The following is a 72,089-nucleotide window of genomic DNA, read 5'->3' on the forward strand; positions in this document are numbered from 1 at the left end:
GAAAGGGCTGACCTGTATAACCAATAAGATATTGCAGAAATGACATGTGTGATGTCTGAGGCTACGTCATAAAAGCCATGTGGCTTCCAACGTGCCCTCACTTGGATCACTTGCTCTGGGGGAAGCCAGCTCCCAAGTATTAAGACATTCAAGGAGCTTTATGGAGAGGTGCACATGGTGAGGAGCTGAGGCCTCCTGCTAAGAGCCAGCAACTGACTGCAACGTCACGCAGTCCCCTATCCAGAACTGCCCAGCTAAGCTAATCCCAAATTTCTAACCTACAGAAGTCACAGGAAATGATAAGTGATTCTCTCCCATTAAGCCACTCTGTTTTAAGGTGAGTTGTTATGCAGCACTAGATAAGTGAAATCATCCTCAAATTAGCCTAAAGTTTTGGGCATCAGTACCCACCTGGCTCCTGACCCCACTTTGTCTACATGGAAGTTAAAAACATTCTAACAATGTGCTAAGATAGCCTCTATAATTAATCTGTTTATTCTGTATGATTATTTCTCTACAGTCCTTCACGTCTGGACTGTATAGGAATTACAAAGAAGGCAATTCAATATCCTGAGTTATAAAGAATAGACCGTTTTTTTTCCAAATGTTAACATACAAAACATACTAAAACTGAGTATAGACAACAATCAGAGAGAGACTAAAAGATTGACGCCATTAGTTGCCATCTTCCATCTTGTTTTATTCTGTGGCAAGTAGGCCACCAGAGCACTACAAACGCTATTGTTCTAAAAGATTTCCAATATTTAAAACCTTTTTCTGATTATTTAGTGGTGATGTTAACAGATATGATAGCTTGATATTGCATAATAACTATGATAACATTTGGAAAATCAGCACAACTTATGAACCAATATGTCTCAGATGACCAATGCATGATGTAACAAAACTATCCATAGGTTAAAGATACGTTGAAAATGCACAGTAGAATGATAGATTTTAGTGTACAAAATACGAAAAGTTTATTGATATGGTTTCAGATTCCCCATTGCAACTAATCTTTAATAAACTCTCACTTTTCAAGTTTTACGTAGCATCAAAGAAAAATGTCCACAATGATCTGAAAAGACTATGAAAACACTCCTTTCTTTTCCAGTTAAATACCTGAGTGAGGTCAGATGTTCATCATATACTTTAACCAAGACAACATAGTGTGGCAGATGGAATGCGGAAGCAGAGATGGGAACTTAGCTGGCATCTAGCAACCAGACACAAAAGAGATCTACGAAAATGTAAAACAAGGTCACACTTTTTACTAATTGCTTTTTGTTTTGGAAAGCATGTTAATTTTCACAAAAATATGTTCTATTAATATGTAATGGTTTAATGCTTGTTATATTTAAGTAAATTAATGTTTTAATGCCCTTATTTTTAATTTCTAGTATAGCATACATTGATAGATTTAACCCACAAAACCCAAAAATTATTTGGGGTGGCAGGGTCCTCATTAATTTTTAAGAGTGTAAAGGAGTCAGAAGACCAAAGAGTTTGAGAACTGCTGACTTTTTACCACCCCACAAAGCTCGAAATTTGTACTCATCCCCATTCTACAGATAAAGAAACTAAAGTTTAGAGAAGGTAAGTAATTTGCTCAGGGTTATGCAGAAGATGACAAGTAGCAGAGGCAAGATTCAACCCAGGCTGCCCAGCTTCAGGGCCCAGATTCTTCGCCTCTGCACCCTATTGCTGGGCTCTGTCAGACAAGGCAGCTCCAATAGCCCCAAGGTTTGGCTTCATTATCACCCTCAATTTTGCCCATTTTCAGTGGCACAAAGTCCCATCCTTCCTCTCCCAGGATTACTGGAAAAGGCAGCATACCCTTCTCAGGATAGGGCCTCCGTGAGTGGAAGCAGGTCAGTGACTGCAGAGGTCGGTACCATGCTGGGTACAGGGAGGGGTGCGAGAGCTGGTCGATTCTCGTGAATTGTCAAGAGCTTCTAGGTGTATGTCCAGATTCTAGCAGCTCTTAGACTTGGTGTTTTCCAGTGGAGTTGATGAAAAGTGATCTGATCTGGGACCAGGAGCGGATCAGGTGCTTCCCCCATCTGGCTCCGCCTTACCCCGCAATGTAGACACTGGTCTCATGTAGCTATTTAAGTTTAAATTCAAATTAATTAAAACGCAACAAAACGAAATCTTCAGTTCCTTAGTCTCACTACCATATTTAAGGCATTCAAGAGGCACATGCCGCACATGTATCTTGCCGTCGCTGGGGTCCTTGGAAACTCATGTGGTCTAGTGAGGAATGTGCTGGCTTCGCAGTGAGTTGAACCTGGACCACTACACACTGAATATTCCCCAGACGGAGATGGTGAGGGTGGTAAGGGGGACGAAAGTCTCTGAGGGGCGGCATCTGCCCTTGGAATTGACAAGCATTGCCTTTCCCACAGCGTAGTCTGTAGACTCTGCGTCTGATTCCCAGGTGGACCTCAGCTGGGCCTCAGCCAGGATCTCTGGAAACAAGAGTCAGGGATTCTGCCTCTTTGACAAGCTCCTGGTCATTCTTAAGTACTCCAAAGTTGAGAAGAACTGTGATAGATTAAGACTGTGGTAACATATTAAACATCATAGAAAAGAAGTAAGACCCGGGAGTTCCCTGGTGGCCTAGTGGTTAGGATTCCAGGCTTTCACTGCTGCGGCCAGGTTCAATCCCTTGTCGGGGAACTGAGATCACACAAGCCGCAGGGCGCGGCCAAAAAAAAAAAGGAAGCGAGACCCTTCAGCTCTCTTGGAGTTTTATAACCCTGAATGTCCCAGCCAAAATTCCCACCCCAGTCCTCTACATTATCCTTGGGAGTTTGGCTCCAGGGAACACAGCCTCTAGGTGCGAAGATCCCCAGCCTCTACAAGACACCAGAATCCCCAAGACCAGGCAGCAGCATCTTTCTTCTAAGAAGGGCCTCACAGGCCTACCGGGGCGGTGGGGGGGGGGGCGGAAGGACCAAGTGCCTGTTGGACTCCTATGCCCTCTGGGTACACTAACACATGTCAAGCTCAGGGCCAAGCTCTGGCTAGGAAGACTCGGCCTTCTCCCATCGCCATTGGGATTTATCATGTCCCAGAACCAAAACCCCTTAAGCCTTTCTGTGTTCTCTAGAGGTACTGACACGGCCTCGGCCCTCTCCTGTGTTCGTGCTTGATAGACTAAGGCCGAGATTATAAAGCATTTCAGTGGTAAGTCTGTAAGAACCTGATAGCCTGAGCCTCTCCTTTCCTTTACCATATTGTTAGGTTTCCTTAGGAATTCTTATCGGTGTAAACTCCAAGTAGGTGTGACCACAGCCAGGTGTGTGTTCCCTCTCCCCTAGGAGATGGGAAAGAGACTGGAATGCGGTTCTGAGTGAGCAGGGAATCTCATTAATCACTGTGGGTGGGGCTGGTGGGGAAAAAAGGTTCCCACAGATGACAAGCTCAGAAGGCTCAGAGAACTTTCTGAAATTCTCTTCAAAGCATGCAGGTGGGTATTCTGGTTTCATGGGATCTTTGCTATAACGTGACTTTCCCTGGCTCAGACTACAGGACTACAGACGCCTTCGTTGGGCCCTACACAAGGAAGTCAGTGCCGCCTGAGAACACAGTGTCACCTGGAACTTGGGCCTGGAAAAGGTATCCCAAGGGCAGTCCTCCTGCAGGGTTCCGAGCTACAGCTGGACCAGATGGGGAAGTTCAAGGTGAGAGAAGACGTCGAGCTTTGTGGGACCAGGTGGCTGTCATACGGACTGAACCTTCCGGAACCCAAGGCAAGGCTCACACAGGCAGAACTGCTGCTGGGCCCCTAGCCAAACCCAGCTGCTCGCTGCCACTGCCCAGGAAAGCCGTGGATCCTTCCTTCCTATGAGGACATCACCAATCAGGCATTTACGAAGCACCTGGTATGTGCAAAGGTGCTTCAGAGATAGGGAAGAGGAAAGAAATACAGCAGTACTTTCTTAGCCATGAAGCCGTTTATGCTCAATTATAGGTCAAAAGTGTGACTAAGAGGGAAAAATAAGTAAACGTGAAATTATCTATTAAATGTGGTACAAACACATTAACGTTGTTTAAGGAAAGGGACTCAAAGGCAAAAAAAAACAAAAAGAAACTTCTTAATGGTGATTATATTTTAATAGAGGATGGTTAAGATGACAATCTAAAAATGAATCCTTGGCTAACTTGCAGGCTGGGAGCTGGCAAAGAGGGGTGTGTGTGTGTGTGTGTGTGTGTGTGTGTGTGTGTGTGTACACATGGAGGCACACCCCAGAAGCGTAAATTTGAGCCACGTTCCTCTCTCCCCAGGGTCCGTGTCCTAACTATAGTTTGTTTCTTGCCCTCTCACCCTCCCTCCCTCCCCTCCACCTCATTCTTCCCTTCCCAGGGCCCACTTGGGGACCTGTGACTTCACTGATGAACGAGGTTAGAAGGCATGATTTTCTCCTCCTGACTCAGAATTCTTTCACTGCCCTGCACCCTTCTGCTCCTTCCAGCCCCTTACCTAGCCAAACCTCAGCCCCACATCTTGCTCTGACTGTTTGGGATTATTTCCCCGTGTGTGGTAAAGGGAGTTCTAATGCCAGCAACTCCATGCCATTTCTGGATCCAAATAAGCTGGCAGCGAAAGAAATGCAGGCCAATTACAATCGAGCCTTCCAGGGAGCCAGCCACGCTTGGATCACCCCACGGTTCCTCTCACACTTCACCCCTTACTCTTGTTTTCTCCTTCGTTACAGCAGTAAGCAAACAGCACTCAGATGCCAGCCCTGGGCCTGGTGAAGGGTGTTGAGGCCCGCATCCCTCTTCTCTGCACCTTCTGCGCTCCCCAGGACCTCCTTGGCTGGGATGGATGGCTTTGTTCTCCTGTGAATGAGAGCACAAGGCAGGGAGGGTGTGACCCAGCCCCAGCCCTGTGGGATAGAGGGTCTCCTTGTCCCTTGGTCCGTGTCCAGAGTCCCTGGTGCTGCGCAATAAATCCCAGTCTAGCAGTCGTTTGGTGTGGGCACCAGTGAAGAGCCAGGGGAAAAAGAATGCCCCTCTCCCAGAGCTTGCCCCCTTCCTGGAGGCTCGGGGAAGTTGCGAAATGTCAGTGGTTATTATGTCCCTGCTGTTTTGGTCTGGGTGGGTGGGTCCACTTGGCCACGCTCGCTGGTACTGATGACATCAAGAATCAGTCCCCAAAAGGTCAGCAGGCCTCGTATAAAGAAAAATGTGCTGTGTGGCCCCGACTCACCCTGTCCTCAGTCAAGGGCTGCGGAGTGTGGTCTCCGTCTGGCAGAGGCCGAGTGTAGACTGGTTTAAGTCATGTTCATCCTGGAGACTTCAAAGGAAACATCCAACCCAGGGCTACTGGCAGCGGCAGCAACAAATAAAAGCAATCACGTTAGCATCAGAACTGTTTCCTCCTCTTCTCTCTCTAAGCCCTAGCTTGAGACCCACAACAGTGCTTCCCCAATCCCTTGGGCAAATGCTCATTTATTCGTTTTCTTGCATACATCTGCTTGTTTAAATGGACCAGAGACAAAAAGCTGCTTCCACACATACCCACAGACAGGCTGTGGGACCTTGGGCAGGTTACTGAGCCTCTCTGAGCCTTAGGCTCTTCATCCATAAAGTGACAGTATGAAAGTATCCACATCACAACCCCACATTGTGACAATCAAATTAGATAAATCACGCAAAAGTGCAATGGCAATTTAAATTGACGCAAAGCTGCCATCATTGTTTCTCAAGTTGATTCCTGCTCCGGAAAAGAAAAGAGGCTCTTTCCAAATACTTCCTGCTCAGCGATCAAAACTCCCCTCTCCAATCCATGGGAATCAGATCTGCCTGAAGGAAGGCATAGGTGGTGCTTCTAGTCCAGATATCTGCATAATAATTATCTGGAAAAGAACCAACTAAATCGAAATCATCAGAAGCAGACTAGGTGTACATACGTTTTTAAACTCCTCATGTAATTCCAAGGGAAGCCAGGTAGAGAAGCCCTGGGCCAGCCCCTCAGTACTCACACGCCCCTTAGCCTAGGGATAAGGCTGACCTGGGGTACCTGCTGAAAATACAAATTCCCACACTACATCTCAGACACTCTAAATCAAATCTTAGGGGAAAAGGTCTAGACAGTATGAGAATCTTATCATCTGGAAGCTGGGAAACACTGCCCAAAAAGTTTCTCAAATGTTTAATGTGTATAAAAATTAACTGAGAACCTTTTTTTTTTTAATTGAAGTATAGTTGATTTACAATATTTTGTTAGTTTCAGGTGTACAACAAAGTGATTTGGTGATAGATAGATAGATAGATAGATAGATAGATAGATGATAGATAGAGATATAGGTATTCTTTTTCAATTCTTTTTTATTATAGGTTACTATAAGATATTGAATATAGTTCCCTGTGCTATACAGTAAATCCTTGTTGTTTATTTTATATACAGTAGTGTGTATCCATTAATCCCACATTCCTAATTTATCCCTCCCCCCAGCTTCCCTTTGGTAACCATAAGTCTGTTTTCCGTGTCTGTGAGTCTGTTTTATAAATAAGTTCATTTTGTATTATGATTGATTCTACATGTAAGTGATATCATATAATATTTGTCTTCATCTGACTTACTTCACTTAGTATGATAATCTCTAGGTCTATCCATGTTGCTGCAAATGGCATTATTCCATTTTTTCTTATGGCTGAGTAGTATTCCATTGTATATATGTACCACATCTTCTTTATCCATTCATCTGTTGATGGACATTTAAGTTGCCTCCATGTTTTGGCTATTGTAAATAGTGCTGCTGTGAACACTGGGGTGTATGTGTCTTTTCGAATTAGTTTTCATCTTTTCTAGATATATGCCCAGGAGTGGGATTGCTGGATCATATGGTAACTCTATTTTTAGTTTTTTAAGGAATCTTCATACTGTTTTCCATAGTGGCTGCACCAATTTATATTCCCAACAACAGTGAAGGAAGGAAGAACCTTGTTTTTTGAAAGTGAAGTTGGCTAGGCATGTCTACTCTAAAACTCAAGAAATTTTAATTTGGGAAATCTGGGGGGAGCCCTGGGATTTTCATTTTTAACTAACATCCTCAGTTGATTGCTAAGTCTGCTACTCCATGGAAAAATTTTCTCCAAACCTCTGGAATGACCCCAGAGAATGGAGATAAGTCCTAGGTAATGCCAGCTCCCAAGTCTGCCCAGAACACTCTTGCTTGAACTTCCTAGTGGCCATTGAGGAGGACTGACTAATTCTGAGAAGGGACAATCCTGAGTCATTCCATGTCTTGGCAGCAAAAGCTGTAAAGTGGGGCACATGGCATGACATGCTGAGACAAGCATCCAAGAAGCTGCATCCCTAGGGCTGCTTCCTCAAACTCCACTCCCGTTAAGCTGTGAGTCCACTCACATGTGCCGCTGCCCCCAAAAAAACTCTCCTGCCCTGGCACTGTGGATATGTGCAAGGGCCCACCAACTGTCAACACACCTGGGAAGCTAGGTAGGTTTTCCAGAGACAGCCATCCTCTCATCTCCCTCCCTGCTGCCACCTTGGATCCCAGGCCACAGAGTGTGCACACCCAGGGTCCACTGTGAATGAGAACCTCTCAGGGCACATGATGTAGTCCTTGCTTGAGTTTATTTGTATCCCCAAACAAGGAGCCATTGGTTGTAGAAAATGTGAAGGGTAGGGGCATTTACTTCTTTTCCTGAGTTCCTGTTAGCACACAAACTAGAATTTCTGCCTTCTCCAGCATACTGAAGAAAAAGCTGCTAATTTCTTGTCACTTCTCACTGGCTTTTCCCTAAGTGATAGTCAGTTTATCAGTGTGGGAAGGCTGTTATTGGGCTTCTGCCCTGAGCTGGAGACATCTGTCCAACAGGGAGCTTTACCCCTTTTACTCTGCATCCCGGAGATCCTGTGGCTTGCTCCTTTGATGATAAGAATTTTAAGGTATGGATTCAGAAAGCAGTAGGTAAAAGCTTCCTTCAAAATACAAGAGGGGCTGGGAATTCACTATTTGTTCCTGAAAGATGAAGGGGTAATCTTATTTCTGCACTCCCACCTCCCATCTGCTTTAGTATCTCTTTAGAAACCGAGATCAACTAAAACTGTTGTGTCTAACGTATTTTCTCCTTGTCTTTAATTTTTGTCAATCTGATTATGTGTCTCAGTGTGTTTCTCCTTGGATTTATCTGGTATGCGACTCTCTGCCCTTCCTGGACCTGGGAGACTGTTTCCTTTCCCAGATTAGGGAAGTTTTCAGCTATTATCTCTTCAAATATTTTCTCAGGCCTTTTCTCTCTTTCTTCTCCTTCTGGGACCCTTATAATGTGAATGTTGGTGCACTTAATGTTGGTTGTGACTAACATAGATGAGGAATCCCTGAGCATGGGGAGCTGGCCCTTCCTAAGACACTGATGGACAGACTGACCAACCTACTGACAGACTGATTGACCAACTAGACAGACTGTCAACTGAACACACATCCCACTTATATTGGTTCCTACTGTTGTCATTGTCACCAACTAAAGAGAATATTTTTAAAAAATGAGACAGGTGAGTTCTGATAAAATCCACAGACTGAACACAGCCTTCTACTTTCCTTCCCTCCCAAAACACTACTAAAAATGTCAGTAAAGGAATTATTTTCTTAAGGTATAAATCTAAAAGGCTGGTTTCCATGAGAGCAGGCACTCAGAGAAAAATTTCAGAAAGTAGAAAATACATGAGTGTGTTCCCTACACCAGAAAGCTGAGAACTAGTGTGATTTGCACCAAGAAAACCTCAAAAAGTGGAGAAATTTACAGCAAAAGGCACCTCTAGAAGTAGGTGCTGAACAGGGTAGCTGAAATTAATAGGATTGGGTGAAACTCTATATTTTAGTTAGACCCCCAAAGCCCCTCCCAGGACAGTCATGTTATACAATTTGCTGCTTCTCTAACAAATCACATAGACCTCTCTGATCCTTTAAACTATATGTATTTATTACTTTTTTTTTTTAATGAAAGGAGGGAAGGAAAGTGATTAGAAGGGATTCCCCATTGATGAGCATGTTGAGGGCTAATTTTCCTCTCTTCCTCTCCCCTCTGGATCTGCCCTTTTTAAGATGAGCACACATTGTCAGCTCAAGATCCCAAACAAATGGCTGCAGTGCGAGGAAACTGCATGGTGAGAAGGGTTGAGGGCCGTGGCGCATCTCTCAGTAGCTCGGCTTCAGTTTAAAGAACGCTTTAAACAGGTGCACCCGGGTACTCCCCATCTTCCTTCTTTCTGCCAGGCCACAGGCCCCTACTGGAGGTCCTGACCCTCAAAGCTACTGTCCCACTGGCCAGCATAGCTGATTTCCATGCCTCTGGCCAAGGCTGAGGTCATTCCTTTAGTCCCATCTTGGTCCTGAAGAAGACGCTTTCTCACCCTGACCCAGGACTCCTTGTTGCACTTGAAGCCCGCAAGTCACATTCCTCACCACCTAACCTGCTAGAAACCCATTTGTTCCTCAGTCATTTCTATAATACTTGCTCTTAGCAAGGCTCCCCTTGCCTGGAGTCACCCAATGTCTCCAGTGTCAAAACACTCATTCTGGATTAAATATATGCTCATCTTTCTAGGCATTTTTCCTTCTGCAAAACTCCTTCTTCTCAGCTCTGCCTCAGGCCAGCCCTAGCATGCCAAGTCTTGTTTAAGGTGCTCTGCTCCCAAACCCTCAAATCTCTCCATTTTCAAGATAAAGATAATGATTTGGCTCTGAGAAGCCTGGTGGACTAAAATCATGGCTCTTCAAACTCTTTAAGATCTTGTCTTATTTGCATTTTAATGCATACACCTCTGGTACCTGCCTGAACCCTAGTCATCATCTTTGGGAGAAGAGGGATGTCTAAACATGTTCTAGAAGCACAGTTACCTAAAATAGGAACTTTGTGGTCATTTTGTTTATTGGGACTCTAATGTCTCTGGATGCTTCTTCCTGGGAAACCCTGGATTCTAGTCTCACACTGGCAACTTTAGTCTACGCTCTGCTGGAGCACCTATAAGACATGTTAAAGATCAATAATCCACACCTATTTCTCATAGTCTTAGCCCTGGAGCAGCATACCAGAGATGGTCCCTGCAGCACTGTGCGGTCATTAAGATGATACTCTGAGGCCTTGAATCCTGATTCTGTGACCTTAAGCAAGTTACTTAACTTCTCAGTTTATCCATCTGGGGAGAGTCATAGTACTTGTCTCATGCATTTGCTTATTGGTTAATGTCTGTATGCACTTAGAATGGTGCCTGGCACACAGTAAGTGCTCAGGAAATACTGTGATGGTTAGCCCCTCCTGCCCTTCAAGGAGGACCCAGCCACCTTCAGTTCCCCACTCCCTCCTCTGCTGACCTCTTTCACTAGGCCCAGTGCTGCTGTCCTTGCCCACCCCAAACGCTCCCAGACAGTGACCTCCTGAGGACAAGAGCAGTATCTTCATCATCTTTACAACCCTCAGTATCGCACCAAGCTCAGCATTTTGTAGATGTGCAATAGCTATTTGTGGAATCAATGTCTTTTAGAGGAGAGAGAAGAGCAGGCAGTTCTGAACTGCTCTGCAGAAGGCTCGACAACCTTGATTTTCAGAGAACCCAGAGGAGGGTGTCCTCTGGCGATATCCCTGTGGCACCTGGGACATTTTCTCGTATGATTTTGACTTCCTCCTTGTCTTTATGGAGGAGCTCTAAAACATCTGCAGGGAAGTGGGCTGCTGGGAGCAGCAGCGAGGGAGGGAATTGAGTCAAGTGAGTGGCTGATCCCAGTCAGCAAGGCAGCCAGTTACATTGCTTTGTGTTCTGTGACCTTTTTAAGATGTCATTTTCCAAGAGTTTCCCAGCAAGAGCACCCTGCCTCCCCTAAACTTCCCTTCGCATTGTTGTACCACCCCGGAGTCTGTTGACCACAGAGTTTTGTTTACAAATACTATGGTAACCCCAGGAGCTCTGGCAAATCTGAAATAGCTTGCCAGCAAATAAGGCACAAGGCTGGAACCATCAAAGCCCTCTGGGCTCCCAGCCTCACTGATAGGCTTTTAAAGACATCTGTTTTATGTTCCTGAGCAAGCATTTTCAGGGCATTTTTCTCCTTCAAAGGACTTATATCACTGTCCTAAGGAACGTTTTAAAAACCCATTCTTCTTGCCAGTAACTGCATTACACTTTAGCTCCAGAGCCTCACTGGGGGGATTCTCAACTTTCTTCTTGATGCTCTGATTTTAATGGGACAATACATCAAATGTAATTTTTCATTCTGTCCCTATATCCTCCCCTTTACCTGCTTAGTTTGGTTATATCCTGATATAAGGATTCGAGTATAAGGCGTTTTGGGGTTGGGGTGGGTGAGGATGACCCCAGGAAATACTGGAAGAAGAGAACGGAAGTGAGACAGGAAAGAGAAGGCAGTGAATGAACAGTGCATGATGGAGCTGTGAATAACTCAAGTATAGACCCATTTTGGAACAAGGATTCAGAAGATGTGCCTGGAAGTTACCAAATCCAAGAGGTGAGGGAGCTGAAGGATTTATACACCAACTTTCATCAGTCTTTGGTTCAGGACTACTGGGTGGGGGAGATGAGACTAATCCCCAGGCACTGCTCACCTGCTGAAAGAAAGCCCTAGGGTGTGAGAAGTCTGATACTACAATGTTAAGGCCAGAAGGGTTATGTACAGGGCACAAAGACAACCCCCAGATACTCCCCTTGGGCCCTATGGCCAAGCTGAGGGCTTTATACTTGTGTATTTTTGGTTTTCCTATCCAAGGCAGAATGGTCATTGGTGATACGCACATGAGATTTGTCCTTGGCAGTTGTTCCTTTCCCACTACGTGTGGGTCACATCTAATTGTACGTGCAGCACCCATATGAGACTAGAAAGATGAATAGGTCTTGCAAGTCCCCCATAACACATATTTCTACCTTTTGTTTCAAAGCTCTTTAAATAGTTGAGTATGGCTATCTTGCCTTACCACATCTTTGCTTCTCCAGATTGAATATTCCCCAACTCCCTTTTAAATACAGTACAGTAACACCACCTGGTGTTTGTACATTGCTTTACGTCCTCAGGAATCACAGAACATGGTCCTACCACAGTTGCCACTCACTCTGAGTCCTGCCATGTCTCCCCGTCCCTCCATCTATGCCACTTTCTATAAGTTGGGATCTTGTTGGAATAAGGAAGCAGAGTCTAAATGCCTGCGACGTAGGTAATTGTATCCTAGTTTACTGTCAAAAACTATGAAGGATCTGGTATTTTACCCTCCTCGCAAGCAAGCAAGATAGCCTGCCACGGTTCCATGGTTGCTGGCAGAAGACACAAGATTCCTAGGTCAGAAACAAAGGATTTTATTACTCATGACATGGCAAACAGCAGAAACATCAGACTATTTGTGCCAGTTCCCCAAGCCCAAATTCCCACATGGCAATGAGGAGAGGGCCAAGTGACACCTGCACATGGGGTGGGTTGCTTTACAGGAAAGTTTAGGGAACCTGAATCTTTTATAATGGCTAACAAGCAAACCTGCCTAGGCTTGCCTCCAGTGGAAGACATTTTTTTGTGTGTGTCTAACTGTAGGCAAACCAGTCTTCTGTTCTAGAAGGAGATTCTCTATCTTCCAAGCTGTTTGCTATATAAACATTTGAGAATATAGTTAAAAACAAAGGTCAGTTAGTATCTCTGCTCATAAGGCATGCAGAAACATGATAATTGGAAAACTCTCTCAACATTTACATAATAGGTAGATAAGTATAGGTGAGAACATTAATTTTTATAAACAGGACTAATTTCTAAATGACTTCCATTCTCATTTCAGAGGTACTGCATTTGGGGAAATGGCATCTTTTACTTTTGTTCACAGATTCTAGCCCCAACCCTCTATCAAGTTCCTTAATGAAGGAAATACACAAACACTGAAAATCTCATAGTGGAGTTTCTACTTAAATAAACACTGAGTTTAAAACAAAAACTAAATGAAAGATTGTAAAACTTCCACTGGGAGCTAAGATGAAGTAACATGGACTGAAATTACGTTCCAACTTGAAACAACTAAAAACCCCACACAAAACATATGAAACAATCGTTTTCAGAACATTGAACAAGGACAACAAACAGTAAAAGATGAGAAATAAATGAAGTGAGTCCTACAGTTTTCATGGCTTATTGCCTAGAGAAAGTTTCCAAAATGTGGAACAGGAATGAAAAATTTAGGTGGAGCCAGCATTGTCCCCAAGTTGAAGAGAAGGAGCTGCGAGTCAAAGAGACCAAAGTGGCTAAAGTTTACAGGGGAGAGTATTGGAAAGAACAAGGCTTCACAGAGAGCTCTTGGGATCTGCAGATGGTTCACCAAGTCTGTAGTGAGTACTGAGCAATATTTGTGTGTGAGAAAATGACTCAAGGCAGGGGGGAAATACCCAATGACATTACAGGAAACAGTACCCAAAGATCCGACAATGTCAAAAAAAAAAAAGAAAAGAAAAAAACACAGTCCTGGTTCCATAAACCAGAGGATAAAACCTCATGGTTTTCAGGGAGCATGTACGCAAAAGAGTTTTACCTTGATAATGGGGGAAAATTAGCCACAGACTAAAAGCTGTCCTAGTCCTGCCTAATAAAACTTAAAGCAAGACCCAAAAGGAGCATACTGTTGTATCAGTAAACTAATGACACTATAATAGAAACTATTCAAAATGACAGTACAATAGAAAAAAGACTGAAAAATAAAAAGATGAACAGAGCATCAGTGAGATGTAGGACAACTTCAGGTGGCCTAATATATGTGTAATTAGAGTTCCTGAGTTAGGAAGAGGAAATAATAATGATTAATAATAATAAAAATAATGGTCAGAAATTTAATGAAAACTGTAAGCTCATAGATCTAAGAAATTCAACAATATCCAAGTACATGAAACATGAAGAAAACTAACTAAAGTATATCATAATATTACATAAAAACAATGATAAAGAGAAAATCTTGAAAGCATGGAGGAAGGTCATTTTGTGACCTTTACAGTCTATTAATAAGGTCATTATGTGCAAAAAAACAAAGTTAAGAATTATAGCAGACTTCTAGTGAAAAGAATGCAAGTCAAAAGGATCTACAGAAACATATTTAAAGTACTCAAATAGAATTCTATACCCAGAAAAAAAAATCTTTTTTAAAAATGTAAAATAAAGTTGTTTTCAGAGATATAAAAACTGGAAGAATATATTACCATCAGACCTCCACTAAAAGAAATATCAAATGAAGTGATTCAGGCAGATAGAAAATTGTATGTGACAGAAATCTCAATATACACGTGGAAATAAAGAACACCAGAAAGTGTAACTAGGTAAATATATGTGAATATTTTTCCTTACTATTTAAATCTCTTTAAATGACAATTGACTTCAAAGAAAAAAATGTGTTGTAAAGTTTATAATGCATGTAAAAGTAAAAAACAGATAAATAACAACAAACAATGATAGCACAAGGTCAGAAAGAAGAAATGGAAGTATTCTAACATTGCATATGAAGTGGCATAATATCGCATGAAGGTATATTGTGATAAGTTAAAGATGTTTGCTATAGGGAATTCCCTGGCAGTCCAGTGGTTAGGGCTCTACGCTTCCACTGCAGGGGGCACAGGTTTGATTCCTGGTTGGGGAACTAAGATCCTGCATGCCTTGCAGCAAAAAAAAAAAACAAAAAACAAAACAAAACAAAAAAAATATGTTTGCTATGTTGAAATCCCAATGCCCAAGTTGATGATATTGGGAGGCAGAGTCTTTGGGAGGTGATTAGGTCACAAGGGCAGAGTCTTCATGAATGGGATTAGTGCTCTTATAAAAGAAACTCCAGAGATATCCCCATCCACTCCTACTATGTGAGGATACAACAAGAAGTCTGCAACTGGGAAGAGGGCCTTAACTCAACATTCTGATTTCAGACTTCCAGCCTCCAGAACTATGAGAAATAAATTTCTGTTGTTTATAAGATACCCAGTCTGTGGTATTTTTTTTAGCAGCCCAAATAGATTAAGGGCAAAAAGAAGAAAAAGAGAATAAAGAATAGATGAGACAAATAACAAACACAAAGCAAAGAGAAGATTTAAACTCAACTGTATCCATAGTCACATTAAAGGTACAATAAACCTACTTTAAATATAAGAAAAAATAGGGCTTCCCTGGTGGCACAGTGGTTGAGAGTCCACCTGCCAATGCAGGGGATACGGGTTCGTGCCCCGGTCCTGGAAGATCCCACATGCTGCGGAGTGGCTGGGCCCGTGAGCCATGGCCGCTGAGCTTGCGTGTGCTCCGCAATGCGAGAGGCCACAACAGTGAGAGGCCTACGTACCGCAAAAAAAAAATATATATATATATATATGAAAAAATAGGTTAAAAGTAAAAGAATGGTATGGTATGGTAGGCTGAATAATGACCCCCCAAAGATATCCATATCCTAATCCCTGGAAACGGGAATATGTTACTTTACATGGCAAAAGGGATCTTACAGTTGTGATTAAGTTAAGGATCTTGAGACAGGGAGATTATCCAGGTGGATCCAGTGTAATCACAATAAATTTAACAACTTAGGTAAAATGGACCAATTCTTTGAAAGATACAAACTAATAAAATTTACTCAACAAATAAGAGAAAGGCAGGAGGGTCAGAGTCAGAAAAAGTCATGTGACAATGGAAGCAGAGATAATTAAGGGGATGTAATGACACTATGCTGTTGGCTTTAAAGATGGAGGAAGGGGCCATGAGCTAGAAAAGCTAGAAAAGGCAACAAAAAGGATTCTCCCCTAGAGCCTCCAGAAAGAACCAACTCTGATAACACCTTGACTTCAGCCCAATGAGACTGATTTTGGACTTCTGACCTCCAGAACTTTAAGGTAAATTTGTATTGTTTTAAGCCACTAGGTTTGCAGTAATTTGTTACAGCAGGGATAGGAAACTAACCAAAATAAAACTAGTGTGACAATTTTAATACCAGACAGTAGTTTCAGAGTAAAGACTATTGCCAAGGATAGGGAAGCTCATTACATAATGATAAACCAGTTGTTCTGGAGGACATGACAAAAATGTATGTATCTAATAACAGAGCTTCAAAAATGCATGAAACAAAAACTGACAGAACTTCAGGAGAAATTAACCAAATCTATAAGATTTCAATGTCTATCTCTCAATAATTGTTAGAAAAAGTAGACAGAAAATCAGTTAAAATACAGACATCTTGAACAACACTTATCTATCAACTTGACCTAACTGATATTTCTAGAACATTCTCCACAATAAGAGAATACATTATTTTCAAATACACACAGAACATAGACCATATTCTGAGCAATAAAAAAAAATCTCTGTCAATTTAAGAGGATTCATATCATACAAAGCATTTCTCTGCCCCAAATGAAACAAATTAGAAATCAATAACAGCAAGATAGCTGGAAAATCCCCAAATATTTGGAAACTAATTAATACATATTTTTGACAGCTTTAGTTAGGTATAATTGACAATAATTGTATATATTTAAGATGTATATGTAATACACTTCTAAATAATCCATGGGTCAAAAAGAAATCAAAGAAAAATTAGAAGATATTTTTAAATGAAAAAAAAGAAAAGAAAACATAACATCAAAATGTGTGAGATACAGCTAAAGCAGTACTTAGAGATAAATGTATAGCAGTAACTACAGATATCAGAAAGAAGAAAGTTCTCAACTCTATGACTTCAGCTTCCACCTTAAGAAATTTAAAAAAGAAAAGCAAATTAAACCAAGGAATTAAAATAAAGCAGAAGGAAGGAAGTAATAGATATCGGAGCAAAAATTAATGAACAGAAAACAGAAAAACAATAGAGAAATCAATGAAACCAAAAGTTGCTTGCCTGAGATCAATAAAATTGAAGAATGTCTCAGCAGAATAATCAGGGAAAAAAAAAAAACAGAGAAAACAAAAATCAATAATATTAGGAATGACAGAGGCAACTGCACCTTAAATTCTACAGACATTAAAAGAATAAAGGAAATATTATGAGCAACTTTATGCCAATAAATTTAACAACTTAGATAAAATGGAACAATTCTTTAAATATGCAAACTAATAAAGTCCACTCCATATAGATAAGTCTCAAAATAATTGTGCTAGCTGAAAGAAGCCAGACCCCAAAAAAGTATATATGTATGACTTACGTAAATTTCTAGAAGATGAAAATGAATCTAATATGAAAGAAAGCAGATCTGTGATTGTCAGGGGAGCGTGGTGATGGGTGGGCAGGAAGAGGAGAGAGGGATGAATTACAAAGGAGCAAGAGGGAACTCTTAGAGGTGATGAATATACTCTTTATCTTGATTGTGGTGATGATTCCATGTGCATATACCTACACCTAAACTTTAAGTACGTGCAGTTTATTTTATGTCAGTTGGTGAACCAGTTATCAATAAAACGTTTCTATTTGAAGGGTTGTTCTATAAATCTCACTTCAATCTACCTGTTTTTAAAGTTTGAAGTTGAAGGACCATCTAGCTATATTAAAATGAGGCTCACTTGAAACAAGGAGATCTTTGCCTACGGTACGCACATTTATTCTGAAGAGAAGACAGGGAGGGAAGCTGGGATGAAGTGAGGGGAGGGCCTGGGCAGAGACTTGCTGGAGCTACCAAAGTGCTACCAACACACACACAAAAACTGTTTCACTTGCCCACCCTCTCCCCAAGCAGTACACAGGGTACAAAGTAAGTGAAATCTATTTTCTTTACTCCTGGCCTGACATAGCTATTCCCTGGCCTGAAGCAGGAGAGCGTGTTCCAGCTTGCTTGCTAGTTACACCATCCTGGCCAGGCCACACGCTCCGCAAGCTCCATTCCAAGTCCCTGTGTCCTGGCTAAGCCCCCAAGGGCATTGCTTGGGACCTTGCTATAGGCCGGCCAAAGATCTGCATTTTTGTAGCTGGGGGAACTTTACGGAGTGGATCAGTCCGGGTGTCTGGAACACACAGTGAAGTTTTTGTTTGATCTATTAAGGCAATTGAGATGTTGTAACTCATTTGCAACTGATTTGATTTTATTCCAAAAGTATTTCCCTCCAGCCTAGACTTGGCTTAGGTGTCCTGGAAATCAGGAGGACTGTATGTGGGTAAAAAGTAATGAGGTCTGATGGGTGACAAGAAAAGAATTCAAGGTCTCCCTGCATAGGAATATTTTAATTACTGTAGAAGTCACTCCTCCCTCCATCCGCTGGTCGGCCAGTGGCATTTCCTTCCACTGGGGTGGGGAATGGAGCTTCTGGGAATGCTGCTGGGGCTCTCAGAAATGCCACCATGGTTGCCATTGGCAATCCTTTTTTGTGCAATGCCTTTTCTCAGGAAGATGAATACAAGCTGTACATACCAAGTGTCGATCAAACTCTCAGCAACCACCGGTCTCATTAAGAAGAAACTGAAAGGACCTGGGGAAAAAATAAATGCCACTGAATCTGGAGTTCAGGGGAGAAGGGAGCAAGGGAAAGAAACTTCCTGCAACGTGGGGGCCATTTCCAGGCAGAAAATCTGATCCAGCACAGTATATTTTCCTCCCTCCCAAGGATAAATGCCATTTTAAATTCCATCTCTTTGCCAATCTATTTCATCGGTAAAATTCCTCATTTGGGACCCGCAGGCAAAGGACTTGCCATGGGTAAATGTCTCCCGTGCTGGACAGGACAGCACTTGTTACACTTAGAACAGAAGATGCACCTGTGGAAAGAATGGTGTACCCGGGTTTTTCTAACCTAGATCTGCCTTGTAGGAGAGGAAAAATCAATTTCCCTCTACCCTTCTGAGTTCTGAGCTGAGACCCCTGTAATAAAAGACAGATTAACAAGAGAAAAACAAACAGAAGTTTATTGACATGTATACTCATATTCACGGGAGATACCCAGGGAAAATGAGTAACTCAAAGAGGTGGCTTTAGAATTCAGGATGAAATACCATCTTAACAGGGAAAGGGGAGAGGGATGTAGGCCTCTTATGGGAGAGTAAATGATTTGGGTAAACGATGAACGGACCCTTAGAAGAATAGATGGGAGTTATGATTGTTTGTGGCAAAGTGTGTCTGTGTGTGGTATCAACTTCAAGGCTCCTCTCCTGTGATAAAAGTTTTAATCTTCCCCAGTTGGTGAAACTCCGGGAAGGGGACTGATGACAATTGAGTTCCTTTTGGAGAATCTACCTTCTGGCAGATAAGGGGAGATTGGGGAAAGCCTCTTCCTGCATTTACTGTCTTTCAAAAGCCCACATCACAAAATAATCGATATAGCAAAGTGGTATATTTTGGGGTGGCATGTCCTGAATTCTCACAGTCACATTTTGGGGTGTCACTTTCTACTACTCTTTGGCCTTGAATGAATTGTGAAACCTCATGTAAGTTGTTTACCTCCCTGAGACTCTCTCTCCAACTGCAAAATAAGAAGACTGCACTCTAGTTTTCAAGCTTAATGTTGCATAATCAAAGATTTAATAAAATCCACTCTGGTTGCTCTCTGGAACTCTGAGCTCTTAGGAAATCAGTCAGAATTTAGCAGAAAATAAATGTTGTTTGCTAAGGAGAGCCATTCTACTTCAATTTGGTTTTGCTGCATTTTACCTTTTGTGTAATAGACTTGGCACATACTGACAAACGAAACAATCGATCTGGGCTACAAGGAGCCAAAATTGTAAGGACAGAAATGATTTAATAAGAAAAACTTCTTTTGGTCTTGTGCCCAAAAATCTCCTTTCTGGGTATAGTGATCAGGCCACCTCTGAGTTTTCACACTCTTAATAGAAAGAAAGAAATTCCTATTTTGAATGTTCCATGCAGCACTCAGGAGAGAAGATTCATGCCCTTCCTTTCCTTGGTCCTACACAGGTTATCCTAACATTTATTGTTATTGTTTTGATTTATCTGGTCTTAATTCCTTGTAATAACATAAGCCAAATATATAGCAAGACGTCACTTATCCAGTGTCATGGAGGTTCTAACAGTCAACGTTCTTAGTTGTACATCACAGAAGCCACTCTAGCTTGTTTGAGCTGAAGAGGAATATCCTTCTTTAAGGATATCACTGTGGGAGGGATTTTTCACCTGTGACCTTGTGATCAGGGACAGTATCCAAATCAAACCACTAGACTTTTGCTGCTGCTACCTGGGTAAACTAAGTCAGAGGAACATCAGCTAACCTTTTCTTTAATTTAAAATTTCCATTTTATTAAGCTGTAACTGACAAATAACATTGTTTAAGGGTTCAACATAATTTGATATATGTGTCTATAGTGAAATGATTATCACAATAATCTCAGTTAATTCATCATCTCACATAGTTACAGTTTTTTTTCTTATTATAAAAAGATTTAAGATCTACTCTCTTAACCACATTCAAATAAACAATATAGTATTGTTAACTATAGTCATCATGCTGTATCTTACCTTCTCAGAATTAATTAATTTTATTACTGGAAGTCTGTACATTTTGACCACCTTCACCCAGTACTTATTGAAAATAGAGGACTCTCTCCCATAGGCCAACATGACCTCAACTCTCAGGAACCTGCCTGGGGAGCCAGGAAGCTAGTCCAGGGCAAGGAAGGCAGATTATGGGACAGAAATATAAAACAGTGTCCTAGGCTTGGAACACTTTGTGGAAAGTATCAAATGCATAGGGAGCCAATAGCGAGATAAAAGGCTAGCAACTGAGCTGCAACAATCCCAAGAAAACTCTAGAAGACAAATTTGAGACAAGAATAGAGAGTCAAGGAGACATGCACAAGTGCTATATAAATGCAGAAACAAGATGCCAACACATACTATTTTTGCCACTTGCTAGTGGCCAAGTGTTTCCTATTGTTTTCTTCTTTTCTGAAGGTTATTTCTTAGAAAAATGTCAGACACTATCACCATAAAGGAGAGGGGGAATGGAGATATTTAGAAGCAGAGCTTCTGTATGGTATTGAAGCTAAGTTGGTATCAATTCAAAGTAGACTGTTATAAATTTAAGCTATTAAATGTAATCACCATGGTAATCATAAAGAAAATATCTAGAAAGAGATACACAAAAAGAAATGAGAAGGAATCGAAGCAGTTCACTACAAAAAAAAATCAACTTAACATAAAAGTAGGCAGCAATGGAGGAAATGAAAGACAAAAAAAAGGTGTAAAACACATAGAAATAAATAGTAAGATGGCAGAAGTAAATCCTTCCTTATCCGTAATTACATTACTGTAAATGGATTAAACTCTCTAATCAAAAGACAGAGATTGGGGGCTTCCCTGCTGGGAATTAAATTAATTAATTTTTTTAAAAGGCAGAGATTGGAAGAATGGACAGAATAACATGAAAACTATATGCTGTCTACAAGAGACTCATTTTCAATGGAAAGGCACAAAAAGTTTGAAAAAGAAAGGATGAAAACAGATATTTCATGCAAACAGTACCCAAAGGAGAGCTGGGGAGGCTACTCTAACATCAGACATAGTAGACTTTAAGTCAAAACTCTTGCAAGAGACAAAGACAGACATTATATACTGATGAAAGAGTCAATCCATCAAGAAGTTATAATAAGGGAATTCCCTGGTTGTCCAGTGGTTAGGACTCTGGCATTTTCAACACCGGGGTCAGGGTTCAATCCCTGGTCAGGAAACTAAGATCCCACAAACCGCATGGCATGGCCAAAAAGAAAAAAAGTTATAATAATTATATACATCAAACAACAGAACCAAAAAATATATGAAGCAAACACTGACAGAATCAGAGGAAGAAATAGACAGTTCTACAATAATAGTTGGAGACTTCAATACATGACTTTCAATAATAGAACATCTAGACAGAAGATCACCAAGGAAATAGAGGACTTGAACAACTCTACAAACCAACTAGACATAAATATCTTTGTAACACTCTACCCAACAACAGGAGAATATAAATTTTTCTCAAGTGCTCACGGAACATTCTTAAGGACAGACAATGACTGGGTCACAAAAAAAGACTCAGAACATTTTTTAAAAGATTGGAATACTTTAAAATTAAAGTATCCTCTCCCACCACAATGGAATGAAGCTAGAAACCAATAGTAGAAGAAAAACTGGAAAATCCAAAAATACGTGGAAATTAAGTGATGCACTCTTAAACAACAAATGTGTCAAAAAAGAAATCACAAAGAAAATTTTGAAATACCTTAAGATGAATGAAAACAAAAACATAACATACTAAAACTTACAGAATGCAGTGAAAACAGTACTCAGAGGGAAATTTATACCTATAAATACCTACATTAAAAAATAAGAAAAATCTCAAATCAATAACTTAAATTTGCACCTTGAGGGCTAGCAGGGAGAAAAAGGAACAAAGGAGCATATTAAACCCAAAACTAATCAAGGAAGGAAATAATAAAGACTACAGTAGAAATAAGTGAAATGGATAACAGGGAAAACAATAGAGAAAATCAGTGAAAGCAAAAGTTGCTTCTTTGAAAAGATCCACAAAATTGACAAACTGTTAGCTAGACTGATCAATAAAAAAGAGAGAAGACTCATGCCCTTCCTTTCAGAGCCAACAGAAGTGTGGATTAAAAATAATACCAAAGAATCAAAGTGTAGTTTAGAGGGAAACCACAAACTTGTCTCAGATAAGAGATGTGTTAGTTTGGGTTTTCCCCCAAAGTAGACCTTTTAGTGAGATAAGCACTTTTATGCAAGTGGCTTATATAGAAAGTGATTCTAGGAAGCACAAGTACGGAAATGAGGAATTGAGAAGAGGGAAGTAAGAAAGGCCAATAAAGGAGGAGCAGTGGTATTGATCAGGTTACTGCTATGGGCAACTGAGGCTCAGTATTCTGGGACCTTCTGAGAAATCGTGTGGAATGCACCTCAGAATTGTCCCACTGGAGAACAGAGATACTAGGGCATTGAGGGTATCAACTCCCCCACACAGTGGTAGGTAAACTCAGGAAGGCCAAAGGGATATAGGGGATGCTATCAGCAGCATCTGCTACCATCACCCTAAGTGGTTCCCAGATCTGCTCATGCCCCACTCTGATTCCATGCTTTTAATGATGCTTAAAGGTGAAAGTTGAAGTCCCTGCTGCTTTAGCTAAAAGGACTAATGGAGGGAAGCAGAAGTCCCTTTGGCTTCAGCTAAACTCAAGTAACTGATTTTATTTTCTCCTTCCCTTCTCACTCCTTCTGGTTTTGTCTCACACTCAGCCAGAACTTTTGCTACCTAGGTTGCTCTCCTGTGAGGCCATCTCTGAGGTGTCTGAATCCCTGGTTGCCTTGACATCGTCAGTTCTTAGCTGCAGAAATTGCCTTTCTATCACGTGCAGAATTATCAGAGGCTCCCCAGTGGATCCACTGAGTTCCAAACTATGCCCATTGTTGTAAGAAAAGTGTTAGATTCTCATATTATCAGGGTTTATTACCTCCACAAGTATATGAACTTTTTCTAGCCTGATAGTCTATTGACACGAGATTCCAGAAATGGTCCAGCAACAGTCATAACTTTAGGTGCAACGGAACCCTAATTGTATCCCCTAGTAGAAATGTCCCCCCAGGGACCAGGATCTTTAATTCTAAAGATCCTAAAGTTTTAGGAATAGAAAACAAAAATTCCCTAATTGCAACAGTGAGGGGGAGGGTGAGAAGAGTCAGCTCAACTTCTACGCATTGGTTCCACCCCTGTGTTTTCACTAACAAAGACAAAGCACTGTATTATAGTCTATTGGAGACACAGCACTATGTAAAATACCTTTACCTTTAAATGTGTTATTCTCCAAGCAAGAACTTTATCTGTATCTTTAAGATGGCATTCCAACTTCTTATCATGCTAGCAGCTTCCACGTGATGCAATATTTGTCAGGAACAATGGATTCTATGGTCATTGCCCATCGTTACACCTCCTTATGGTAAAGTAAATACCTGGGTCCCTTGATCCAAGGCAACATTAAGTAGGATCTTATAACAGCAAATCGGAAATTCTACCTTCAGTTAGTGGTGCTGGCCAAGACTTTGTGGCAGAGATGGCAAACTCCTACTTGGAATACTTACCAATATCAGCAAGGAAGAATTAATTTTCTTCCAGCATGGAAGGGGTCCAATGTAATCAACTTGCCACCAGATAACTGGTTAGTCTTCTTGAATGAGTATATCAAACCAAGTGCTCAACACCGTTTTCTGTGCCAACACGTTGGACATTGAGTAATGGCAATGACTAGATCAGCCTTGGTGAGAAACAGCTCATTTTGTTGGACTCCATAGAGAGTCTCCATGCTTGACACCATTGCTACACTGTTCATGGACCCATTGTGCAAGCACGATGAAGGCTGAGCACAGAAACAAGCTGATCTCTAATGGCCGAGTTATCATGTTCACCTGCCCAGTATATTCTCTGTAGTTGATACTCTCTAATGAGCATTTAGTCACTGACTCTCATCCCCTGTCAGTTAAGGGTTTCCCCCAGGAGCATAATTCCACTCATACTTCTGGAGTGTGCTTGCACACAACCAAGTAAACTCCCATAATACCAAAGAAGGGCTTCAGGCAGTAAAGAGGAGAAATGCAGGTGCTTGAGAAGTTGTCAGCATGCCAGGAACTGTCTGCAGCTTCAGGTATACTCAGGTGAGTAAAGGTAATAGGGGCTGGGGTATTAAAAGCATCTGCTATAAGTGGCAAATGTGTCAAGGCTCATGATATATTACAGAAAATAAAAGTTTGGATAAAAGATTCCCAAGCATAAGCAAGATTAAAAGAAATTAAATAGAAAGTATACATAGTTTTGAGGAAAAGAAGATATAGGAATATAGCATGCAAAAAATATGAAGGACTCGGAGTGGAATAGAACTCAAGAAACAGAAGCAAATTCTCTTAGAATGTGTACTATAAAAGAACTTTAATAAGAATATTACTTCAATAACTTAAGAGTGCAAAAGCAAGGTGATATAACAACATGGCAATGGAAAAGGAGATGGAGAATGAAAAAAAATATTAAGAATACAAAAAACCCCCCAAAACCCTCACCATTTATACCGATAAATAATCTAGGTCCAACAAGGAATAAAAAAGATATGGTCAAATTTTAAGTTAATGGTATGGAGGGACATCTTGAAATAAAAGGAGTAAATACATAAGAAAAATAAAAGAAATGAAATGAATGAAGCCAATATAATAGACATAGGGGACAAAGACAGTTCAACCTAAATATATTTATTTCCTTGAAGAAAAAAAATGATATTCAGAGATATATAATCAGATAAAATTCCCCTGAAATAAAGAAGGATCAGAGTCTGTAAACTTGAAGGAGCATAGTACATACCAGGTAAAATTGATACAACATAACATTGTGACATAGTTTGGTTAAACTATTAAACTTCAAGAATAAAGGTATTTATATATGTACTATATTTCATATCAAAATATGTAAGTTTAAAAATAAATAAAGGGGGCTTCCCTGGTGGTGCAGTGGTTGAGAGTCCGCCTGCCGATGCAGGGGACACAGGTTCGTGCCCTGGTCTGGGAAGATCCCACGTGCCGCGAAGCGGCTAGGCCCGTGAGCCATGGCCCCGAGCCTGCACATCCCGAGACTGTGCTCTGCAATGGGAGAGGCCACAACAGTGAGAGGCCCGCGTACTGCAAAAAAATAAATAAGTAAAAATAAATAAATAAAGGAAGACATCCAGAAAGGAAAGAAAGTTATAAATAAGGGCAAAAATTCAAGATGATCTCAGACTTGTCCACAGAAAATTTAATTCTGGAAGACACTGGAATAATATGCAACATGTGAAGAAATGAAATGGTCCAAAGATAGACAAGTTGTTAAATATATAAACCACAGGTAAAAAATTAAAAACATGAAAAATCTCAGGCTCCTGTAAGTCACATTTTCAAAGAAACTATTGATACTTGATGGTGAAATCCAGTCATGAAAGCAAGGAATCAAAACAAAGAGTTAGGGAATTTGAAATGGCATAATCAATGTGAAAGAATTAGTGATGAGCCCCAAATCTATTTAAAGCAGCTCTAAGCAACCAGATAAATACATTTTGTCTCAGAGTAAAATAGAAATATTGATTGAATAATTAAACAAAAATCAGTAAGGATATAATGAGCTGAAAACAATACAAACCCACTTGACCTAACTAATATCTATAGAACACTATATCTAACAATTGCTGAATACATACTCTTTTCAGTGCGTGTGGAATGTTTATGAAGAAACACCGTACACTAGGCCATAAAATAAATCTCAATAAAATGATCTGTACTAAAATCATACAGAATAATATCTGTGACTATAATAGAAATGATTAGAAACCAATAAAGGAAGATATTGTATCTGAAAAATACCCAAATGTTTGGAATTAACATTATATTTCTAAGTCCATGGGTAAAACAATAAATCACAATAGAAATTAGAAAATATTTTTAACTGAATGAAAATGAAAAAACAGCAAAAAAAATTTTTTTGTAATAGTCTCATTTTTTAGTTGAGCTTTAAGTTCTCTTTATATATTAAGAAAGATAACTCTACATCTGTCACTTTATCACACATTCTGTCACTCACCTTTTAAACATATATGTATATTTAAATATATATGTATATATTTGAAATTAAAATATATTTTCTCCCTACATAGATTGTTTTAATTTCAAACCTTTCCTCTATGATTTGTGCTTTGGGGCCTTCCTCACCTCAAGATTATATATTTTTACTTATATTTCTCTTTATATTTTATTAATGTTCTCTTTTACTGTTAAGACTTTAATCCTGAAGGAACTGTTAAGACTTTAATCCTGAAGGTATGGACTAGTAGTCTAACTTCTTTTTTCAAATGCTTATCTAGTCTTTTTTTATCATATATTAAGTTCAAATATATATACTTGGGTCCATTTCTATTATGTTTCCATTTATCTGTTTTGCCTATTTCTGGACCAGTTCCATACAGTTTTATTTATTATAGTATTATATCTTAATTTTCTGATACAACAGAGCCTTTTTATTCCCTTCCTTTTCATCATTTTCTTCAATTTTCACCTATGTTAATTGTTCCACGTGAACTTTAGAAGCATTTTGCCTAATTCAAAGAGAAATCCTATTGGCATTTTGATTAAATATGTTAGTGCTATAGATATTTGGGGGAAGTTGACAACTTTACTATATTAAGCTTTCTATCCACTAACATGACCTGGTTTTGTATTTATTCAAATCTTCCTTTAGTTCCCTCAACACAGTTTTTAGTTTTCTTCATATAGGACCTATACATTTTATTTCTAAGTATTTTGTATTTGGATTTTTCCCCAGTGGTATGATTTACTTTTTATTAAAGTAAAGTTGATTTGCAATATTATATTAGTTTCAGCTATACAGCATAGCTATTCAGTATTTTTGCAGATTATAGTCCCTTATAAGTTATTACAAGATAATCGCTATAACTCCCTGTAGTATATAATATAGCCTTGTTGCTTATCTATTTTACATATAGAATTTGTATCTGTTAATCCCATACCCCTAATTTGTCCCTCTCCCCTTTCTCTCTCGCCTTTGGTAACCACAAGTTTGTTTTTTATATCTGTGAGTCTGTTCCTCTTTTGCATATACATTCATTTGTATTATTTTTAGATTCCACATATAAGTGATATCATACAGTATTTGTCTTTCTCTGTCTGACTTATTTTACTAAGCATAATATTCTCTAGGTCCATCCATGTTGCTGCAAATGGCAGAATTTCATTCTTTTTTATGGCTGAGTAATATTCTATTGTGTTTATACCACATCTTCTTTATCCATTTGTCTGTTGATGGGCATTTGGGTTGCTTCCGTGTCTTGGCTGTTGTAAATAGGGCTATGAACATTAGGGTGTATGTATATTTTCAAATTAGTGTTTTGTATCATTTACTTTTTATTCCATTTTATTTTCTAACAGAAGTTTCACTTTTGCATTTTACTGTCTAGTCAATCTGCAAGTTAAATGAGCTTATGGAGTGAGATGAACTAATTCTTTTTTTCCCCAAAACAATAAGCAGTTTTTTTCCAGTAGTAGCTTCCATGGAATACTTAGTCATAAAAAAAATGAATACAAATACACATACACTATGGTTCTAATTATGTAAAACATGCATTCCAGTTGACAAAGATTAGAAAACAATATGGAAAAATTGTTTTTCTTTATAACCTTTTCACCGTCAATATAAGCTGAGTGTTGAAGAGTTCATCTCTCCTTTTTCATTCATTTCACCTTTTCCTTTAAGTTGTTTACCAATCATAGTTTGAGTGTAACCATTTCTTGTTATTTCACATTACATATTTAGTGCTTAGCATATGTTCCCTTCAGGTGTTAATTAAGTGGCATCTCACACAGTAGACAACCTGGTGCCTGCTTAGAATTAGCACAGAGGAGGAGACACCCAATATTTGTCCCTCAAATATTAAATTCTGGAATTGGGACTTTTTTTTTATGGCCTGAGTCATACAATGTTTTTCTCCTTACCTAGAAATCTGAATCAAATATTGTTCAGTGTGGTATGAACATAAAAATGTGTTCAGAAGAATCACATGTTCCGTTGACAAAAAACCTGCCCCTCCATTGCCTTAAGAAAACATCCTCGGCTTCTTCCCAGTTGCGTGTCTCTATTTTTCTCTCCTGTGAAATCTATTCTATTCCTTCATTAGGTGTGTAAAAATCAGAATTGTGCTTTTTAGCATCACTGTACCTTCAGCATCACTTCTTGTCATTGCTTTCTTCTCTCGACTTTTCCTTTATCTGTTTTTTGTTTGTTTGTTTTTGATTGGGGGAAATTTCCAATACAGATGTGCATAAAGGCTCTATGAGTTAGAATTAGTAGAAGATTCTCCTCCTGCTCAGAAGGAAACTATGGAGATGGAGGCATATCTTGTGAAGCAGAAACAGAACAGGATATGATTATTGCTATGCATGTCAAAGATAAGTGGTGGATATTCTAAAGGATTAAAAGAAACAATTGACATACCAAGACATGCTAATACCTCCGTGGCCCAGCGTCATTTGGAAACAAACCAGTTCACACCGTAAACTTTCCAGATAACTGAAAATTCTCACTGCCAACCCAATGGTTACATTTCAGTATAATAGAGGGGTGAACTCAGTGCTTGTGAGCTTGTAGGTGACTTGCCCCTGAATTCAGTAGCCTTATGCTCCTACACTTCACTAAAGTTAAGCCTGCCTTTTGTCACACTTTACGTTGTTTCTCTTTTTTCTATCCGAGTCACCGTTCTCCAGCAGCAGCCCACCTCTGTGTCTCCAATTTACTTGTACTGGACTGTAGCATAGAAACCAGATGACCATGCTTGTTGAATTGTGCCCCAAATAAAAACCTAGGGAAATTCTGGGTCATGTTACTTAATTGTCCACCTGCTATGGCTTTAGGAGGTCTGATGCCTCTTAAAAACCATTCTTGCTTGGTAGGGCTACAGTGGAAAAGCACATCATTCATTCATTCATTCATTCAACAAATTATCCTGTGCCTCCAGGCTCCATTTAGCATTCCAGACACTGGACATACAGTCGTGAATAGAGTAGACACCCATTCCTTTGTATGCATAGAGATTAAAATCTAGTTGAGTAAAGGGATATTGTGAAGAAAGCTTCGAAAATACCATGAGAGCAGGAAGCAGGGGAATTAATCTATATAGATGACTCAGAATTCGAATTGCAAAAAGAAAAAAAAACCCTACATTTCAAAAGGACAACTTTGCAGCCAAGAAACCATAATAGTTCTATTAGAGGCATGAGTCAGAGGCCCTTCAGGGAATGAGTTGTTTCAGGCAGCGGGGGCCTGTTCTGGAAGCAGGTCCGGTCCCGCGCACAGCCTCACTTCCTGGGGATGCAACAAAAGACCTGCCCCCAGTCCCTTCACACTGCTCCCATCCATCCATCGGCTCAGCTGCTCTTCAAGCTGAATCTGCCCCAGCCCTTGTGCTGCAGGAGAAGGATGTGAATTCAGCAGTGGAGGGGACTGAATTTGCATCCACTTCTGGCTGCACTGGGCAACAGAAATGTGCCATGACACGTGGCTTCTCCTCCAAGGGGTTTCGGGAGTCTGCCAGGGAGCTTCGCTCACAAGAATGAATAAAATAAAGGAATACAGAGCCTGCTCCAACAGTTTCGAATTTGAAAAGACAGCTAAGAAAGAGAAGTGTGAACATTTCTGTGAGATGAGTATTATGGTCACTGGTAGAAACATCAAGTTCTCAATTTAGTTTAGGAAAATTTGAATGAGTATTTCTATTCTTTCCTTACACTTCCAGCTCTTGTGCCAGCAAAGTGAAAAGCCCTACTCTCCCCACCCCTGCACCTCCCCAAACCTCCCACTTTGTGTTTGTTTGTGAAAAGAATATGAGCTGTTGGCTGTTTCTACCAGCTCTTGACAATAAGCAGGACAATGGGCTAAATTATTTAAAAATAAAAAAACATTTTTTTGGAAAAACACTTAACAAGCTAATGGTGGTTTCTGACATGTTCCAAAATGAGAAGCATGAAAAAGAATGGCCTCTCTGCTTCCCTATTCAAGCAGGAACTCAAGATATCAAGTCCCAAACCAGGGCCCCTGGAGCAGTAAGATGAGGTCACAGCTGACCACATGAGTGGACTTTATCCAAGAAAACTCTTTGAAGGTATCCCTTTTGGTGACTGAACAGATTGTCCCCTGAGATTGAAGCAAACACAGATAAAAAAATACTCGGGTAAAACCACTGCACATGGCACAGGGATGATAAAATACCTGCGGATTTCAGCTACTGACTGCATGCAGGCTTCAGACAATTTTTCCTTAACTCATTCCTATGCTTACCCTAAACTCCAGAACCTTCAGTCATGAAGAAGAGGTTGATGGGTTTCAAATGAATTTGCTTGGCATGAAAACGATACAAAGGCCCCACTTCATAAGAACCCAGGAGTTGAGAATACTTATATAATGAGAGACTCCAAGCTTCCCATTCATCAAAATAATCTTCCTAAAACGTCACTTTCCCTATCCAGTGCTCAGAAGCTTGCAGTGTCCTTCCACGTGGGATATAAATGCTTTATAAAGAGCCTTGCTGACATGAGCCTTGTCCTGAACGTAAGTGCTCTGTTCATTGGAAGCCAGTTGTCACAATTTCCCACCAACATGTGTCTCATTAATTTCCATACCTGTGTCTGAGCACAGACTATCTTCTCTGCCAGGTGGACCTGCTCATCCTGACTACACCTCAAGGTGAATTGAGTCCTGTCTTTTTCATGCAGCCCTCTCTCACACAGTTGACAAACACTTGACTTCTACCCAATTTTTCATGAATATCTTTACTGCAAAGAGCTGGGATCCTCCAAGCCACAAGAAACACCAAGGTCACAGTGCCTGTGACCTAACAACCTGTAGAAAATGAGTTGCCTGAAAGCTTGTCCAGACTCCTAGGTAAGGAGGAAGGGAGGGGGTTCAGTTGTATTCAATCTTCTCACTCCTCCTACGATCTGTGGACATAGAGGTCATTGAAGAGCCATGGGCTGCTCAGGGGTCAGAAACCCAGGTGATTCTACCACTGAAAGAGGTGGTCTGAGTTCCCCACCTCACCCATCCTCCCAGGCATGCCTTTGAAAAGTTTCCATAGAGACGATGATAAGATGTCCACCTTTCCACCTGCATCTCCTTCCTTGAGGGGGTCTAGTCTTGGTAGTATGTTTTACACCAACTTATATCCACTCCATACACATCTATACTTCCAAGCTTTCGCCTTTGTTCTTCCCAGCACTTGGAACATCCTTGCCCTCCTTTCCTACCTAGTAAATATCTCTCCAGCCTTTTCAAGTTTCAGCTCAAATTAACTCCTTTCTTCTCCTTCTCTTTGCTGAACTCTTAGACAATATTAGCTACTCTCTTCCCTATTCCCAAAGTATATTATTCTTCACTTTATTTTAGAACTTAATGGTTGTGTATAGTCTGTTGTTTATACATATGTCACTCCCAGCCCTGGGGGGAGAAGGACTCTCTTATTTAATCTTTATATCCCCAGTTCCTAACCTTGTGCCAAGGACATACTAGAAGTTCTGTTAATACGTGGGATTGAATGTGAATAGCCTAGAGGTTCTTGAAATGGACCCAGGTGCACACCGTCCCACACAGGTAGAAGTCAAGCCCGGGGCAATATTCTGCTACTCCTGACGCTTGCTAGGGAACCCCTCCAACTCTCCCACATCAACTTCCTATCCCAGCTTCTTCTTCTTATCTCAGCTCTGACACTTTCTTCTGGTTATGCTTACTCTGCAGGCCCCATTGCAGGCCCACTTTCTCTAGCTTTATTTTTTGGAACTCTCTCTGCACAAGCCTAAGTACTTGCCTGGTACCTCTAAGCCTCAGTTTCCTCATCTGATAAAACCTACTTGTATCAGGGTTGTATATAAAAATATGAGATATGTATGTAAAAAATGTTTTGCACTGAAATATCAAACAATAATGCAAATAAAATAAACTTTAATTGCATATTTCAAGGTAAAATGTATTTCTAATCAAAAATAGTGATGATACAAAAATAACTCAGCATATAAATGCAAATGAGTCAGAAATATATCTATGAGTGGCCAAATATCAAGAAAGAAGAAAATTATAACAGTGGGAATATGATTGAAAAAATATACTGGACTGAAAATTACTGAATATTACCAGTTGTAAAAAGAAAAAAAAACAAAAATCTTTCTTCTTATTCCATGCTTACACATGTAATATTATCTCCCCATAGACACCTCAAATCCAATATGTTCAAAACTAAACTCAGAATCTCTTACCCACTCCCCCAACTAACTTGCTTCTATTCTTATACTCCTTCTTTTGACCAGTGATACTACTATCCATCACCCCTAAAACCCCAATCCCTATTTCATCTGCCCATCCTATTCCAAGCCAACCCAAGTCCTGTGGAGTCTAAGTCCTGAAATGTCTCTTGCCTCTGTCTCCTCTTATGCAAATTCATTGCCCCCACTTCCAGGCCCTTACAATTTCTCACCCTTTCTGCTTCCATTGTGTCCCATTAGATCTTCTATCTACAGTTTATCTTCCATAACACTACTAGAGAGCGCTTTCAAAGACATAAACCTTAACATGCCACTTAAAAATATTCTATGGCTCCCCATAATTCAGATTAAAGACTGAATTCCTTAATATGTCATTCAATTATTTCATGATTTAGGCCCTGTTTATCTTTCAGCTCATGCTTCTGTACTTCTTTACATATCTTCTTCTCTTTTTAAAAAAAAAATACATATATTTTAAAATTTTCTTTATTTTTGGCTACACCAGGTCTTAGTTGCAGCATGTGGGATCTTCTTTTTTTTTTTTTTTTTTTTTAGTTGCATCATGCAGACTTAGTTGTGGCATGCATGCGGGATCTAGTTCTCTGACCAGGGATCAAAACCGGGCCCCCTGCATTGGAAGCATGGAGTCTTACCCACTGGACCACCAGGGAAATCCCTATATATCTTCTAATATAGAAAACTTTCTCTGGGAATTCCCTAGCAGTCCAGTGGTTAGGACTCTGCCTTCTCACTGCCAAGGGCCCGGGTTCAATCCCTGGTCAGGGAACTAGATCCCACAAGCTGCACCTCGGGCCAGAAATAAAAGAAAGAAAACTTTCTAAGATCTTCTCAAGATGACCTTTCTCCCATACGCACCATAACCCTGTGTGCTCACCTTAATTTGAGCATCCGTCTCAAACATGATCACCTCTAATTAGGTATCTTCCCTGCCAGACTTTGCTCTTTGCTTGTCACCTAAAATTTTCACATAAAGACATTAAGTGACATTCTTCCATTGCCTCCTCACCCAGGCAGGCAGTGCATGAGTAAAGTGATAGGAAATAGAAAAGAAGAACAATAGGAATGAAGGAAGAAAGACAAGGTTAGTCCTGACATTGGACAGAGAAAAGTCCAGGGCCTTGTAGCCTCTGATGGTGGGTGAAGAAAGAAAAATACTTAACCCAGCATAAGCTTGACCATATGACCCCAGCAAGGATCACAGAATTTAACCCTTGATATGAATCATATTAAAAGAATACATACAGGGCTTCCCTGGTGGCACAGTGGTCAAGAATCTGCCTGCCAACGCAGGGGACACGGGTTCGAGCCCTGGTCCGGGAAGATCCCACATGCCGCAGAGCAACTACGCCTGTGTTCCACAACTACTGAGCCTGCGCTCTAGAGCCTGTGAGCCACAACTACTGAGCCCACGTGCCACAACTACTGAAGCCCGTGTGCCTAGAGCCCGTGCTCTGCAACAAGAGAAACCACGACGATGAGAAGCCCGTGCACTGCAACGAAGAATAGCCCCCGCTCGCCACAACTAGAGCAAGCCCACGCGCAGCAACGAAGACCAAACACAGCCAAAAATAAAAACAAATAAATTTAAAAAAAAAAAAGAATACATACAGCAAGTCTCCCTAACAGGACCTCTGGAAAAGGCAACTGACTACTAGACAAGCTTTTGCTTGATGGATATGGACTAATCCCAAACAACAAATGTTTCATTATGAATTATGTCTTGACCACTTGCCAACAGGTGATTGCATTTAAAGAGCTATTGAGGGTGGGTTTTTTAAAGAGTTCTTAAAATGTGCTCATCATTGAAATCTCCAAGGGCAGATAAAGACTTCAAAATCAACACACTGGCCCCAACAGAATAAAAACAGATCACAAAAACAATAACTTCTGGTAAATTTAACCAGTTAAATTTGGTTCTCTGTGTTCCTCTCTCCCCTCAAACATCCTGATCATTGGTCTCATCATCTAACCAAGCCCAAGCTGATACCATAAAAAATAAGACATTCTAAAATTCTACCTTCTTTAGGAAGAAGACTTATACAAATGAAATGAGGATTTTATCCACTTCGTAAACGTGTTCTCGAACAAATTTTCTGCCCTAAAACACCAATACTTATAGAGAACATAACACGGACATAACATAGAGAACATAACATAGTTGTAGTGCTATTGTTGTCTCTGCAGCCTGCAGTTTTAAATATGTCTCTTAGCTATTCTTGTGATTGATATGCCCCTCTTTACCAACATGCAATATAAAATAAGGATATCTCTTAAAAATATTCAAATTAAGTAACTATGCATCTTACTCCTCTATTGTGAAAAAGTATAGCCTCTCTCTTCAGGGTTGTCTCACCTCCAACGTCAAGGGAAAAAAACCCAAGGAGTCTTAGCCCAAGGGGTCAGTCCTGTTTTTACCATCCTCATGATGGAAGAAAACTGGAAACTATGACGAGTCCATCCACTGATGGATGTCAGGATTTGCAGCAGCTGCTGCTGAGGGAGTATCTATGAAAAGCGGTGGTTTGATAGTGCAATACAATTCTTCCTCATTGCTGTGAGAACCGTGGTGTCTCATGATATCTGTGCTGGCCACCAATCCCTTGAAGAAGGGGACCTGAATACCAATCCATGGCTATGCCACTGGTCTGGCAGGTGTTTCTCAAGGTAGAGTATGGAAAAATAGAAAGACACGTTAAGATCAGCAATACTCACTACACAACACGACTAGTTACCTGGCTTGTTCTAAATAGACATGGCTGTTTTTCAGAGGTACGTCCACAGTGCCAGGGAGGTTGCATCAGGGGGAACCTGCCGCCTTGGCCACGTGCTATGCTGCAAGCCAGCCCTTTTCTTGTCCTTGGTTCCCTCCCTCATACTGAATGTCCCTAACCACCAGCTGACCCTCAGTCTAAGCTGTCTCAATTCATCAGAGATGGTCTATTAACATTATCCATAAAACAGAGGGTATTTGAGTCCTAGATCTTTGCAAATTGCTTACTACTGCAACCCAGACACATCTTACCTGAGGGGGTGTTAGTCAGAGTCCTGACAGCAAAGGGGTGGCACACACATCATTTGAGGATAGTCAACAAAGTTGTGTGGGCAGGAAAATGCAATATCATGCTAATAACAAAGGCCTGGAGGACAAGGGAACAGAGTAGACACCAGAACCGAAAGAAGGTAGCCGTAATGAGACGGCTACCTGACTGGATCTGTGGCCTTTAGTAGAGGGACAGAAACACAACCAATCTCCAGTGACCCATTAAGAAAGGGCTACAGGATTAAACACATCAACCTGACTATTCTGCCCTTCCATCTCCTTCTGGTTGTCTCCATTGGTCAGATGCAACAGGAAGCCAGAAGGCAAGAGATACATGTCAGCCTCCTGAGGACAGAGCAGAGCAGAAAGGGTGAAAAATAAAACTGGAAGTGAGGCAGGGGAGAAATCCCGCCCAGAGAGCTGGGGGAGGTTTTGTGTATCAGTACTCTGCGTAGTACATTTCATGGACTGGTGCCAGTCTGTAAGATGTTTGTGGCTGAATTGCCATGAGATAAGTACAAAAATGGAGGGCATGCCTTTAGAAACCTTGATAGCACAATTTGAGGCTGCCACAACGCTCAAATACCCAACCACACACCCCACTCATTAAATAGCAAATAGAGCCACTCAGGGGCTGTTGACTCAGGAGGTGAACTACACGTGGCTTGTGCTACATTCTAGTGATGCACAAATAGGCTCGTGTTAACACATGGAATATTTTAAGGTAAGTTTGTCAGCTGTAACCCAATTTTTTTTTCTTCTTTTTTTTTGGCTGTGCCATGTGGCTTGCAGGATCTTAGTTCCCCAACCAGGGATTGAACCCAGGGCCACAGTAGTGAAAGCACCAAGTCCTAACTACTGGACTGCCAGGGAACTCCCCCAAATATTTACTAAAATTTTTTAAATTTATTTATTTTTACAACTTTCTATTCTACTGACTGTTTTGCAGTTATATGTATATTTATATCTATGACATATTTTTTCCTTTTTTAGGTAAATTTGGGAATAATATTTGTATTACTGTTTCCATATCTGATATTGACAAAGTAGCTTGTATTTTCTGCAGATAATGCTGCAAAAAATAGTTTAAAACAGCCGTTTGAAGGCTCTGGAGATCAATCAAAAGCAGTAGAAACTGGACAGTCTTTGAAAGAGAACTAAGTTGGATAAAATTTGTGTTTATATAACTTTTTTTTTAACATCTTTATTGGGGTATAATTGCTTTACAATGGTGTGTTAGTGTCTGCTTTATAACAAAGTGAATCAGTTATACATATACATATGTTCCCATATGTCTTCCCTCTTGCGTCTCCCTCCCTCTCCCCGTCCCTATCCCACCCCTCCAGGCTGTCACAAAGCACCGAGCCAATATCCCTGTGCCATGCGGCTGCTTCCCACTAGCTATTATATAGCTTTTTTGCCTGAGGGTATTTCCTAGTCCACACAGACAGAAGTCAGCTAGAACTTAAGCAGAAAGTCCCAGTCTTATTGGTTTGAAGAATCACAGTATGGAGTTTGAAGAAAGGGTCAATGAATTTGAAAATAGGTCCATAGGAAGTATCCAATATAAAAAGAAAAAAAAAGGGAATTCCCTGGTGGCCCAGTGGTTAGGACTTGGTGCTTTCACTGTCGGGGCCCAGGTTCAATCCCTGGTCAGGGAACTAAGATCCCACAAGCCACACAGCATGGTCAAAAAAAAAAGAGAGAGAGAGAGAGAGAGAGAGAGAAAGACCGAAAAAAGATGAACAAAACCTCAGAAATGTATAAGACAATGTCAACAAGACCAACATACTTGCAATTAGATCCCAGAAGAAGGGAATATAAAGAACAGGAAGAAAAATGACTTAGAAATAATGGCCAAAGGTTACCAAATTTTATGGAAAACAGCACACAAATCCCAAAAGCTCAGCAAACTCCCAGCAGGATGAACACAAAGAAAAATACACTTAGGCACATCATAATCAAACAGCTGAAAATCAAAGATAAAAAAAAATCTTAAAAGCATTAAGAAAAAAAGAGACATATTACTAAAAAGAGAAAAATGATATGAATGATGGTAGACTACTCATCAGAAACAATGGAGGTAATAATATCAATTTTACACAAGTTCTACCAAAAAACTATATACTCTAAATGGACTAACTTGAACCTGTGAACTTGAGAAACCATCTGGACCTATTCCTTCTCTAACTGTTATTTAGACTAGGCTGCTGAAATAAAGAGAATGAACAATAATTGAGTAGTTTTAAGAAGACAAAAGTGTATTCCTCTCATCTGATAGTCTGAAAGGAGCAGTCCAGGTCGAAAGGCTGCTTTCCTCCATATGGTCATTCAGAAACCCAGGATCCTTCCTTCATGTTCCTCCACCATTCCTTAGTGCCTGGTCTTGAGCCTGGGAGGGAGACGAGATGGCAGAGTAGGAGGACCTTGAACTCACCTCCTCTCACGAGCACACCAAAATCACAACTAACTGCTGAACAACCATGGGTTAAAAAAAGACTGGAATCTACCAAAAAAAGATATTCTACATCCAAAGACATAAAGAAGAAACCGTAGTGCCTGGTCTTTATCATATGATTAAAGTCAGGTCACTGTCACATTAAGATTGCATCTGGCTAACAGGCAGAAGAAACTGTAGTGGGACATACCCTAGACTAGGTCAAGAAGTGGCACACATCACTTCCATTCACATATTTTTAGAGAAAATTTAGTCACGTGACCATACTTAACTTGGAAATAGAACTAGTTGTGGGGTTGGGGGGGTTAGGGGAGTGGAGAATGGAATCTGCCTCAATATCAAGGCAGCAAAATCATGCTAAAATAACTAAAAAGAAAGATAAATGAGAACTAAAGATGTGTATCTATCTAACTTGGATTTTTTTAATTGTTGGTGTCTTTTTCTCACTGAATAAAAGTAGGTATAATATAAAAATATATACTAATAGCTAATTCACATAAAGATTCTCAGAATTCTCTAAAAACAGTATAAATCATATTCAAATTCTTTAGGGGAAAATGTGTAATAAAGTGTAAATCATCAAAAAAAAAAAAAAAAAACCAAACTATATACTCATCCAGCTACTGCAATAAGCCAAGTAAGTGAAATAAAAGGCAAAAAGATTTGAAAAGAAGAAAAAAAAACTGTCTTCAATCACAGACATCATAAATGTTAAGTTGGAAATCCTTAAGAGTCTAACAGAACTATAATAGAACTAATAAGTGATTTCATCAAAATCATAGGATTAAAAAAAATCAACTTTAAAAAAATCTATAATGTAGCATTTCTACACACTAGCAGCAAACAATTGAAAATGAAGTGTAAAAGCAATTCAATTTACAACTGCATCCAAAAACATAAAATATTTAGAAACACATTTAGCAAAAACATGCAAGACCTCTATACTCAAAACTACAAAATATGCTGAGATAAAAATTAAAGACCTAAATAAATAGAAGAATATGTCATGTTCATGAACTGGAAAAATTAATATTGTTAAAAATGTTAATTCTCCACAAATGGATCTATAGATTCACAATAATCTGAGTTATAATTCCTACAGGTATTTTTATGGACTCTGATAATTCTAAATGTATATGGAAAATGAAAAAGGAACTAGTATAACCAAAACAATCTTTTTTTTTTTCCTGTTTTGTTTTTGTTTGGCCACACCTTGTGGGATCTTAGTTCCCCAGCCAAGAATTGAACCCAGGCCCTCAGAAGTGAAAGGGCTGAATCTTAATCACTGGACCACCAGGGAATTCTCCCAAAACAATCTTTAAAAAGATGACAAAGTTGGAGGACCTACACTACTTCATATCAAGACTTACTGTAAAGCTACAATAATCAAGACAGTGGGATAATAGCATAAAGCTAGAGAAATATCAATGGAAAAAATAGAGTCCATAAATATACTTACAAATTAATATTCAGCATGAGCACCAAACAATAAAATGAGAACAAATGGAATGTCTTTTCAACATATGGTACTGAAACAACTATATGTATGAGGGAGAAATGACCCTTGACTCCTATCTCACCATTCACAAAAATTAATTTGTTACAGATCATAAACCTAGCAATAAACCCTAAAACTGCAAAACTTCTAGAAGGATCTACAAGAATATCTTCATGACCTGTGTATGAAGTTCTAAGACAGGTAAATTCCAAGGTAAAACTGGAAATTCCCTGGCAGTCCAGTGGTTAGGACTCCATGCTTTCACTGCGGTGCGCAAGGGTTCAATCCTGAAAGCTGCATGGCTCAGGCAAATCAATCAATAGATAAATTAAATAAAACTAAATTAAGATGGTTTTAAAAAATCAGAAAGAAAAAATCAAACTTTGAGTATGCATGCTGCAGGAGGGACTTAAAGGGGCAAGAAGGAATTCACTGGAATAATAGAAATGCTCTTTATCTTGATAAGGGTATAAGGTATATAAGGTATATCCATTTGAAAAATCCCATCTCATTGTACACTTAAGATTCTATACTTCACTGTATGTAATTTTTACCTTGTAAAACTGTTAATGTATATTAAACTCTAGTAAATTTGCTTTTCACAGTGGTATGGCTGAGCAATTCTGAAGTTATTTTTTGTGTAGGCTAAGCATGGGCAAGTGAGTAATTACATATTGTAGATATGGTGAGGGAGAAGACTAGAATGTATCTGTGGGATTGGATTGAACTGGAAGTATCAGCATAAATTCATGGTTCTGTATACATACATACAGAGAGAGAGAGACATTTGTATATGTCCATGTTGTGTGTGTGTGTGTGTGTGTGTGTGTGTGTGTTAGCACTACCACTGAGAAGGCCTCTAAGCAATGACACACATGTATTATAACATTCAGCACACCTCGTTCTCAGATCTTGGTTTATAAATACCATTCTTTACTAAAAAGCCAGGGCTGCTTGGAGAAAAGGCTGATTCCAGGCTTGGAGCAGTAAGAGCAAAAGATGCTCCTATAATACCTTGTGCTGAAAAAGAAATTCATAAAGAATAAGAGATCATATCAAAAGAACATGGAGCCAGCTTGAAGGAGTTCCCATTGGTCATATCTAGGACAATTGATAAAATCAACTGATGTTAAATATAGTGGGTAAAAATTACATGATGTCCAAGTAATTCTCACAAAACGTACCTCCACATTTCAAGGGAGAGAGCTGGTGGACACCACCTCATCCAACTGATCTATGTCAACATCATTAACATTGGGGCAAATTGACACCGTGTGCCTCCAGATGTGATGCACTGAGAAGGACATATCACTTTATCCCTGCCAAAAATGCATGGCCTAAAATTAATCACACCCAGATTGAGAAGCATTCTACAAAACAACTGGCTTGTTCTCTTAAGAAATGTCAAGGTTAAGTAAGACAAAGTAAAACTGAAGAACTCTTTCAGTTTAAAGGATGCCAGAAAGACCTGACAACTACTGCTACAATGATAACTGGATTGGATCCTGGACCAGAAAAAAGTAGCTATGAGAGATATTATTGATCCAAGAGATGAAATTTGAACGTGAACTATGGGTTAGATAATAGTGCTATAGTAATGTTAATTTTCCTAAATTCAATATCCTTATTTTCAGAAAATTCACATGAAATGATTTAGTAGAAAAGGGACATGATGTCTTGAACTTACACTGAAATGGTTCAGAAAAAAAGATTTTATACACATAAACATGTTGATATGAGAGAGAGTAAGAGAGAAGGGAAAATGCTAAAGTAAATGGAGCAAGGGACTTCCCTGGTGGTCCAGTGGGTAAGAGTCCACACTCTCAATGCAGGGGGCCTGGGTTCAAACCCCGGTCGGGGGAACTAGGTCCCACATGCATGCCTCAACTAAGAAGTCCACATGCCACAACTAAAGATCCTGCATGCCACAAAGAATACCCCGCGTGCCACAGCTAAGACCCGTGCAGCCAAAATGAATAAATAAATAAAATAAAGTAATTGGAGCAAAATGGAAACTGGTGAAGGAATACTGGAGACCCTTGTAATAGGCTTGCAACTTTCCTATAAGTTTGAAATTGCATCAAAATAAAAACTTAAGACAAGAGCTTAAAATTACATAATATTTTGAAACATTAAGTGACCAACAAAATTGTGTTATATTATTGGAGAATTTATACATTACTTCACTAAAAATTAATTTCAAAAATAAAATTCTTTCTTAAAATGTTAAAATAATGTATCTGAGTATATTAAGACAAAACTTTTCAAGTCCTTATAATAATCATCTAAACATTAAAAACAATAAAGGTGAAATAATTACCCTTGGTACATATTTATGTATTTAATCAATTTCTTAGCTTTATCTGTCTATAATACCATGTCATGGGTGTTTTTGTAAAGAGTTTTAAAATAAGGATTTATTATTTTTACTTTTCTTATAAAATTGCCTGCAGCATTCTTCATAGTTGAATTTTATGCTTAATAAATTTGAAATTCATGACAGCTTCATTGATCTCTTTGTAGTATTTTTAAAAATATTTATTTATTTGGCTTCATCGGGTCTTAGTTGCGGCACGTGGACTCTTCATTGTGGCACGTGGGCTTCTCTTTAGTTGTGGCGCTCGGGCTCTAGAGTGCACTGGCTCAGTAGTTGTGACACGCAGGCTTAGTTGTCCCGTGGCATGTGGGATCTTAGTTCCTTGACCAGGGATCGAGCCTGCGTCCCCTACAATGGAAGGCAGGTTTTCAACCACTGGACCACCAGAGAAATCCCTGACTGTAGTATTTTTATTAAAGAAACTACACTCTCTACTGGTGCTGAGCACTCCACAGGCAGCTCTGAGCAAAGTCTGCCAAACAGAGCTTATTTTCAAATTTTAATTTTTAAATTGAAATCTGTAAATATTTCAACCCAAATATTTCACGGGTACTTTTTTTTTAATCCCAGAGTACTTTCTTCAGCAAATATATTTTACAAAATAAATTCCTTTTAAGGGTGTTCTTGGGCTTTCCTGGTGGCGCAGTGGTTGGGGGTCCGCCTGCCGAGACAGGGGACGTGGATTCGTGCCCCGGTACGGGAGGATCCCGCATGCCGCGGAGCGGCTGGGCCTGTGAGCCATAGCCGCTGAGCCTGCGCGTCCGGAGTCTGCGCTCTGCGGCGGGAGAGGCCACAGCGGTGAGAGGCCCGCGTACCGAAAAAAAAAAAAAAGGTGTTCTTTTTATAATTCTTCTAAATACTTAATCTAATTTAGATTATGAAAATTACATGTCTTCTTAATTTCAATGCATTCCACAATAGAATAAAAACTTATCAAACTGAAAATAAAATCTTTTCAAAAGATTTTTTTCCACATGTTGAGCTATTCCACTGTTTGAGCACTTATTAACTAATTTGTTCACTTCTTTCCTTGCTTTTGTAAGGATAAGTATTAATATCTCCCTGTTTACAAACTTTGTTTTCAATCATTGCAGTTTACTATAAACTTTAAAAGCTAAAAGTGTGGTTGTTCCCTTTATTGAATAATTTGATTAAATATTTCCAGATGATTTTGAACAAAACGCAATCAAAATTTGGAGGATTTCTTCCCCATGGTTGACATTTAAGTTGATTTTCCAAGCAATTCTTCAAAAAGCTCAAACATTTATAAGATTCAAATGATGATGCATGACAAAGAGAAAGTACATACTGTCATGTTGCAGTTTTTGTTTGCTTTTCAAGGTCAGCTTCATCACACATACACACACAAAAAAATTGTAATTCAGTTACTCTGTGTTCAAATTTAACCACTGTCAGCTTCTATTTCAATTACTAAAATATTGAAATTTGTTTAGATGCAATTAGGAGTTGTGTGTGCACCAAAATCAATTCCAAGTACATTTCTGCTCCATAGAGAACATGAGTAGAGCACAGTTTTTACCATGGTGCTATGCTCTGCTAAAATTTATATTCATAATATCACCACAGCAACAGATAATTTCATCTTCAATGTTGGATTTTTAACTGAATTTATTACAATACTCACAATGATATCAAGTGTTTCGCCTTCAACAGATGAACCTCTGGAAGTTTTACTTTGATCTCATGAATTGTCAGATGGAAAAAGAATTGAATCATTAACCAGAATTAGCTGATTTCCTGTTTGAAATATCTGATGATCCTGACGTAAAACTGGAATTATGTAACTGTTCACCAAATTCTTATTGCTAATGGAGCCAACACTCTAACATTGCTTTGTAAGTGCACAAGAAATCTTGAAACTGAAAATGATTGAAATTAATTTAGAAGAACAGATATCTGATCTAAATGAAAAGTCACACTTCAAAGAGTGATGTGTAAACATACCTTTCCACAGCTGCACATGTTTAATTGTTTGCTTTGGGCATAATCCAGTTAAAATAACATCTAACATTGAAGTAGGTGCTTTGCTTCTTCAGCAGATGTGTGTCTTTGCTTTTTATATGTTTAGTGATATCACTAAAACCCCTGATGTCAATGAGCATTTTATGCAAATTTTATATTTGTCATCAACTACCTTGATAAATGAACATTCAGTACTTTATTTTTCATTAAATGTGCTCTTTCAGGTTTTTGGCTTGGTTTTGTGGTGGTGGTGTTTTTGTTTTTTAGCTTGTTATGCTGAAAGTACAAATTGCAAAATTTTTAAATAGAGATGCCAAGTAACAACTGACGAAAACCATCACAGCTAAAGAGTTCATACTATTTTCTGTATATCTACCTGTGTCTGGACTGTTCAGCCTTTAAATCCAGCACATAATTCGTATACACCTAACCTGCAATTTCCTGTGTTTCCCACTGATGGACAATCTCATGGCTTTGTGAGCCTCCCTGGCTATGGCACATATCTGGGGACAACTGGCTGGTAGACCAAATAGCCGTCAGAGGCATCCACTTGTCAAAGAAAAAAGGAGTTAGCTCAAGTGTGGATGCACTTCTTTTCAACAACTAATGCTCTACATACAATTCTTTTTTTTTTTTTAAGGTAAACTATTTTAAAAATTTTATTTCATTGAAATATCGTTGATTTACAGTGTTGTATTAATTTCTACTGTACAGCAAAGTGATTCAGTTATGCATATATATACATTCTTTCTCATATTCTTTTCCATTATGGTTTATCATGAGATATTGAATAGAGTTCTCTGGGCTATACAGTAGAATGTTTATCCATTCTATACATAACAGTTAGCATCTGTTAATCCCCAACTCCCAATCCATCCCTCCTCTACTTCCCCTCCCCTCTGGCAACCAGAAGTCTGTTCTCTATGCTTGTGAGTCTGTTACTGTTTTGTAGATAAGTTCATCTGGGTCATTTTTTAAAATATTTATTTATTTATTTGGCTGAGTTGGGTCTTAGTTGTGACACGCAGGATCTTCGTTGTAGTGCGTGGGCTTAGTTGCCTGCAGCACGTGGGATCTTAGTTCCCTAACCAGGGATCAAACTCGTGTCCCCTGCATTGCAAGGGAGGCACCAGGGAAGTCCCTCATGGCATGTTTTAGATTCTACATGTAAGTGATATCATATGGTATTTGTCTTTCTCTGTCTGGCTTACTTCACTTAGTATGATAATCTCTAGGTCTATCCATGTTGCTACAAATGGCATTATTTCATTATTTTTTATGGCTGAGTAGTATCTACATGCTATTCTTGAAAAGGAGGGGTTAATTATATTGCATCCGGAAAGGGTTGGGAAAAGAGATATGACTTATCTATCATTAGTCCTCTTTCAGATTTAACCATATGTTAAAGTAAAAACTCTGTTCACTGCACATGCGTCTTTCACATGACTGTGGCAGAAGCTAAAAGCACAAGGTAGAGGGCTACTATTAGTTTTCTATGCTGCTAACAAATTTTCCTCATCCATAAAGTGAGAATAATAATAAGACTACTTACGAAGTTGTTGTAAGGAGTAAAAGAGTTAATATGTATAAATATGCCTGGGTCAAAGGAACTGTTTTATCAGAATTAGGTATTATTGGGACTTGCCTGGTGGTCCAGTGGCTAAGACTCCACGCTGCCAATGCAGGGCATCTGGGTTCGATCCCTGGTCAAGGAACTAGATCCCGCATGCTGCAACTAAGAGCCCACATGCCGCAACTAAGAGCCTGCATGCCACAACTAAAGATCCTGCATGCTGCAAGGAAGATCCCACATGCTGCAACTAAGACCCGGCACAGCCAAATAAATAAATAAATATATATATATATATATAAAGAATTTAAAAAGAATTAGGTATTATTATTATAATTATTACTGCTTTCTAGAAAAAAAAAACATTATGATTCTTCATTGTTGAGATTTTTAGAAACCAATATATTTTCCAGACCCTTCACTGTCATGAATGCTCTCTTAGTGTTCTATTTACTAATTCCTATATGGTTGTATTTTGGCAGATATTACTTCTGTTGCTGCAACCACAGCAATTAGCTTTCATTGGCAACCATGTTACAATTTGTTGGCTCATATGAAACTCAAATTAAAAAAAAAAAAGTAAACCTAAGTGTATTCCACATAAACTGTTAGTAAGCCATAGTTTCTCCAGTTCAGACTCAAATAGCTAGTTTTATGAAGGTACATTCAGAAATTTCCATCTCTCCCCATTTTATTTAGTCATGTTTAGTTTCAGTCCATAGCTCTCTTTCCTTTGAGATCTTTCTGATTATCCAAATTATTAGCTTTGAATTACCTGTCATTAAGAATAAGTTTGGATTCAAATAGTCCTAGGTTTAAATACAAGCTCTACAGTTTATTAACTGTGTGGACTTGGGCAATTTCAATCTATGTCTCACTTTTCTAACCTGTTAAATGGGATAACAAATATTTTGTAACACAGGATTCTTGGGATGATGAAATGACATAATAACTGGTATATCTCTCAATACCTTATTATAGAAATAAAACATTGTTATAAATATATTTATTAAAACAGCATACATTACATATTTTAATTATCATGATAATAAAAATTATTACATAAAACTATTCACCAAGATAACATGAAATATTTATTATTTATTATAATGATTAATAAAATATTATTATGGAAAATGTTCCCCAGGATAAGAATGATCCTGTGATAGTCCAACAGAGACTTCCTTCCAGGTAGGTACATGACAGCTTAACAGCTACAAATTGACCTATTAACCAACTTTAAAACCCTACCGGTAAGAAGTGTGATTACAACTTTGTTAAAACAGTCAGCACAAATTTGGGTTGACTTCTTATGCTCAGTTGTTTCTTTTCTGATGCACTATTTTTTCGTGCCTTACTCCCATTTTATTCTTCAGTTCTTTGTGTATGTCTAAATCAGTGTGTCCACCGGGGAAAGTAAGTTCCTGGGCAGAAAACATATACTCAATCCAGCGCCAAAAATAAGCATAGAGCATAGCATCATGGACACGTGAGGGCTCAGGAAGCATTTGATATTTTGATCTTTCTGACAGCAGTTAACATTTAGAGAATATCTTCTAAACACAGATATTTAATTACAACAACAATGAAAGCCAACACTGCAGAGCTCTTACCAGGTGCCAGGCAGTCTTCTCAGTGCTTCCCATGTATAAACCGATCTAAGAACAATCCTACAGTTGATACTACTATTATCCCATTTTACAAATGAGGAAACTGAGTCCCCGTGGCAGAGCCAGGTTACAAAACCACAGAGTGTGGCGTTAGAGTCCACATTTTGAACCTGTAGCTATGCTGCCTCTCTGCCACCTACCCCAGTGACCTAACCAGGCATCCACACTACCCTGGAGGGAGCGGACTGGGACGGAAATCTGCTGCCGTGGAGAGCATGCAAAGGAAGAACACTCCAAGATGACACGCCCCAAGATGCTGCAAATTTGTTTCTCTTCCTTTTAAAAAGGCCGCCTATTTCAGCTCCACACACAGAGTGGGCCTTCCCCGTGCCGGGGGTGGGGGGGGCGGGGGGGGATAATATTCATTGCGCTGTTTTGTTTGCAGTATCCCCCTCCAGTCCTGGAGCCTCGCGAAGGTACCCGAGGATATAATCCCGCCTTTTTCCGCTCTGAGCCCACTTTCTCTCCCTTCTGCGTTGTTTTTCAATGCACACTATACCCCTACACCCTCCTCTCTCCTCTCTGTCTGCGTGGACTCGGGGACGCAGGGAGGAGGGCTGGCAGGGCGGGTCCCGCTGGACCCGGAGCATCCTGTTTGAAGGCGAAACAAAGCGCAGCGCTTCTCGGGGCACTTCTCCCTCCTGCCCAGACCGGACACTCAACCCAGCTGTCCGTTCACCAGTGTCCGGGCAACCCCTGCTTGGGTCATCTTCCCTCTGCCCTACTTTTCTTAAAGGCCTTTCATCACAGCTTTTCCCTTTGGAATAGAACAAGGAGGGGCAGAGGTGGAGCAGTGATGGCCGCTCCTTGTCCTGTCTCCGTGGTGCTAGGTGGCCGGCCCTTCCTGAGCAGCCACCCATCCCCACCCCTGCCCTGACCCAGCGACCCTTCCCTGCTGGCACTTGGGCCACTCAGACTGAGGTGTGGTCAGCTGCCCTGCCCTCCCCGCCCCCGGCTCCCCGTCCCCTTTGCTCCATTTCCGTTTCCTCTGAGTGCTTTTGCCACCACCACCGCTGCATCAGGCCCAGTTCCAGCAACTGCTGCTGCGCGATGCCCTCTGCCAGAGAGCCACAGCTGCCTGGTGAATGCCAGAACCTTCTTGAAAAAGCCTACTGGAGACGTCCACTCTTTCAGATCCCAGCTCACATCCTCCTTCTTCCTGAACTATGGTAATGCTCTGGCATGTGCCGAATGCCTCCATACTCAGTACTTCATCTATATTCCTTCAGGGAGAAGCACCTTCACACCTTTAGGGTGTGTAAACTGGAGGAAGGGAGAAAGGGCCGTACTCCAGCTCTGCATGCACTTATCTCCAAGTGTTCCTGGGGCTGTTTACTGATACGCACAGCTATCAGGCAGCCCATCCTAGACTCTGGAGCTGAACCTGCCCCTTCCAGCTCCAAACTCAGAGTTCTTTCCACCAAGCCAGAAAAAACACTTTCTCCAGATCTCTCAGGAGTTATATCCCTCCCTTCCCAGCTCTCCCATAGAAGACTGCAGAAATCACTCCCACCTCCTACAGCTTCAGTTACTTCTAGGCTGCCCTTCCCCATCTGTGTCTGGGAGGATGAGGCCAACGTCTTGTTCACCCTTATGGACAGCACCTTCTCTCCCATCTTGGAAGTTCTCAGCAATATTTGCTTTATGGAGATATTTTAAGACAGACAAGGGTCTCGTGGAGAGAGAGATTTCATTAATCCTCAGGATCAGGGGGTTGAGGAGAGCTAGCCTTTCTTCCTAGGTGACGTGCTTCTAATCTGACCCACTCACCCAGCACCATAAAAACTTAACGGGTATCTCCTTCTCCTGTCTTCCCATGGGATTTAGTAATAGCCTCTATTATGGCACTTATCAGAGTGTATCAATATAATTTTTTCCTTGTTCTGCTTATCCACTAGACTGAGAGTTCTCAAGGACAGGGGACCATGTAATTCACCTCTGTGATAAATGACTGGTAGGTGCTGTAAAAATGCTTCTTGAATGAATGAATGAATTGGAGATTTCATGAACTAGAGTCCCCACTTGAAATAGGAAGGGGGGTAGGTTGATACTGGATATGAACTTGTCAGAGTTTTTGGTCTGTAGGATGCAAGCTTTGATGCAAAACCCAACTCCTCATTTTACCTAAGGAGAAGTCCAGGGAAATTGAGCAACTTGCCCAAACTCACAGTCAGCCATTTAGCTGGAATTAGACCTCAGGTCTTCCCAGTTCAGTGAGTCCCAACCCTTTGAGAATCTGAAACAAAAGGAGGGAAGACAGAAATCTCCCAAAGTGTCATCCTTTCTCCTTCGGCCCAGGCTCCCTTAGAAGCTGCTGTGCTTTCTCAAAGGACTTGTATCAGAGGCCGTCACAAGAGGTTATGAAGCATGTGAGATGGATGAGGAAAACTCTCCCTCCACTCATGTTCTCCTTTCCCCCAATGATTCCTTCCCCTTCCAGGAGTTTACCTTCTTATGGAAGGTGGACGAAGTTATATATTCAGGCACTTTTCATTACGAATTATTTATAACAGCAAAAATTTTACCCAATATAAATGTCCAAAATAGGGGAATAGTTAAATAAATTATGATACAGATATACAATGCCAGCATATGCACTCATTGAAAAATCATACGTTGATGATGCATAACTTGAAAAATATTCATATTACCAACAGTTAATGAGTGCTTACCACATGCCAGGCACTAGCTAAGAGTTTTTCATATATTATCTTATTTAGTCCTGGCAGCAATCTGGTGAAGGAGGTACTGTTATTGATCTCCATTTTACAGATGAAGATACTGAGGTTTATAGAGGTTAAGTGACTCACCCAAGCTAACACAACAAGTAAAAGCAGAGCTAGAAATTTCAGAAAAATGTTTTCCTTATAACGTTAGGTTTTAAAAAGCAGATGCACAACTTCATGGATTATTCCAACTACCTAACCTTTTTCTTAAAGGGAAATACCAGCTAGGGTAGTTGTCCACAGCCAGTGGAAGTAGGCATAGCTTTTATTTCCTAAGGATGCTCGATATTTTTCAAGTGTTCCACAATGAATAACAATTTCTCTTATTTGTTTGTTTAGTTTATTTATTTAAAGATGCAATAAAAGCTCTCGTAGGGCTTCCCTGGTGGCGCAGTGGTTAAGAATCCACCTGCCAATGCAAGGGACACGGGTTCAAGCCCTGGTCCGGGAAGATCCCACATGCCGTGGAGCAACTAAGCTCATGGGCCACAACTACTGAAGCCTGTGCCTAAAGCCTGTGCTCTGCAACAAGAGAAGCCACCGTGATGAAAAGCCCACGCACCACAACGAAGTGTAGCCCCGGATCGCCGCAACTAGAGAGAGCCCGCGTGCAGCAACGAAGACCCAATGCAGCCAAAAATAAAATAAATAAATTTATTTAAGAAAAAAAAAGCTCTTGTAAAAGTATTGCTCCCAGGGAAATGGCAGCTACATCACCAGAATTTCCAAAGAAGGAAAAGAGAGGATACCTCAGAAAAAGCTCACGGGCAAATGAGAGGCTGAGCCGTCCTGCTGCCTGCACCCCATTCCCAATTCCTCCAAGCCTCGTCCCCAAGATCTAGTTCAGGTCCTGCTTTCACCCATAAGAACTGTCCCAACTCAGGACCTGGAGCAGGGAGACAGGAGCCGCTTGCCTCGTAGTACCAACTACCCAAACTCCTACCTTGGCCATCACCCAAAAACTTTCCCTCAGAAGGGAAGTCCCCTGCTCTGAGCTGTATTTTCCGTTAGAAAGTAAAAACCCACCTCAGACTTCTCAACTCAGTGAAATCATCCAGTCCCTGTGCTCAGCATTTCACATGATAGCACAAGGGATATTATGGAGGAGGCCAGGAAGGTCAGAGGTGGACCCCAGAGTCCCTTGCCCATCTCCTTCTCTGGGTCAGCTCTGCCCAGTTTTCCAAGAATGATCTGGAGTTTGGGGAATGGCATAAAAAGGGCCGATTTGAAAGGTACCTCTCTCTGACTTCCCCCAGTTTGCAGCTTGGACAGCCACACGGTTCTTTCTGAAGCACTAGAATTATGCTGCTCGCTTTCTTTCAGAACATGCACTTCTGATGTCCACCCCTTGCAGGAACATGCTTGTGCACACACTCACAAACACATGGAGGTGCACTGGCAGAGCCACAGCCACAATCACCGGCGCATATTCCCAGGGCAGGGCACCCCAGAGATACTCATAAAATCCTGTACATGGAGGAAGGCAGGCAGATAGGCAAGCTTCTGAGAAGCATTGGTCCAAGTTGGCAGCTGGTGCTCCAGCCATCAAGTGCACATTCCAGCCTGGCATCAGAAGGAAGCAGGGCAAAGCTATAGGGCCACCTTCTCCTTCCTTTTAAAAATTTCAAAAAGTGTCCTACAGCCCTTCCATTGAGATTTCTTTAAACGAAACTTTATCACATAGCCAAACCAAGCCATAGGAAAGGGTAGAAACAGTCTATGTTCTAAGTGTCCAGTTCCCACCTAAAAATTATAGCTCCATTAATAAGAAGGGGAGAATAGATATTGGAAGGCAATCTGTAATCTGCCACCTAATGGTATTCAACTGAGGACTAAGAAAATTTTGGCCTCCTATTTTAAAAGCCCCAATCCAAAACTTACCTCTCCTCCCACTCCCCGACCCCTACTCCTACCTTCAAAGCACCTACTGTGCATTTATCCATCAACTTTGGCACAGTTTAGGAGAAGATGAAATTACCTTAAATACATTAAAGCTTAACACCATCTGGCTTCTTGTCAAATTTTACTTTTTAACATATTTTGTTGCCACTGTGTAGCCTTTCTTATCCTTTCATGAGAGTGTTTGATATTATACTACATGTTACAGCCAAAACAAAAACAAAAACCCCATAATTATCAATCACCGCAACTAGAAAATAAGGCCTATGCAGCAGGACTGTGTTTGTGACAGGTAATGTTGTTTCCCACTCCCATCTATGACTTCAAATGCATAGCTGTGGACCACTGACTTGATAGCTCCTCTAAATCACTCTGCAGTCATCAGAAAACCTGAGTGTACTCCATCCCTTAGGGTATGCGGTGCTAGTGTACACGTGCTACTTGTGTATAAATGTGCCTAAGCCTACATGGTGCCCAGGTGGCCTCTGCTTCTGTGTATACTCAGGACTTGGCATGTGGTGTTCCCACTGGACCTGGTATTCTGGACCTGCCTAATTCTAAGTGTATTATTACATAGGCTTTGTGTCTGCACACTTAACATTCCTCCACATCATGTGCCCACTTACATAGTATTTCTACCTAAAGAATATTCAGTTCTTGTTTTCTACTTAGGTTAAGATGACCTCCGACAATCTGAATTGCAGCATTATTTACAATAGCCAGGACATGGAAACAACCTAAATGTCCATTGACAGATGAATGGATAAAGAAGATGTGGCATATATATATATATATATATATAATGAAATATTACTCAGCCATAAAAAGAAATGAAATTGGGTCATTTGTAGAGATGTGGGTGGACACAGAATCTGTCCTACAGAGTGAAGTAAGTCGGAAAGAGAAAAACAAATATTGTATATTAACGCATATATGTGGAATGTAGAAAAATGGTACAGATGAGCCTATTTGCAGGGCAGGAATAAAAAGGCAGACATAGAGAAGAGACATGTGGACACAGCGGGGAAGGGAGGGTGGGATGAACTGGGAGATTAGGTTTGACATAAATACACTACCATGTGTAAAACAGATAGCTAGTGGGAACCTGCTGTATAGCACAGGGAGCTCAGCCCAGTGCTCTGTGATGGCCTAGTTGGGTGGGATGGGGGGAGGGGAGGGAGCTCCAAGAGGGAGGGGATGTGTGTATGTGTATGGCTGATTTATTTCAACGTGCGACAGAAACTAACACAACATGGTAAAGCGATTATACTCCAATAAAAAGAATAATAATAATCTGAAAAATAAAGAATGAATTATAAAAGAAGAAATGCAGCAGTTCTAAGATGATTCCAGAGTTATACACTTATACCTAGGTGACATTTTTTATTTCCAATCTAACAAATTTTTCAGTCCATGACAATATTATATGCCACCATGAAGGGAAGAAGTTCTGTGCTATCATTGAATGTCTAGGGCTCTTTATTTTCTCTGAGATCATTTAATCACCTAGAAACCTCAGAGTTATCTTCAACTGCTCTTTCCTATGCACATTTGACAACCTTGTTCAGGCTTTGTGTTCTACTTGGATTATTGCAGAATAAAATGTCTAAAATGTCCAAAATGTCTCTCTGCTCCAGTTTCATTCTCTTCCAATCCAACCCCCAGTAACACCACACAAGTCTGAATATGCCTTTGTCTTTATCAAATAACTTCCCATAGAATTTCTAGTTGACATAATAGAAGAAGCACAGGCCTAATTCTACCCCATCACATCAAAAGGAAATAATAGATAAATACTATTTAAAATATTTTTTAATGTGGTCATTCTACCACTGACAATGACAGATTAAGTAGTACCAGACCAATGCTCAGGCCTCAAATAACCAAGAAAAGAAAACAATATGTGTGAAACAATTATTTTTAGATGCTGGACAACCAGCATCAGAGAACTGTAACCCCTGAGAGAAGAGAAATAAATGAAATGATTCCTATTATGACCCCGCATTTCTCTCTGAAGATATTTGCCAGACTCCAGACCACAGAAGTGGAAAGTAAAGTGAGTACAGCACAGTTGTCTCACTGAGTGCAAGAGACATTAGTTGAAGTTTAAGTGAGCTGAGGTGACTGAAATTTGCAGGGCAGAGAGGAGGGAAGCTATGCAGAGATGTAGCTTTAGGAATCTGCATAGATATCTCCTTGAGTCTTTGACTGGATATTAGTCCGTGAAGGCATAGGGTAATACAAAACGAGTCCAATCAAAGAAAAAGAGAAACTCCACCAAATACTCTGGATATTTTTTTTCACTGAAGACACCCATAGCATTAAGGCCAAACTAACCCTAGAGTAAAATCTACTCCAGACTTACTTTAATAAAGCTTAAAAACAAGCCTCAAAATGATGAAGATAATTTGCCAGTAAATTAATTACATGACAGAACAAATCTATCCACTCTTCCATTAAAGGAAGATGAAAAGATACAGCCAGGATGAAATAGACCAACATTTTTTCAAGTTTAAAGGGTTAAAAAAAAAATCAACCTAGAATTCTATATTAAAAAAAAAAAAACCTTCAAAAATGAAGTTGAAATAGACATTTTCAGGCAAACAGAAGCTGAGAAAATTTATTGCCATTGTTGAAGAAGTGCTTCAGGCTAAAAGGCAATAGTTTCCGATGGGAATTTAAACCTCTGGAGATAAATATAAAAGATATTTATTTCTCATTTTTAAAGTCTTTTAAGTAATAATTGACTTTAAAAACAAACCAAAAACAACATGCTGTGAGATTTATAACATATGAAGAAGTAAAGTCTATCACAATAATAGAACAAAGAAAGGGAGGGGGGAAAAGAAGTATATTGCTATAAAGTTTAAAATTCTATGGGAAGTAGCATAAGACCAACTTTTTACCTAACTCTCTTACACTTACACTTTCTTATTCCATCAAATCCTAACGAACCCAATCTTTGTCCTCATGACTTTCACTTCCTACTCTTCAATGCTACTAGAATCATTCCCTTGCCTTCCAACTCAGCAGGACCCTGCGGCCACAACATAGAATCATAGATGCTACAGTGCTAAAGGTCAGCCATTATCCATTGCACCCTCACTTTATAGATAAAGAAAGAGAATTCAGACCTCCAGCTCCTTTCCCTTTAATGATGCTCTTACCATGATCCTTTGCTTCTTTGACCAGTGCTCTGCTTGTCTTGCTAATTCCCGTGCTGTGCAAACGCCTCCCTTTAATTTCTCCAACTTCATCTTTTTTTTTTTTTTTTTTTTTTTTTTTTGCGGTACACGGGCCTCTCACTGTTGTCCACCTTCATCTTTTTACACTCACTGCTGCAGTTAATTGCTTAAGAAATCATTAATTGTATCAAGAGCTTCTATTGCCATTTTCTGCATCTAATTTCAGACAGGCTTTCAGTACTGGTCCACATTCTTTTTGTCCATCTCTATTTAGTTCCCTAGTAGAATTTATAATTTCAATTTTAGAAACTTACCTTCTTCCTTTTTTTTTTTTTTTTTTTGGCCACGTCACGCAGCTTGTGGGATCTTAGTTCACTGACCAGAATCGAACCCGGGCCCTGGGCAGTGAGAGTGCAGAGTCCTAACCACTGGACCGCCAGGGAATTCCCCTCAGATGCTTACCATTTAGTTTTCCTATGTCTGCATTTGTCTTCTTTCTTCCTGCGGTGGACATTGTAAGGTTTTGGGTTTCCCAACATTTGAATCACCCATACACCTTCCTATATTTGGGGAATTTCCCATTGTGGGAGGCAGATTTCTAAAATAGCCTCCAAGATTGCTAGCCCCGGTGTACCTGCACCTTCTCCCTGTTATTCAGACACTACTGCTGTGAACTCCCAGTTATTCAAACATGATTTTCAGACGTAATCAAGTTCCCAGATCTTAAAATACAGAGATTAGCCAAATGAGTCTGACCTAATCACAGTAGCCCTTTAAATCTGGGTCTGGTGGTCAGGGACAGAGAGAGTCAGCGAGATGTGAAGCATAAGAGAGGGATTCAATGAGGGAGAAACTCTCTGTTGCTGGCTTTGAAGATGGAGGGGCCACTTGACAAGAAATGTAGGCAGTCTCTAGCCTCTGAGAGTGACCCCTGGACAGCCAGCAAGGAAACCACATTACATAGCCAGCATTATAACCACAAGGAACTGCACATTCTACAACCACATGAGTTTGGAAGAGGACCCCGAGCTCTAACTGAGAATGCAGTCTGACCAACACCTTGATTTGAGTCTTGTAAGACCCTGAGCAGAGATCCCAAGATTTCTGACCTACAGAACAATGAGCAAATGAGCTAAGAGTGTTGTTTTAAGCCACTAAGTATGTGGTAATTTGTTCCAAAGCAGAAAGAAACTACTACACCCTCCTTTTACCTTTGGGTAAAAGCAGAAATCAATCCCTTGCAGGATGAAGACATATGGTTTAGGATTACGTCTATTAAAAATAAGACATCAGGCCCAAAATGGAGTCACTTATGCTAAGCCCCATGTAACCAGATTAAGACTTAATTTTAATTATAGTCTCGGCTATCCCAGAAATGGAATCTTAAACCAGTCAATCAAGAATCATGATCTGCATTAGTTAGACAATCTGCCTGATAGACACCTGCCATCTCCTAAAGGAAACTTTGCAATAACCAACCTGCTTTTTTTGCTTCATACAACTTCCTTCTTCCTACTCCCTTCTGCCTATAAAGTCTTTCATTTTGTACAACTCCTTGGAGCTCCTTTCTACCTGCTAGATTGCATGCTGCCTGATTCAAATCAATTTTTGTTCAAATAATCTCTTAAAATTTTTAATATGCCTCAGTTTATCTTTTAACCACTCTGGTATCAGAAGAGGGAATCAAAGGGGATCCCCCCCATGAGGAGCCCCCCCAGGAGCAAAGAGCAACCAGTCATAGGTACCCATGGAACCCCTTGACCTTGCTGCTTTCTTGCAGCCCCTGGAGGTGGTAGGCAAGTCCCTCTCGGGTCCTACCTCCCCAGCTTTTGAATTATGAGTTTTCAGACTTTATTTAAGCTTTCTTTTTTTTACTGACTGAGCCCAAAAAGTGACAGGAGTTCAACACAGAAACCTGTCTGGGTTGGACTAAGACTGACTTAGTAATGGGACTGCGTTTAGGTTCAAACTGGGGTCCAACTTAGAAACTGGACTGGGTCCAGTGTGAGGTCTCAGGTGAGTAAAATTTTGTTTTAAAGTTGAACAAGCAGGTTAAACTTACCAAAGATAATCTTGAATTACAGTGGCCAAAGTGGAGAACTTTTAATCTAGATAAGCTTAGCCATTCATGAGGGGTCCCTAGAGAGAAAGGGGTCTCAGCCAAGCACTGACCACAAAGGGTAGAAGGAAAATGATTTTTCCTCCTCTATAGTTTCTGGTGACCAGGATGAGACCCACTGGGACAGCCCACCTGCTCCAGAACCTGCAGAGGGGGTAAACTAGCAGAAGTCTTCAAAGGGGGAGAATTCTTACCCAAGTCATCTCTCCCCTCTCCCAGATCTCTATCTGTGGTGCCACGTCGAGAGAGAAGGTAAAATTTCACGTTTTAGGCCATCCTAAAAGGCCGCCCCTTCCTTTTAGATTGGCAGGCCAAAAAAAAAAAAAAACAGAAAAGTAAGAATTAGATCTTTAAATTGTGACTGGTGAATTTGCTTTCAGGTACCCATTGGTTGTTGATGCTTTCCCAGAGACATTTATTGACTTCCTATTTGTATCATTTTGTGTCCTGAGAACTTGACTTGAAAACCTCAGGTTAGGGGTCTCAAAAATATGGCTGGACAGAAATGTGGGTTGCAATTCATTTGGGGTTTTATGAACTGTTGCCAACTCTCAGGGGAATTATCTGAGTCTCTTTTTTGATTATCTGGGAGTGGCTCTGTAAACAAGCAGGACCCCATGGGGTCTTCCTGGGACTGGCCTTCCCCCATATCCTATGCTTTAGCTCCTCTGAAGTACTTAGATAATAGTATATGATGCACATTTCCTGAGTTGTTTTGCAGATGTGAAAATCCCCAACAAATGGAAAATGCTAACTACTTGATGACATGAACACATGGCCCCAGGCGTCCTGGAGCCTAAGGACTAATAGTGTTAAACCCTGTGACACCACCCTGCTACCTCACCATCAGCCAATCAGAGAATTGTGCACAAGCTGATCACATACTCTGCAACACCCTGTCCCTCACCTGGTTTTTAAAAGTGCTTTGCCAAAACCCTCTAGGGAGTTCGGGGCTTTTAGCATGAGCCACCCATCTCCTTGCATGGCTTTGCAATAAACCTTTCTCTATTCCAAACTCCAACGTTTCAGTTTGTTTGGCCTCACTGTGTGTCAGGCACATTTTGTTAACAATTTTGGTGAGCCAGACAGGAGTCCATGCCAGTGGCAGGTCAAGCCCAGCCTGGGGCAGCCCCTTGCCTGAGCTCCCAGCAGCTGCCGGAGCCCATTTCGCTCTGGGGATCTCAGAGGGACTGCCCCCATCAGGCACCGGCCGTCCATGGCATGAGGCTGTTTGGAGCCAAGAAACACCTGGAGCTGTGGTCCACATTTGGTGTTATTGGGTGAGTTGCTCCAGCTTACGCAGCCTGGGAATTCCCTCCACTCCATATGGGCTGCTTCCCTTGTGGGAAGTGAGCCACTCTCTTTGCTTGAGGGTACGTCGCTCCAGTGTGTACAACTGGGAATAATTACCCCCCTCAATTTGGGCTTTCCCTCTAAGGGAAATCTTGTTTGATTGGGGTACTCTGCTGGAGAGGGGAATTGTTGCTGGACTTCACCCGATTTGGGAACTGGTTCATTTTGAGAGCTAGGCCAATTTGTTTGGAGGCCTCCATTTGGGAGTAGAAGTGGAATTTTAGACTACACCTCCTCTGATTTTCTGTCTGTGTGACCATAGCTTAGTTGTTGTTTGTGTTTTTGTGTGTATCATTTTGGGGTGAGCCACTCGTGGTCCATTCTTTTTTGGGAGCCAGGACACTCTGGAGCCTCCATCTGCGAATGGAGGTGGAATTTCTGGGCTACGCCTGAGGCTACGCCTCATCTGATTATTTGCTTTAGGAATTGTATGTGTGTTAGTATTTGCATTGGCCAATTGAGACATCTTTGGTGAATAATGGGACTCGTGTGACAATAACAGGGTATCCTTCCCTATTGCACTGGTTTTGCCTGTGGCAGAGCATTGTTTGGGATTTTTTTCCTTTTTGGGACTAGGGAACCATGACCCTGAGGGACCAATTTGAATTGCTGTTTGCTTGATACTTGATAATACTTGCTGTGAATAATTAAGTATGTATGATCAGAGTTCTGTTCCATCTTACTTGGTACTTTTGCAAAACTAAGAGGTCTTTAGCTATGCTTCCTAAATGAAAGGAAATGCCTCAATACTCCCTGAGATCTGGAGGGCAAAGGCCCTAATGGCTCGGCTGTTATATCAAAATGGGTCTTTTGCAATTGCTTTTATATTGGGAGTGTATGTGTATGTATGTGAATGAGTGTCTCAGTACCTAAGTCCAAATCCCTTTTTCTCTTCCTGGTTTTGCTGAAAAAGGGGCCTACGAATGTGAGCAAATGATATGTATTATTTATTGTATTTATTTATTACTGTCATTTGTTTGTTTAAACTGCAGTGGATATTTGGGAACTGGAAAAAAGGAAGTTCCCTGAAAATAGCCTAAGATGGCTGGGTTTTGTATAAGTAGTTAGAGGAAGAATTCACATTTCTCTTCCTGTGCCTTTGAGATGTAAATGATCTATCTGGCCTCTCTGGAGCTTATCTAATCAATCTGTGTTGCTTAGAACTGAAGAAAAAAAAGGATGCAGAAATAACATTTTTAAAAAAACCTCAAAACTTCTGGGAACGCTCCCTCAGCCAAACTTTAATTCATAAGCTTCATAAGGGATATCAAGAACAAATAGTAAAGACTTAGTTATCTGAGCAAAAGTTTTAATATATTCCAACTGTTCTTTGTAAGCTAGTAAGTTTATATTGTAATACCTGATTCATAACTGAGTTGTTTTTTTTTTTAAGTGCAGCTATGAGATCTCTAGTACTTTTTGTTTATATGTCTGTGTACACATTATACATATGAGATATCTCTACCTCTGGAAAGTATTATCAAAATTAAATTTATAGGGACTTCTCTGGTGGTCCAGGGGTTAATAATCCACCTTCCAATGCAGGGGATGTGGGTTGTAAGATCTAACTAAGATGCCACATGCCACAGGGCAACTAAGCCTGTGCGCCACAACTAGAGACCCCACGTGCCAAAACTAGAGAGAAGCCCACTCACTACAATGAAAGATCCCACATGCCACAACTAAGAACTGCTGAAGCCAAAGATAAATAAACAAATATTTTTAAAAATTGAATTTATAAAGACCTCTATTTAATTGACTTTAAGCACGAACTAATTAAATATAAAAGAAGCTAGACAAAATGAGTTTCAAGGGACTTCCCTGGCAGTCCGTTGGCTAAGACTCCACACTCCCAATACAGGGGGTTCGATCCCTGGTCAGGGAACTAGATCCCACATGCCCCAGCTAAAGACCCCATGTGCCACAACCAAGACCCAGAGCAGCCAAATAAATAAATAAATAATCTTCTAAAAATGAGTTTTAAGTTCATGTGAAAGGGGAAATACTCTATTAATACCTGGTATTAAGGTTAGTTTGTTTGTTGATCTAATTAACATAGATCTGTCTTTAGAGTTGTCAACATTAAGTATAATACTTTCACTGCACCTAGGTTTAATAGAAGTTAAATGAAATCTTGTTATATCTGTTGAAAATTTGTCAGCAAGAAAAATAACTTGGTATGATGAAGTTTTTATGAGTGAATTAAATGCAAATGAGATAAGAGCTTTTAGGTAAACTCTATAGGAATAATTACATTCTGAAAAATATCTAAAATAGTCTCTCCAGATTTTGGTAACTATTACTTACCTCTTGATTTTCACTAGAAATTAAGGTTTTTAAGAGTTGGGGATTCTAATTTAAATATGTAATTAAAGCTACTAAAAATAATAAAACATTTCACTATACAGTAGGAAAGTGGGATATACATTTTGAGTAAAAAAGGAGTTTTATGCATGGTCAGGCTGAGATTAGATTAAACTTAATTGGGTAAATGAATTTTGTTATTAAAAGTAGACAGGTGCAGGACTAGATTTGGTTCCTCTCTGCTAAGAGAACAAGTTTACTTAGAATGCTGCTTTTGAGGACAGATTGTGTGAACTTCCTTGCCTTTCATTGATCTGTATTTGTTTTTAAATATTCACAGTGACCTATGTATGATTCTATATGACCAAATGTTTAAAAAAAAATTTTTTTGATAGTTTTGATGAACTTCCTATCAAATTCTAATTAAAGTTCTTTTGACTTCAGCTAGCTTTGAGAGGCTTCAGAGGGCTCCTGAGGCACCTCAGAATAATATATTAATATTAATTAATAATAATAAAATATATATATTAAACTGACTAGAATTAGTTGGTATGCTAAATTACACAGAAGGCATTGTCAAATGAGTGATTATACATTATGAATAAATGTTATTAATATAGACATTCTAGAAATTATGCAAAATTTCTGAAATTTGTATACATCCTGGTATAATGTTATAATTTTGGTTGTTATTGTAAAATGTTGTATGTCACAACAACTTGGATAAGCTTCTTTGCCAAGAAGAATTGTAATCAGATCTTTAACCTTGCCTTTTTAAGACCTTTATCATTCATAGACAGCGAAGCTGATGCTTTGCAAAATTGCCACATCTTCAAGAAGAGTCATAGAAAGGATGTTTTGATGAAAACAGGTTTCTGATAACTTTTAAATCATACTGCTAAACTAGGTAAGATATTTTAAAAGTCTAATGGAAACTCTGATTCCATAAAACTGTTAGTAGAAAGGATTAAGTATATAGGACTGTGTAAACTGGTGAATATGGTTATAATTTTTTGGTTTTGCCTGAAATATTACTGGCTTTTAATCTGTGTTTCTCCAAATGTAAGGAAGTCTTTCCCCCTAAGTATAGTCATGACACAGTCAGAAAGTTAAATTTAATAGATAAGTATGGGAACTGGAACCAAAAGCCTAAGTCCAATTACAAGTTAGATACCAACAGGGCTAAGGAGTTTCATCAGATTTGAATAATTATAGATAAAGAAAGGAAGAGAATTATTCTATTTACTAAAGATTCTAAAGAATATTCCATGCCTAAGGCTGATCAATTCCATTCCACAATCACCCTTCATCACCCCTGTACAGCAGGAAGTAGCCAAGAGTGGTTGTTGCCCCTTTCCCCACAAGACTGTGGAATGGGCATTGACCATTGGGAATTGTAGTAGGGAAGAACAAATCTGACTCCATATTACATCTGTTTCTTTTACTTTAACCTTTGTATTCTATTGCTTTTCTACAAGTTAATCACTAAAGGGGTGTTGCCTATAGCTTAAAGTATATGTAATGGCCCATCTCAGGAACCCTGCCCTGATGCTCGAATGTTAAACTAAAATACCTTTGTTCAGCTCACAGGGAACATCTTGACCCAGCCCACCTGTGAATGGTTGCAGGAAAGAAGAAATTAAAACATCCCCTCCTGAGTCTGGCCAAAACTAGGAGATATTTGCAACAACTTATAACCTATATTGTCTTCTTTTGTTGTTGTTTCTTGCATTAACAAATGTGTGACTGAGCCTCTGATAAAATGATAATATGTAGCTCAATGATTGCAATAATGTAATTCTAGATATGGGAAGAAGCAACAAGAGGGAATCTTTTCCTGGACAATAAGAGACTAATAAGATAGGTGGTCCAGAGATTTTTGTGCTGTTAATAAGGCCTAGTCCAGTGATAGCACATTGAGTGGCCTATCAATGAGCTCTTCATCATACCTGGGAACGAGTATTCCTAGCACAAAAAGGTCATGAAATGCCCCCAAAAACCATGGTCAAATGTATGACCATGAAGGGGCCCTGCTGGCTGAAAATTGGCATTTGCCATCTACCTCTCCCCTGCAGCTGCTGACCTTCAACACCCCCTGAAAGGAGTTCAGGATGGAGATCAGGAATGAGGCACTCTGTGCTCTGGGAAAAACTGGCAGAACAGGTCTTCATATAGTTAGATATTTTCAGAAGATTTTAAGAGCCCAAATTCTTGCATCTTCTCATATCTAGAAAAGCATTAAAATCACTAATGGTGACATCTGCTTTGGCCGTTGAGGAGAGAAATGCATTTGGAAGTAAAAATGGAGTAGCTGTGTCAGACTCAGACACCACCAGCCATTCTCAAATCAGTGTCTGCCAGAATGTGGGTACCTCTGTCAAGTTTATGATTAACCTCCTTTCTGAACCTTTATTCCTTTTCTTGTTCAAAATTTGTTCTCCTTGAGATTGAGGAGTATCAAAGAAAAGGGGGGAAGTGTAACCCAGCAGGACTCCATGGGGCCTTCCTAGGACAGACTTCCCACATATCCTCTGCTTTAGCTCCTCTGAAGTACCTAGATAATAGCATTTGATGCACATTTCCTGAGTTGTTTTGCAGATGTGAAACTCCCCCCTCCCCAACAAATGGAAAATGCTAACTACTTGACGACCATGAGCACATGGCCCCAGGCCTCCTGGAGCCTAAGGGCTGATAATGTTAACTCCTGTGATACCGCCCTGCTACCTCACCATCAGCCAATCAGAGAACTGTGCACAAGCTGATCACACACCCTGTGACCCCCCCGTCCTTCACCTGGTTTTAAAAGTGCTTTGCCAAAACCCTTTGGGGAGTTCGGGGCTTTTAGGGCATGAGCCACCTGTCTCCTTGCATGACCTTGCAATAAACCTTTCTCTGTTCCAAACTCTGATGTTTCAGTTTGTTTGGCCTCACTGTGTGTCGGGCACACGAACTTTCGTTAACAGCTCTAGATCTTGGAAATGTAGTATCTTTTGCACCCTCTTCAGAAACTCCTCTGTGTTCATGGAGTCATTTAATACAGCCAGGAATATTTGCTCTTTTTACCAGGTGAAACCTGACAAGATATTTGAAAGGATGTTTTTCTTTCTCTCTCTCGCTCTCTTTTTTTTTTTTTTTTTTTTAATGATCTCTATGTTCAGAAGCTGGCCATGTTGGAAGCTGATATTGAGCTCCTGGTAGGAACTTTTTTTGAGGCTTTCTCCCCTAAGGTAAAATCAAACTATGTACTGGGAGGGAAAGAAAAACTTTCTGAAGCCTTTGTGGAAGGATTTACTAAAACATTCCAAAAACACTAAATCTAGACACAGCTCTAAATTTGGAACATAGGAGTCTTTTGTTTTTCATCTTAGTTGAAGATCTTCTCCTTGATACAAAGAAGCAAACTGAAGATGACTAGTTGAATGGGTGGGGCAGCCTCCATATCATTCAGGTTGCAACCCAGTTCTTTAAGGAATTAAAAACAACAGCACTTATCTTACAATTGAGTCTTTATAAGAACAGAAGTGTGACTCTAGAAACAATTCAAAGCCCATCTATCCTTTTTATCAATCCCCAAACCTCCCCTATTCATCTTAAAAGACTTGCAGATATTGTAAAAAAATTGAACTTAGGAAACAAAAGTCCTTCCTCGTGGAACTTGCATTCTTTCTCTGTATCTTTTTTTTTTTTTTTTTTTTTTTGCGGTACGCGGGCCTCTCACTGTTGTGGCCTCTCCCGTTGTGGAGCACAGGCTCCGGAGGCGCAGGCTCAGCGGCCACGGCTCACGGGCCCAGCCGCTCCGCGGCATGTGGGATCTTCCCGGACCGGGGCACGAACCTGTGTCCCCTGCATCGGCAGGCGGACTCTCAACCACTGCGCCACCAGGGAAGCCCACTTTCTCTGTATCTTTTGATATGTAAGTATTCTACTGGTCTTCTCCAGGAACCAGGGTAATTCTTATCAGAAGGAGAAGAAAAGAGGAAAGGGTATTTTGCAAAGTAGGCCAATAAAAAACTAAAAATTTCTTTCACAGAAATTAGTAAAAAACAGGTAATAGTAACTTATTCCATCTGTCAGAAACACAGTTTAGATCTAATTGTTCTTTTTTAAACTAGTGAGTTTTGTACTATCATACCCATCTCATGCTTAAAATTTCAAAACAACAGCTATAAGACCTCTGAGTCTGTATGTTTATGTATGTCTATGTATGTATTTATAGATGTGTGAAATTTTTCCACCAGAGGAAGGTATTGCCAAAATTAATTTGTAAAGAGCTCTATTAAATAAGCTTAAAGACAAGCAAGCATTTATATAAATCAAGTATACTCTCAGAAGTGTAGAAATTAATTCAAACGTTTTTCAAGTTCATGTGATCTAGGGTAATTTTCAGTAAATAAAAGCAAGTTTAAGTTTGTTGGTTTAATTAAAATAGGCATGTCTTTAGAGTTATCAGTATTAAGTATAATACTTTTATTCTGCCTATTCAAATGCAAGTTCTTGTGCCTGATGCACAGTGAGGCCAAACAAACCGAAATGTCAGAGTTTGGAGCAGAGAAAGGTTTATTGTAGGGCCAAGCAAGGAGAATGGGTGGCTCGTTCTCAAAAACCCCAAGCTCCTCCATGGTTCTGGGGGAGAAGTTTTTACAGGTGAAATTTGGGGCAAAGGCTGCAGAGTGTGTGACATTCTTCTAATTAGTTGGTGGTGTGGTAACAGGATGGTGCTCCAGGAATTTTGGGCTTAGCCTGAAGTTACCATCCTCAACCTGGGTGGGGTACCTTAGTTCTAGAAGAACTCAAAGGTATTGTTATGCATATCCCTTGAGGAGGAACCTGGACCTTGCCCATCACTATAATTCTATTAATTTTTTTTCATTTGGCTCAGCATCTTGCGGGATTTTAGTTCCCCGACCTGGGATTGAACTCAGACCCTTGGTAGTGAAAGCGCAGAGTCCTAACCACTGGACCGCCAGGGAATTTCCTGCAGTATTTTTTCTTGACTGCTCCTCCTTTGTTTCTGCATTCCCTTGCTTCCCTGATTAACAACTGTTGAATCTGCTCTTTGGTATTCAGGAAGGTCTAGGAGGTGAAGCCTTTTTCCTACAAATGAGAAATGGGGGACATGGAAAGAATTTGTGCCTGAGAGGGCCCCACAGGGTCCTGCTCCATTTCATAAGTCTACTTGAAAACAGTTTCCAAAATCTTCTGGTAACTTGAAACCTTAAAGTTACAGTGAGATAAATTAAATGATGGGTATTCACTGACTATCTAGATCATTTCCAAAAAATAAAATACTGAAACATTAACTGCTGAACACAGATTTACCCATGTCACCAAACTGAGACTTAATTATAGTCTCAGCTCTCCCAGAAGTGGAATCTTAAACCAGTCAACCAGGAATCACCTGATGTAGCACCAGTTGGGTAATCTGGCTCATAGACTCCTGTCATCCCCTAAAGGAAATAACTTTGCAATAACCAACCTGCTTTTTGCTTCATATAATTTTTTCCTACTGCCTTTTGCCTGTAAAAGTCTTTTGTTTTGTACAGCTAATTGAAGTTCCTTTCTATCTGCTAGATTGGATACTGCCTGATTTGAATCAATTTTTGCTCAAATAAATTCTAAAATTTTTAAATACGCCTCATTTTATTTTTAACACCTCTCAGATCCATTTGTTCCATACTCAAAAGCCAGTGGCCCAATAAAAAAGGATTGTGATGTTCTCACTCTCCCAGTTGTATTAGTGGCAGCTGCTAAAAAATGAAGTTCCCCGTGTAGAAGTGATGGCCACACAGGTGACTAGCTAGTAATAAAACCGTAAGAGCCAACATTCCCTCATCCTTAGCCGGGATCATCTGCGGTACTGAAACATTCATTTTTCTCTTCATTTACTTGTTCAACAAACTTTCATTGACCACCCAATATGTGACTTTTTCCCTAAGCATGAACAATATAATGGTTTAAAAAAAGACAGGTCAGGTCCCTGTCCTCACAGAGTGTGATGGTCTAAAACATGTCCACAAATTCAACAGTCCTCCCATCAAACCCTTAACATGAGCCGGTCTTAGAAATTCACTTCTAATGAATTGGTTGCAGTGGAAATGCCACTGTGTGACTCCGTCATTAGCAGAAATACTGTTCGGCTTCTCCTTAACTTTCTCTAGGATGTGTGTCCTTGGAACCCAGTGACCATGCTGTGAAGGACCCAGGCCACGTGGAGAGGTTACACTCACATGGAGGTGTTCTGGCCAATAGTCCCAGCTGAAGTCTCAGTGGATAGCCACTGTCAGCCATCAGACATGTGAGTTTTTGAGATGATTCCAACTCCAGCCCTTGTCTGGCTATAATTGAGTGAGAGATCCTGAGTGATAAGCACCTAGCTGAGCCCAGTCATCCTTCGGAACCATGAAGGACAATAATAATAAATAATTTTTTGTTTTATGCCACAAAGTGTGTGACGGTTTGTCATGCACCTACAAATGAGTTTATAGTCATATGCGTTAATGCCTAGAGCAGACATCAAACAATTATCCAAAAACATAAATTCAACTATAAGGGTACCACAAAGTTTTCTCCTTTCCGGGCTCACAAAACACTACCCCATCCTAGCTGTTATCTCCCCTCTTCCCAGCTTCCCTGTCCTTGTTAATGGCATCATCATCCTGACAAAAACTGAGCATGAAAATTTTGAGTCATTCTTGACCCATTTTCCTCATACCCATGCTCAATCAGTTATGATATCCTGTTGATCCTGTTTCCAAATGTGCCTCCCACCTGGTTCCATCTGACCAATCCCACCACCACCTTGGCCCAGTTCAGGCCCTCAAAATCTCATTGCTGGTTTATTGAAATGACTTCCCCAATTGGTCATTCACCTCCTTGCCTATTCACCACTGTCAGATATATGTTCTTAAACTACATCCCCTATCTTCCCCTCCCCAGCTAAAAAAAAAAGCTGTACTATCTCTTCACTGCCTGGAAGTACAGTCCAAATATCTCAGGCCCTTCAGGGTCTGCTGCTAACCTCTGCTCTGGCTTTGCTTCCCACAAGATGCTGCTATTACATGCTACACTCCAGATAATCTGAACTTCTCAAAATGCTCTGATCATGCTCCCTCTTAGATGCCTCCGAGCTCTCTCTCCCTCCATTGAAAATGTGTTTTTTTTTCTTACCCCATGTGTCTTGTGATCTCCTGAGGCTCCCACAGCACGATTGTCATTGGTCCCATGACTAGGTAACAGTGATAGTTGTGGCTGAGATTGTTCGTGGCCAACCATTTCGCACAGCAGAAGCTATGAGTCTTGGCTGCGCAACGCTGCCAGCTGGATGCTACAATTCCCGCCTTTCTAATGTAGCTTGACACAGTCATATGACTAAGTTCTGGCACATGGGATGTAACCAGAAACAGAATGTGCCACTTCTAGGTTATTCCCTGAAAAGGAATAAGCATGTCCCCCCAACACCCACCTTGCTTTTTTCCTTTCTTGCTGGCGAGGATGTGATAAGGGCTGGAGCAACCATCTTGGCCTTAGAGATGAAACTACATTTTGAAAATGGCAGAGATATTCTAGACCTCTTAGCTATGAACAGAGAAAATCAGTTTCTATTATGCTGTGCTACTGGATTTGGGGGTCTCCTTGTTACAATAGCTTAGTCCATATCCTATCTACTATGATCGCTGAGAGTTTATCATGCAGCAGACACTGTGCATCGCATCATTTAATCCTCACAATGATATCATGAGGAAAATAGTATTAGAGATGAGGAAACTGAAGCTCTGAAAGGGTTTGCAACGTGCCTAAGGCCACACGGCTAGTAGGTAATGGAGTTAGAACTGAAACCTAGACCAGTTGCTTTCAGAAACTATACCTTTAATCACTACTTATCCCTTTGCTCTGATTCACAGCCTTAAAGGCATAGATAGACCTTACCAAGGTTTGCCAGGTGTCCCCATGAATATTTAGAAAAAAATGTTTCATATGTAGTAGACACTCGATAAATGTTTGTTGAATGAATGATCAATTGATTTTAGGAAAACAGGCTTTTTTGGAAGTTCCTAACTACAATCGTATGATACAGTTAACTGTTTCTGGTGAGCCAGCAGCCCTGCATCCATTTTATACAGAACACTCTCCCAGTTGCTTAATACCAGACAATTTTCTCTCTGAAGAATACCGTATAGTGGACATCCCTAGTGGTGCAGTGGTTAAGAATCTGCCTGCCAATGCAGGGGACACGGGTTCGAGCCCTGCTCCAGGAAGATCCCACATGCCACGGAGCAACTAAACCTGTGCACCACAACTACTGAGCCTGAGCTCTAGACCCCGAGAGCCACAACTACTGAGGCTGAGTGCCACAACTACCGAAGCCTGCACGCCTAGAGCCCATGCTCTGCAACAAGAGAAGCCACCGCAATGAGAAGCCCACACACTGCAAGGAAGAGTAGCCCTCTCCCACCGCAACTAGAGAAAGCCCATGCACAGCAATGAAGACCCAGTGCAGCAAAAATTAATTAATTAATTAAATTTTTTAAAAATACCATATAGTGCCACACTTTGGGTCCATGTCCTTATCTATCCTACACACAATCAACAGAGAGCCTCTGTGAGTGTAGCACGCAATTGGGGAAAGCATGCAGCCAGTTGTAGTCATCTGTATTTATTTACACAGCTGTTCTTCCCCTTGTTCAAGCAGAAGACTCTGGCCCAGAAATCAGAGACAGAAATAAAATTAGGGGGCTTTTTGAAGACTGCTGTGCAGTATCCTGGATCCCGGGGTCTCAGCAGGGATGTGGGGTTCAGGGATGTTCAAAGTCTTCCTTTGTGCTGTGTTAAGGGTACTAGTACAAAGTGAATAGTGCTGAGAGCTTGGGGCTGTGGAAGAGGTTATTATAAAGTACTGACATCCTGCTGTAAGGGCTGAATATGTTCCCTTCTTCAAGGCTCTTATCTGGAGCCCTGCGATAGAAAAGGAATACAAGAGCACGCCTGAGCTGTTCTAAGGTTGCTTTCAGCCCTCCCCTGGGAAAACTTTAAGCAATAAACACAAATCAAGAGGAAACTGAAGAATGATTTTCTGAAATGGGTCTTCAAACAGCCAGGCTTTATTTTTTCAAGTGGGGGGACTAAAAGAAGAAATTAAAGCCAACTTTCTTTCTAATTAAGTTCCATGGACCTCCCAAAATACAGCACAGATGCCATGATGAACATTAACAACATGCTCTTCAGTGGAGTGTGCTTGAACTCAGTAGCACTAAGACAGAGAATGATGTTTAGAACTAAAAAAAATACAAACCAAAAACCCACCAGACACAGAGAGAAACACCGTAAAAACGTTGTAATCATGACTTGCATTAGCTCTTTAGCAGGTTATGCAATAAAGCTGAATTCTTTTTCATCAGTACATTCTTCTCTTTGGATTCCAATAATGATGTACATTTAAGATTATTCTTTCTCTTCCTATGGGGACCTACCATATTAACCTATCTATTTAAAAGTACGCATTACTTTGTTTCAGAACATAGGTTTGGGTATACTGTCCCTGCCCTGGAATTCCACAGAGTCACGTGTCTCAGGGGTGGGGTGCAGGCATTGGAGGGCTAAGAGGGATCTACCACCCAGAGGAATATGTAGATTAGGAAGACCTAAGTGATCATTGAAAAGGCATGCTTGATCCACCATGTTTGATCAGTTTTAGTGCAGCCAGATCCCAGGGGATAGGAGTAGAATGGATGTAAGGTAGGTGATTCTAGCTTCAACTTCAGAAAATCAGAGATGATTTGAGGGTATTTCTCCTTCAGTTTTAGGGTCCACAGCAATAATCCCATAGATAGCATCAAGGATATGAAAAACACACCTTGTAGAGGGAACTGGGCATGGAAGTTGACATTATTTTGGGGTTAATTAATTTGAGATAAGAGTCAGACAGAAAGAAGCTATGTGGTAAATGCCAAGAAAGATAGATGATGCTGTCCTGAAACCGAAAAAAATTGAACTCAATGTCAGAGTTCCAAATGGAAGCAGTTCAAGGTTGAATTGAGGATTATTTGACTGTGAAACTGTATTAAGTATTATTTGTAAACTATGAAGAAAAAAATAATGGAGAAATTTATCTTTATGACTTCTCTCATGTTACATTGGGCTGAGAGAAGATACCAATGATTAATGTAAGGGATTGTTGAGGGGATCTGTCGAAGGCCACGAAAGCTTTGCGTAAGGAGTTAACTGAAGTAGAAGATGGAGGTTTCTGTGTCTCTTCTCAACATTTCTGTGTACTATGTATCTCACCGAAAAAAGTGGAATAATAATTTACTCCACCCAACATCAAATTGTTAGAAGGGAAAGGCCCAGTTTTCTTTCGCAGAGGATTTTTAAGGCCTCTTTTACACTTCTCACTCGCTCCTCCTTCTCCTTCTCTAGCAAATTTGGGAAGAATAAAGTAGACTTTCTTGGCTTTATTCCTTCCTTTTTCTTGGAAGTGAGTGGGCCACAAGGATGATGGTTTCAAGAGCCTCACCTGGACAGCTCCCACCTCAAGAGGCCATCCCCAGACCAAAGTTGTCTGTGGCTCAGAAACATATCTACCTAGTCCTGAGATTCTGTTCACAAGGCCATTTGGAAGTATACTTAGCTATCCAACTCAGCCGTGTCTCTAATAATGGTTATATTTGATTTCCCACATGCTTAATTCTTTACCTTTTTTCTCACTTTGCTCGTAACCTGGACAGAGAAAAAAAATGCTATATATTGGGCTCCCTGGGAAATCTGAACAAAATAATGAGAGATTGCAATGTATAAGCTGATTCTAAAGTACATGTGGAAAAATAAGTAAGCAAGAATAACTAAGACGGGCTTCCCTGGTAGCACAGTGGTTAAGAATCTGCCTGCCAATGCAGGGGACACAGGTTCAAGTCCAGATCCAGGAAAATCCCACATGCCACAGAGCAACTAAGCCCGCGTGCCACAACTACTGAAGCCTGCGCACCTAGAGCCCGTGCTCCGCAACAAGAGAAGCCACCACAATGAGAAGTCCGCGTACCACAACGAAAAGTAACCCCCTCTCGCTGCAACCAGAGAAGAGCCCGGGCACAGCAATGAAGACCCAATGCAG

General features: G+C 40.3%; 1 long non-coding RNA gene across 1 annotated transcript; it reads right to left on the reverse strand.

Annotated features, from left to right (window-relative positions):
- Positions 1-4,813: 4,813 nt before the first annotated feature.
- LOC138842602 (uncharacterized) lies at positions 4,814-57,560 on the reverse strand. Its single transcript, XR_011377304.1, has 3 exons — positions 57,523-57,560; positions 18,368-18,425; positions 4,814-5,337 (listed from the first exon to the last, which is right to left on the reverse strand). It is a non-coding gene; the product is annotated as an uncharacterized lncRNA (long non-coding RNA).
- Positions 57,561-72,089: the final 14,529 nt, after the last annotated feature.

Source organism: Globicephala melas, chromosome 3, assembly GCF_963455315.2.
Source record: "Globicephala melas chromosome 3, mGloMel1.2, whole genome shotgun sequence".
NCBI lineage: Eukaryota > Metazoa > Chordata > Mammalia > Artiodactyla > Delphinidae > Globicephala > Globicephala melas.